This window comes from Ylistrum balloti, unplaced genomic scaffold, assembly GCF_031769215.1.
Source record: "Ylistrum balloti isolate Yb309-2 unplaced genomic scaffold, AGI_CSIRO_Ybal_v1 Utg371590, whole genome shotgun sequence".
Taxonomy (NCBI): Eukaryota; Metazoa; Mollusca; class Bivalvia; order Pectinida; family Pectinidae; genus Ylistrum; species Ylistrum balloti.
In genome coordinates this window covers 289,423-361,511 of record NW_026782817.1, presented here as the reverse complement: position 1 = coordinate 361,511, position 72,089 = coordinate 289,423, and the positions used below count along the sequence as shown (strand labels likewise).

The window sequence follows — 72,089 nt, the reverse complement described above, 5'->3', positions numbered from 1 at the left end:
CAGTTTTTCAGTTATTTTCCTTGTCAGTTGGAAGCTTATCAAAAGAGGTGTAGACTTCTGTTCTAGGGTATTCATAATAGAACCTACATGTCTGTAATTTTTAACCCACTACAGACTTACTTCAAATATGATAAGGGAACATAGAAAACTTAGAAGTTATGTATATTAGTACAAGCTGTTGCCCAGATTTCTGATGTGTACATATGATACATGTGATACATATGATACATAAAGTAGGTTGCCTAGACAATGAATGAATTTGTCTATAGTACCACTGAATGCTCTATTCTTGATAGTAGGGTTTTATATCCAGTTGTAAATCACAGGGTCTATACAGTGTACATTGTTGTACATCCAAACGATTCATTTCCAAAGATATTCTCATAATCCAGAGGTCTACACAACCTTCCAGGGTTAAGATTAGGATTAGGGGCAGCGATAACATAACTGAGGAAATTGCTTGTGTATCAGAGACAAGCTACATTGATATATTGGATTTACTGCACATAGCTCCCCATACATTGAATGGTGCAATAAGATGTAGACTGCTGTGGTAATCAGCACCTTGTTGTAGAGAATTAATACGTCATAGATCATGATCAAATTGCTCTATTGATGTACTGATTGGTGCATAGATTCCATGTACAGTGTATCTAAAAGAACAGGTTTTTTTTAACCATCATCTTCATTAATGTCATCCATGTTATCATCTTATCACCAACATCATCATGTACATGTATCATATATATCGGTGTAATAAAGATTATTGCTCTGTGTAAATTTCTTTTTTTTATGTTATAATAGTGACTATAATTTATATACATGTATATAAACCGTATGTCAGTATGCAGTGTTGCTGTTTGTCCATCGTCAATCTAGCGTCAACTTTTCCCTTCAAATGACTTTGGAATCCAGATATTTGGCAGAAAAGTATCCAAGATTAAGGTTCAAAGTTTGAAGCGGGGAGGGGGGTTATAAGGAAAACCCAGTTACCCCCTCCCCCGGCACAAATATAAGTTACTGATCATCAATTTCAGTATGAATTATATAAAAATGATTCATAAAGAGGAATTTTTTCATAATCCTTGCAGTGTCTCATTTTGTTTGGAGCTGTATGCAACCAATTATGGGGCACAACCAACAAAACAATAACGTTGATTAAAGTAGGGTAGTTTAATGGACAGAACACAACTTTGTGGTGCCATCTAAACCAGTGTTTGCAGTGTATTGCCAGTAAATCATACTCGTGTTCATATTGTATTTGAAAATTGCATGTCAACAATTGACAAATGTTGAAAGATGGCAAGCTTCTGGAATAATTCAAAATGGTGTTATACACAGGCAAGCACCTGCATGTTTCAATGTCAGTAATGCTGTCATTTCTTAGTTAATGCAGCATCTGAACAAAACTGGGTAGGTTGACGAGGGACCAAGCTCTGGTAGACCTCAAAAATGTGTAGACAGGCAAGGCGAATCTCATCCGCTAATGCCATTAATATTGGCGTTAATTGGCGTAACGCCAAAATACACGTCAAAAGACGTTTGGATGATTAGGTGACATCGCTCTCGCCCACCAGTAAAATGTCCTCTGTTGGCACAAAGAAGAAAGCTTTCAACAGACACGTGATCACCGAACATGGAATATTTGGTCTTGGCAAAGAGATTAGTTGGATTCATGTTTGGAGACCAGGAAATACGACAAACCATCAGAATCACATTCTGTGCACAACATTTGGTGATGGCGGTGTTACTGTTAGGGGATGTACTTCTCCAAAGTTCAGGCTTCGTTTGCATGACTTGGTGGAATATAAATTGGCAGAGGTACCGTGATAAGATCCGTTGACATGTAGTTCAGAAGCTGCATAGCTCTTTACAAATAGTGACCGGTCTTGACATCATATGCACTGTGGCCTGTGAAATTGTTGACATTTAAGGTGATTATTATATTTGTGCCGGAGGAGGGGGTAACTGGGTTTACCTTATACCCCCCCCCCCTCAAAAAAATTAAGCGCTTAACTTGTAGAATATATAATGCTTAAGGCCCAACGATCAAACCATGTTACGAATAAAATGATAAAAAGAAAAGAAAATCCAGCTCAAAAAAAAAAAAAAAAAAACTCAAAATTTAATACACACGGAAATATAGAAGGGTCATTAGTTTTCATGTAATATCCTCGATACTCCAGGGGTGACGATTACTGTCGCTCTTTGTACCCTTGGAACATATAGCAAAATTGAAGGTTCCATATGCGATAACCTGTGGACAAGGCTAGTTCCGTCTTTCCATGTACCTCAAACAAATCTCGAGATCGCACAACGGTATATTGTAAAGTTCGGTGTCGCTCATTTGTAATCTTCAAAAGGTGCGTAGCCTGTGACTGGTCAGTTTTTTTCTTCTGGGACAAATTGAATTACTTCGTTTGTGCCTTTGACTTTGTCATGACATGTACCAGGGGTGCAGAGAGCGAAAGTGATCGTAACCCCTGGAATATGAAGACTGGTGTGCACGCGATGATAAAGAAATCAAACCCTCTTACGTACGACCACCACCTTGTATAACCCCTAATTCGGGGGTTGCTAAAGTGTAAGTACTGGGAACTGCAGAAAAAGCAATGTTCCTCATATGAAAAAGAGTCAAAATCACAAGGTAGTGAAATCAACACTTAATACACGTTTACAAGCATTTACCACTGTGATAGTTGTGTTGACGAAAACCAGCTGCTTGAAGATCTTTATCATTTAGACTATTATATAAGTATGGTTGCTATCCACACCATTTATGGCCCGAGCGGATTTTTACGTCATCACAATTGATAGATATTGAGTTTCAATGTGATTTATCAGCAGTGATGAAAGGTGCACGAAAAGCGACAGGTTTATTGAGAGAGTCTTTACGTCAAATTATCGTTTTTACCATCCTCAATATTCCAATGGTTACGATCACTTTCGCTCTCTGCACCCCTGGAACACATCATGGAAAAATCGGAGGCACAAGTGAATTAATTTGATTGGTCCCAGGAGAAAAAAAACTGACCAATCACACGCTGGTACGCTCCTTCTGAAGATTACAAAGGCGCGACACCCAACGTCAAAGCCATTACAACATACCTTTATACGACTTCGCGATTCGTTTGAAGTACGTCAAAGTATCAAACTAGCATTTTCGTCTAGTCTATAAGGTGTCGCATAAGGAATCTTTAATTTTGCCTTGACATGTTCCGACAGTAGGGCAGAGAACAAAAGTGATCGTAACTTTACGTGACTAAAATGCTGATTGTGTTTTATCTGTAAGGAACACCGTGTGATCTGGAATCGACGATATGTTGACGTCAGAGTATTCCATTGACGATTACGCAATCTTCGTTACAATATTTCATGCGTTTCTTTTACAGACTTATTAAATTCATTTTATGTAAATTATTTTGTTTTTTTTTATACGATAAATCACTGACGGAGACCCATCTCCGTGTGTAAATTAAGAGCTGCGAGTCCATTAATGCGATTCAAATACACATATGTTTGTCCTATCAGTTAACTGATCACATTTTCACGAGTTTTGATTTATAATGGACCTCGAGCAGGAATTTGGGTTTACGATTTTGCCTTTCCCCATCTATCATTATTTTTAACACATGTCTCGGATGTGAGGGACGTATTAAGCCTGGTATAAGCGGTACCGCGGGGGAATCGCTGGTAGGTAGAGGGAATGCTGAGGACAAATCTATATTTGTTGATGGCACTGATAATAGAACAGTTGAAAAATTATCAGATCTGAAAATAAATTTTGGAAAAAACACAAGAGAGTTGGACAAAGAATGAAAATACAATGGGGGTGTTTCGGTTAATGACTGGAATTTGCAATGTGGGGACATTTACACTCCTGGGCATCAATTTTCATATTGATTTGCATCGAATTCCGAAACTGAATTTTGATAAACACTTTAAAAACTATTTTTTAAAGAAAATGATGAAATCCAGTTCTTGTTGACTGTATTTTCACAGTTTTGATAAAGAGATGTTCTTACTCGGGCAAAATCCGTAGCGAGCGGGCGTCTCGCCTGTGGAGACTGGTCTCTCTCCTGTCTGGCCTCCGCTCTCCTCTCGTCACATTTAGCAGACCAAGAAAGGTCTGTTTATACTAAACAGTCCAACAAAAATTGAGTAATACATTAATTTCGTCTTAAACACGAAAATGGACGTAAGATTGGATTGTTTTCCGCAATATTAGTACACACTGACCTTCATGCGAACTGACTAGATAGAGCTTAGGTAATAACTTGTGTAATCTGGCCTCACTTGTATAAAACATCTCAACTTGAGATTTCCTCAAGTCGAGATTTTCTCCTGCTGATATCTCCTCAAAAACGGCTTGTATAAAATTTTCTCAAGGAACAGGAGGAAGTCATCGGCTAGGATTTCCTGAAATTCCTTGAGGAATTTTCATACAAGATATTTTCAAGGAGATATTACCTGAGGAAAATCTCGACTTGAGGAAATCTCAAGTTGAGATGTTTTATACAAGTGGGGCCAGGGAATTAAATAATAACATGCGTAGATGAAGTAACAACAGTAGCCTCTGACCACTGGTCAACACATAATTTACCACTGGTCGATAGATATCAATAACTAAATTAAACTAGTCTTACTCTGGCAGGTAAATGATTAAACATCTGACATATATCTAACTGAACACATTTTTTAAATAATTTAATTGACTTATATATAAACTTTTAATAGTTCCCGAAGCAGGAGACTACGTATGTAACCCTGGTACATACTAGCCGCAATATACCACTCGGCTAGAGAGGGTTCGAATCCTAGCGGAGGCATTGTAATGAATAATGACCCCGGTTACATTTGCGCCCATGTGGGAACTCGGGAATAATACTTAGCATTGTCCCACAGACATCACTGTAACCCCTGGAAACTCGAGGATGAATAATTTCCTGGAGTCAGAGCATGTAACCCTGGTAAATACTAGCCGTAATATACAGCTCGGCGAGAGAGACCTTCTCTCTAGCTTGGTCGGTTGAGCTCCAGACTAGTCAGCCAGGGGTCCCGGGTTCGATTCATAGCGGAGGTATTGAAATGAATAATCATATACCTATTAGCGGAATAAATATAATAATATCTCTATTAATTTTTCAATTTATTCATCACATAGCACTGTCAATTCAAGACAATGTACATATAAAAATATGAATAATGAAATATACATAGCTTTCTCTGGATTAGTAAAGTTGACAAAATTAAAAGGGGTGTTATTATCGAAAAACATCCAGAGAGTGGTCTTAAAATGGTTTCGGATCATATCCTTTACAAAATCATTAAAGCTTACATTGGTCGATTGATTGGTTCATAAGTTTTCCGTCTCCGCGACTCCTCCCATTTCGAGACTCCGTCCTACTGAGAAACGTCACGGTGTCCTGGCGACGTGTCCCAAATTAAAGCTTACTTTCTTACTTCAGTTGGTTACGGTTGGTTGACAGGTTTTCCGCCTCACGACTCCTCCCTTTTCGAGGCATCGTCCTACAGACGAACGTCACGGTGTCCTGGCGACGTGTCCCACATTAAAGATTACACTGATTGGGTTGGGATTGGTTGACAGGTTTTCCATTAAAGCTTGCATGGATTAGGAGATTAATATAACAGAGCCTGACAAATAATTGAAATGGTTAGTTAGTTCAGAGACGTATATAACACGTGTTATATACGTCTCTGGTTAGTTGGATGATGATCCGACACCATAATAGTGAAAAAGTGGACGACCAAGCTTCCTTAATAATTTAAAAAACGATTTTCACAAGATCTTGCGAAGTGAGTATCATTATTATTCATAAAAAAACCCTTGTTCATAAACAGATTATTCTAGAAACGCTGTTATACTGTGATGGATATGACCGTATTTTAGAACAGAGACGTATATATCACGTGATATATACGTCTCCGATCGAAATCATTCTTCGGAGAGAATAAATCGGGATAACATATCTTGCAACTTTGTTTAGCAAAATTTGAAGTTTTTGAAGTTTATGTTGATAGTTTTTGTGATCGCTATATATAGGCCGGTGCGAGCAGGCTAGAACGTCATTATATCAAGGCTTACCGAGTTTCCTGTGAATTTGTGTATTTTTCTAATCAAAAAGACGCCACGGTCACCATTCCGAAGGACAGTCCGCGACAGAGACAAACTCAAATACTGGATATATAGTCTCACGCACCCGAGTCTGTGATACTTAAAACACTTAAATTACCAGCAGTCATATTTATAAATTATTGAAGTCCGTGCGATATTTGGTTGGATATCAATGGACTTTATCGGTCAGAATGCATAACATTATAAGTTATACAACATACGTAACATCACGTCGAGATGGAGTGATACAATGGAAGCTCTTGGAAGAGGACATATACGGTATCACGGCGCGTTGGATCCAAGTTCAGCGTGAGTCGCTCTTGCGTGATAAGGGAGATAACTTGCCTTATCGTTGTCTACAATAAAATCAAACTAAATTTAGATTTCTTCGAAACTATCGTATACAATTCATATGAAAAACGAAAGCAAACACTATCAGTTAAATCTGAGATATTGTTGCCGAAAAGAAACATTCTTTTTCATCCGTCAGTTTTGTAATTTTTTCGCGCATTATTAATGTTGTAAGTGGCACAAGAAGACCCGGATATCCATGTTTTTTTATAAACGAAGATGACTGTATACATCCAGGCTTACATTCTCTGATCGAGTGAGATATTTGTGATATAATGCCGTGTGGTAAGTCTGATTTTAATTTTTGATACATTTGTCCAAGGAAAAAGACTGACACTTTTTTCTTTGTTTTGTTTTGATTTTAATTCGCACGTGCTAGCTTCATTAGCTACTGTCACTGGTCTGACATCAGTCTGGCTTTTATGGCATCCGATGTTCATGCAGAACGATGGTGAACACTGAATGCATTTTACTCCATTTCTTATTTCTTTTACGTAAATATAAACAAGCAGATGCATACTTCATAGCGTGTAATAGTTAAATTGATATGTGAGATTATTAAAATGTTCAAATTTAAGTTTTCATATTTCCCTCTAAATTTCACTTTATTAAGGAGTTGATACTGACATATTTTCTTCAACCGGTTTTGATTTTCAAACTCTGTCTTCCAGTTTTAAAATGTTCTATGTGATGTGAATAAGATTCTAAGGTATTGATTTTGAATTCATAAACAGTTAAACAGCTATAAAAATACACTAATCCAAATTATTCCAACATTTTATTGACTTTTTTTTTTCATGTCGGTTTTGAGTTGAGAAATGTCACCTTTGGCCTTAAACTTATGAAAAATGAGTGAAATCAGCAATTCTCTCCTAGGGCTGCATTTTAAGAAAACTTTTCATAAATAAATTAAGATATTTTCAAATTGCATGCCAGACACGGATCGAAAGGTTGGTTATTTTTCTACACGCTGAAGCCGATATTATATTTTGAAGTTCAGCACAAATGTATGTGTATAGACTTATAATTAGCCCATCCATGTTTAGAAGTAAGGGCAGGAATTTGACTGCTAAAATGTACAAGATGTCGAGATGCCCAAGGTGTTTCCCAGAAGTCATGATATTATGTTATTACAATAAATTAGTTGAAAATTAACAGAGATTGGTTCCTTTGTTTTATTTACCAAAGCAAACGTCCTGCTGGAACTTTTGATTTTCCAGACTTCTAAATAAATTAACCCATTGTAACAATCCTGATATAATGATTGCATTGTTTACATTGTTCTGTTTGTTTTCTGACGTACTACTATACAAGAATTGGCAAAGCTCTTTTATCCTGAGGCTAGCAGAGGCATGTTCTATTTGAAAATCGTGTACATCTTCGAAGAATTAAAGATCTTCCGATCTATCTGTATGTCGCTTATTCCCAGTAACCTATAGTGTTGACACAAAGGAAACAAAGACATTTTTGAATGCTTGTGTAATAGGAAGGAGTAATGAAGAACACCCTGGCCCTGGTTTGAACTAAAGACCCTTATGTCTTTAGCCAGATGTTCTTCCCGCTCAAGTAAAGGGAAAATCCCAGTAGTGGAAGTTAGTAATGTCACCTGTACAGTCAACATCCACACTTGTGTATAGCATATAACATTTCCATAAATAAAGACTATAAACAAATTTATATTCAAGGTCATGAAAATGTTGATATTCATGTAAGAATGAATGTCTCATAGATTTCCATGTTAAAAAGAATTTGCCATAGATATTCACGTTAAAATAAATGTCCCGTAAATTTTGATGTTAAAATTAATGTTCCATACAGATCAGTGAAGCGATCCAATTGTGAGTTATAGTTGTTAGAAGTGAAAAAGAGTATACAGTGTTACTCGGAGTGTTTTAAGCATAAAATGCAAACATTTCTGTTAGTTCTGTAACCAGGACTTAATAATAATTATACAAACCTTGTATATTAACATCAATAAAAACGTATTACACATAACATTATTTCACTTTTGTAACAAAATGGTCACTATTTTCTTACCTCTGATTGGTCAATATGTATATATAGTCCAATTTCCTAGAAATTTTGTATGTAGGGTACATATGGGACATACCAATCACCTGGTAGCCGATTACTAACAAGCATATATACTTAAACAAGTGCAATTAAGGGACATAACTCTTACTCTATTCATCATGTATAAGATAAGATAATCATAAAAAACATTTAACACTACAAATCAATAATGTTACATTTCAATTATATATCTTCATCAATAGATTACTTGTGTGTGGCACAGAGTTGATCTGTATTCCAAAATCACATCAGGCATACAGGTAAACAGCTCACATCTAGAAATAGTACAATACAGTCTTACACTCACATTTAACACAGTCCTAGCAACTCCACTTCTAAATGTGACTAGCTTTTTCTTTCCATATTAACAGTCCTTGAATTTTGGTTAACCTGAAACATGCCTTAATATTTTTAAAGGACAAAATATATTGCTATACCTGAAAGTAATACAACTAAATGATAACTATGTGAAGGACAATAAAACATGGTTGGTCAGTCATGACATTGATAACAGAAAATCAACTTTATGTTATGTTAAAGTGTCATTAGATATATGTTCCCAGTATGTCTTTCTTTGTCTGTTTTAAAATTCGAAAACAGTTATAAATTAATGCTCACATGCATCAATGTGACACAAAGATTTTCTCTCCTTTTAGCAGTGTCTCCAGTCTCTAATTATCTTATATATGATCTTGGCCATTCAAAATAAAGGGTGACAGTTGTGTCAAAGGCTCATCAAGGAATTGATTTTATTAATTATTATTTTGTATAGCTTTCATGTATTTAGATGATGTTCTATGTTATGTTTGAGTATTATTTTGTCTTTTGACTTCATGTAATTTACAAGAAATAATATGGGACTGTAAGAATTTTGCCAAGATGCAAGGGCTTCGCTAATATTTAACAGTGCAGACACCGTTGGAGATATTGTTATGTAATGTACATAATGTCAGGCCCTATATCTGTATGAAGACAATCTTTAAAGGGTCCCAAGCCAAACAAGTTCAGTAATTGCTATTTTACATTTTTGAAACACATCAATAAAAATAAAGGTTATATGTGTGTAATTCATTTACAAACTTATATTAAATGTTTCACTTATGATATTGATAACTTGCCTTCAGTTGTCTGTTATATCAACAAACTTTGGTCAACATAATGGTTACTACATCGTAGAAATGGTGCGGCTTAAAAACCAGTGTGGCTAATATGTGGATCAAATAGAAAAACTTGTTAAAAATTGGTTCTACAACTTACATCCTCGTAGGGTTTAGAAGCCGGAAAATATGGTACATGTAATGATAATCAGATATCATCCTATCAAAATGGTCACCAGACACACAGCAATTTTTATAGAAGATATTAAGGCGAGTCCAGGAACACCAATTCCAAAAGTTTTAAGAGTCCCAATACTAAGAGATATTGTGAGTTTTCAACATTTGTGTGAGTCCAACAGGAAAATCATGAGTTCAGGACTCAAATACGAGTCTGAGTCCTTATAATCACAGCAGGCATATCATCCTGGATTCTGGGAGACAACTCCTCATGTCCCTATGATTAGGACTTCATGTATTTTTCTTACATGTCAAGTGATCTTTAGAAACCTTAAGTGTTTGCTTCTGTTGTTTTAATCATGTGACTGCAGGTAGATTGTCTTATGATACATATTTGGATGTAACTGGATATGCCATTGATTTTCTTGTAGTATTGTAATTTAAGGGTTATTTCCCTTTGTACTTATTTTCCCTACAGACTATAACCTTGTAATGTATTATACATATGACACGTATTACATTTTAATGCATTAATATGATTTATTTCATTCGCAGTATTTTATGTGAATTTCTGGATTTGTCATTTAATTATTCTGTTTTATTATCAATTTTTTTTCAGATACTGAAAGAATCTTTTTCATGTTAAAATAGTTAGACATACATATTATTATTGAATCTTGAGATGATAAAAAAGAATGACAGGTGGCCATCTTGGATCAAGATGATTAAAAATGGTTGAGAACTATTTCTCAGAGGGAACAGACTTTTCTAAATTTCACCTGAAGATTTCTTATGTTCATTATATAAGGATGCATCTTGTTATTTTTGGGATTGATCAGAAACTAACATCAGATGGACATTGTCATGCAGCTGTGTTGGATTTTGAGAGTTGAGTTTCTTAGCTGCTGATCTCAGAAAGCACCTGATTGATGTTTGTCATAGACAGGTCTTCTGTGATGACTCAGACTTATGTTGTTGTAGACAGGCATTCTGTGATGTCTGATGTTTATTATAGACAGGTGTTCTGTGATGACTGATGTCTGTTACAGACAGGTATTGTGTAATACTAATGCTTGTAATAGACAGGTATTCTGTGATGACTGATGATTGTTATAGACAGGTATTCTGTGATTCCTAATGTGTTATAGATAGGTATTCTGTGATTCCTAATGTGTTATAGATAGGTATTCTGTGATGACTGATGTCTTTTATAGACAGGTGTTCTGTGATGACTGATGTCTGTTATAGACAGGTATTCTGTGATGACTAATGTCTGTAATAGACAGGTATTCTGTGATGATGGTTGTTATAGACATGTCACAGGGCTCTCGATCTGCCAGATTTGGGGCCGATTCCCAATGCAAAATAGTAGCTTTTTTTCCCAATTTAGACCCCAAGTTTTCCCATTTCTAAGGAAAACAGTGCTATTTTTCCCAATTCTAAGGGCCCTGGGCCCCAGTCCCAAAATGGGGTGTGAGAGCCCTGGGTCATGTGTTATGATTGATGTTTGTTATAGACAGGTATAGTGTGATGACTGATGTTTGTTTTAGACAGGTAATCTGTGATGACTGATGTTTATTATAGACAGGTATAGTGTGATGACTGATGGTTGTTATAGACAGGTCATGCATTATTACTGTTGTTTGTTATAAACAGGTATTCTGTGATGACTGATGTCTGTTATAGAGAGGTTTTCTGTGATGACTGATGTTTGTTATAGACAGGTCATGCATTATTACTGATGTTTGTTATAAACAGGTATTCTGTGATGACTGATGTCTGTTATAGAGAGGTTTTCTGTGATGACTGATGTTTGTTATAGACAGGTCATGCATCATTACTGATGTTTGTTATAAACAGGTATTCTGTGATGACTGATGTCTGTTATAGAGAGGTTTTCTGTGATGACTGATGTTTGTTATAAACAGGTATTCTGTGATGACTGATGTCTGTTATAGAGAAGTTTTCTGTGATGACTGATGTTTGTTATAGACAGGTCATGCATTATTACTGATGTTTGTTATAAACAGGTATTCTGTGATGACTGATGTCTGTTATAGAGAGGTTTTCTGTGATGACTGATGTTTGTTATAGACAGGTCATGCATCATTACTGATGTTTGTTATAAACAGGTATTCTGTGATGACTGATGTCTGTTATAGAGAGGTTTTCTGTGATGACTGATGTTTGTTATAAACAGGTATTCTGTGATGACTGATGTCTGTTATAGAGAAGTTTTCTGTGATGACTGATGTTTGTTATAGACAGGTCATGCATTATTACTGATGTTTGTTATAAACAGGTATTCTGTGATTACTGATGTCTGTTATAGAGAGGTTTTCTGTGATGACTGATGTCTGTTATAGAGAGGTATAGTGTGATGACTGATGTCTGTTATAGAGAGGTATAGTGTGATGACTGATGTCTGTTATAGAGAGGTATTCTGTGATGACTGATGTCTGTTATAGAGAGGTATAGTGTGATGACTGATGTCTGTTATAGAGAGGTATTCTGTGATGACTGATGTCTGTTATAGAGAGGTATAGTGTGATGACTGATGTTTGTTATAAACAGGTATAGTGTGATGGCTGATGTTTGTTATAGACAGGAATAGTGTGATGACTTATGGTTGTTATAGACAGGTATTGTGTAAGCCTGATCTTTGTTATGGACACTTGTTTGTGGTTGTTATAGACAGGTATTGTGTAAGCCTGATCTTTGTTATGGACACTTGTTTGTGGTTGTTATAGACAGGTATTGTGTAAGCCTGATCTTTGTTTATAGACACTTGTTTGTGGTTGTTATGGACAGGTATTGTGTAAGTTTGTTATGGACACTTGTTTGTGGTTGTTATAGACAGGTATTGTGTAAGCCTGATCTTTGTTTATAGACAATTGTTTGTGGTTGTTATGGACAGGTATTGTGTAAGCCTGATGTTTGTTATAGACACTTTTTTGTGGTTGTTATAGACAGGTATTTGATGATGACTGATTTGCTGTGCATTTGACAGTTCATGTGAAAACTGTATCTAACAGCAGTGCTAGCATTACCGGTTCAAATGATGACTTAAAAATATGTTACAAATACATGTTTTCTTCTACTATGCTGCTTATTTGTCCCAAAAATTCTCAGATATTCTGAGAATGATTCTTTTCTCTGAAAACCCATGGAAAATGATAGTGGACCATGAACAATTCTTGGAATTTTGTATTTTGGAAACAATACAATCTATGAAAGTTATCTACAGGCTTAGGATGTCAATAAATAGGGAAAATATTTAAAGAACTAAAAGTTTTATGATTACACTTGTATCATGTAATTCAATTGTTATCTAGGTAGGTAATCTGATATACCTTGATAAGTTTTTCAATCAGGACGTGATTGTGATGATTAAATGAACAATTGTTCATTGTACTGAAAACGGCACAGCAAAATGGATGCCTTCATTTTATTTTGTATTTTGTACCCTGCATTTTTACTTGAAAACTTGTTAGAATGTAATATCTTTTCTGAATTTTGAGATGAAAAGCATCTTTAATTTTTTCTCATTTTATATGAGTATTAAGGAATCCTTTTTGCGAAGTTTGAATTTTTTTTAACCATGGCTTACATATCACGTAAAATCTCATACGAGAAAGAAAAAAAAATCCTTTATGTGTATTACTGTATTGTTAAATGTGACTTTGTTGTTCCATGAAATACCTGGGTATCTAAACTATTTGAATATTTTGACCATTTAAATGACAGTAGACTGTAGTTTATACCTATGAGGAAGAATATGTAGGGACCAGATCTATTATTTTGTTGTGATATTATGATTAAGATAGAATGGTTTTGGACAAGTAGAAATTCTGTTTGGGTAAGTAGATATGAACTGGCACCCAGTTTGACATATACATGTTTTCATCGTTAGCAAAGTGTTGAATTTCAAGGATTTTCGGCGATTTAATTTGAGATAATGATAATGACCAAGGGACCACATTGTGAGAATTTAAAACTGCTTCCCTGGGCATCATAAATTCCCTCTCAAATTTAATTTGAATCAAGATATACATAGGCACATAGTGTGGATCAACATCTTACATTTGGAACTAAACCTGATATACCGGTACTACTGAATAGTTTTGACTTACATTTATCTACAAATCAGTTTCAGACCTGAGCTCCAATTTGATGATGTAGTTTATATTTACAATAATTTCAATTATTATAAAGAACTTTCAAGTAATATTCTTCCTTTTGAAAAAATAACTGGAAAGAATGCAGTATTGGTGGCATGCAATGCTACATGTGATTTTATATGCAATTAATAGAAGAGTTAGTGCCCTTGATTTTTTTTTATTATTTATTTATTTATTTATTTATTTGATTTGAAGAATTCGTTTATCTTATTTTATCATTATGTCCTCATCATGCTTGCTGAAGTACATCAACTCTTGTACAGTATTCAGGGTTTTTTTTACTGATTTGGGATGGGGCATTTTTACCTTTTATTTTAAAGAAAATTGGTGAGATGGAAAGGAAGTTATTTAGAAGTAAATTGCAAATCATGGAAATTTGGTTTAAATGTTTTAAGTAATTTCAGTTGTGGAATACAATGGCCCTAAACCTTCTTAAAAAATAATATAATATTGCAGGCAGCATAAATGTTTAGTAAGACTTCATCAAAATCTATTAAGTACTATATGTAAAATAAGTTTCTGTCTGAAGAGTTTGAGGTAAATGTTGGCAGAAATAGTATTGAAGTGTAGCTGCTGCTGTTCTGCAGTTGTGTTGTATAGAGGATGAAGGTATACACTAGTCTAGGAGATAAAAGCTGTAAAGGAAACACTAATGTAATAGGGTTGTGCAGCAGAGAATGCATATGCATGGATGTCATAGCTGGCTGTTCTGAATAGTACATTATAGGCGCTCTAGAGCGCTGAATGACAGGACATTGATTTTCCATCAGCAAACTCCCTGGTGTTATACAAGCCCGAACAAGGCCTAGTGATTGCTACAGCAGTATCGTACAGTGGTAAACCTTTGTGTCCCTGTGAGGCAACCTTCAAATGTACCACCACTGCACCATATGTGCACACACCGTCAAGGAAGTGTTATACAAACCCTGGTTGTGGCTTCAAGACATTATGTCAATGCCTTTGAATGCATGTAGCTTAGTGCATTGCTGCACTTACAAGGAAGTCAACAAGTATTGGATCCCTGACAAATGGATGAGCTGATGATTGTACTTGGTGACATTTCAAAAGCTTTTTGCAAGCTCATATATCCATGTTAGGACTTGATCATGTTTGATCTTTGGATGATACAAGAAAAAATAAACAAGCTTTTAAGGTCATCTGACCCTTAGGGTCAAGGTGATCTATTGCTATCATGCTTCATCTGTTGTCGTCGGCCATGCACCATTTCCCATCCAATGTTCGTACTTTGGCCGGAACTGTCACTTGGAAGGACAGTCATAATATATAAGACACCAAATTGACCCTGGGGATTTTGTGGCTGGGCCAACAGGCTTATTTTGCTTTAGATTTGTACTCCTCCTTAATGTCTGAAAAGCTTTCAATCAAATTTGGTCGCAAATATTAATGAGGGAAAGAAATCATTTTCTATATAACTAAAGGCAATGTGACATCTAGTTGCCAAGGGGTGAGACCCATCAAGGGAATGTAGGGAATTATACTTAAAAATTCTTCTCCTCTGATATGCTTGGACAGATTTCAACTCAATTTGGCCTGAAATATGGTTATTGGAGGGCAATAAACCTCAAGTAAAGGAAGATATTGTTCTGGGGACCAAAGGGTGAAGCCCTAATGGGAAATTGGGGAATTTGGGTTTAAAAATCTTCTCCTTTGATATGGCTGGAAATATTTTACCCAAATTAGAACTGAAACATCATTGGAGGAGGACAATCATATTTATATAAATAAGGGTATTTCAACCTAAGGATTAAGGGGCAGTGTCTAATAAAAGAATTTGGATTTAGAATTCTTTTCCTTTCATATTCCTGAACAGATTTCAACCAAAGTTGACCTGAAATATTATTAGGGTAAAAATTCCACAAAGATTGATGAATTTTTCACATTTCTTTTCTTTTTTTTTCTAAAGAGTACTTATATATTCTGTGTATTTTGGTTAAATGACTGTTAAAAGTCCATAGGCCACTTGTTACTACTAGTAACCATTTCAAGGATTGTTAAAATCATGTAATCCTTAGATATAATCCAGTCTTTATGGAATGCCTTGAAAACATTAGGAAAAATCAGCTTTATTTGCATTGTTGATTTATTTATGTTTACATATCTAATTAATACGCAATTTCATTAAATTGGATTCACATGTAGCTGTATGTTAAGTACGCTAATAATTATGCTTTATGTTAAAAGATACAGAAGTCTCAGTATAATAAGAAGGCAAATATTCTTTGTTGGTTTATAAGTGGTGCGTGATATTGAGCTGGTGGCTTGCGGCTCCTTTGGGATTCCATGTTCTCACTTTTTCATGAAACATGGAAGCTTCAGTGAAGCCATAACCCCTGCATTGCCATAGTCATCAGTGGGAAGGCCCAACAAGGAAAGATACTTGTATCTGTGTTCCTGGATTCTTACTTCCAGCCTAATTAAGTACATGTACTGACCAAGTCATCATTGTCAATGCAATGCTTTTCGCTTTCCTGCTAGCTCACCTACAGAAGATTGAGATTAGACATTACAAGGCACTTCAGAGGTGCAGTTTATTTCTAAATTGGAAAACAGTAGGCAAACAGACATTTTTACAAATTGGTACAGTGTGTTTTAGTTTGAGAGGATTGAGAAGAAACAATTTTAAGTCAATTTTTCTTTTTTTTCACACAATCATTTGCTGGTTTTATAATGAAAAAGTAGATTCAAATTTTCCTCATGAAATGATAATGAGATTTATTGTGAGATTTAAAGTGATGTAAGTAATGTAAGACTTTTATTTATATGAAGCCTTTTACAAATTCAGGTTTTACAAAAATAGATATAAACACAAATATAAATTTACTTACAAGTAAAGTATCCCACAAATTCGCTTAAGTACACAAAGTGTCAAAAATATATATTTTTAATGCCCATCTTTACATATCTGTTTATCAGGCCCTTAATTCAGTTTATAGTTATTTCATATATTTTAATTTAAGTCTCAGAAATTTATGAACATTTTCAAAAAAGGAAGTGCCATCATACGAAAAGTTTTCAAGTCATTATGATGAAGTGATTTGATAACGAGAGTAACCAAAAATCTCATTAATCATATATCAAAGCTGCATGATGATATGTATTCAAAATAACATTATTATGTGATTTACAAGTAATTTATCTACATTTTAAAACAGCAGGACAACGTTTTACACTAAAACATCAACCAAATAGCATTCCCTATACAGTGTGTTACATTTCTTAAGTTAAGTGGGACAATCAAGAAAGGTAGGTGTCACATTATCTCACGACTTGAAGGTCGATTAATCATTGATGCTTTTTATCAAAGAAATGATGTGTTGTAGACCTACTTTTTCTACAAGAACTATGAAACCAGCATTTTTGTGACTATGTCTAACAAGGGAGATAATTAAAGCAGAAAAAAGTTTGCATGGCAGATATTTTTAGAATTTACATAAATATACATATATTACTTGTCAGTTGTTTGATTAATGATATAACATTGGTGAACTTTCTACAAAATGTATTAAATAGCATTAGTAATATATGATCAATCTATAAATCAAAGGACCTGTTTGCAGAAGATGAATGATGGGACTTAAAGGTAATAAGAAAGTTGCATTACTGTAATATTTTCAGCTCGTTAGAGTTGATTATGATAATGATGTCACAAGTAGTATGTCTTTATGAACCTATGATTTCACAATGGAAACCATGGGAACTTCCAGTCCATCACAGTTCATCATTTTTCTGTGTCATACTTATACTGTATTACAGATGTGTTATCAGTGTTAGTACACTGACAAATGGGCAGAAGCTGATCAGAATAATAAGTTTAAGGCTAAATATTGAAAAGGCGTTTTAAAATATTGTTTTATAATTTACTTTACTATTTTGTGTCAGAGGCCTGCTGACTGCTGTGAGTTAACAAGGTTTTTAACTTGATTTACAGTAGTAATTGTTGAGGAAATTATATGATAAAAACAAAAACTCTCTCTTTCTGTTATTTTGTGTGCATAATTTCAAAACACAGAAGGGTTTTTAGTTAACCTTTAAATACAGAAGAGTGGTTGATTAACCTTTTGATACAAAAGGGTTATTATTTAACCGTTAACTAATTCTTAATTCAGCGTTATTAATTAATCTTTGCATAAAGTAGGATAATTAATGAACCCTTACATACAGGAGGGTTATTAATCAACCCTTTAATACGCAAGGCTTATTACACTGGGGTTATTAATCAACCCTTAAATAAAGGCTTATTACACTAGGGTTATTTATCAACCCTTAAATACGCAAGGCTTATAACACTCGGGTTATTAATCAACCCTTTAATAGGCAAGGCTTATAACACTAGGGTTATTAATCAACCCTTAAATATTTATCAACCTTTTAATACACAAGGCTTATAACACTTGGGTTATTAATCAACCCTTAAATAAAGGCTTATTACACTAGGGTTATTAATCAACCTTTAAATATGCAAGGCTTATAACACTAGGATTATTTATCAACCCTTAAATATGCAAGGCTTATTACACTAGGGTTATTTATCAACCCTTAAATATGCAAGGCTTATTACACTAGGATTATTAATCAACCCTTAAATATGCAAGGCTTATAACACTAGGGTTATTAATCAACCCTTTAATATGCAAGGCTTATAACACTAGGGTTATTAATCAACCCTTAAATATTTATCAACCTTTTAATACACAAGGCTTATAACACTAGGGTTATTAATCAACCCTTAAATAAAGGCTTATTACACTAGGGTTATTAATCAACCCTTAAATATGCAAGGCTTATAACACTAGGATTATTAATCAACCCTTTAATATGCAAGGCTTATAACACTAGGGTTATTAATCAACCCTTAAATATTTATCAACCATTTAATACACAAGGCTTATAACACTAGGGTTATTAATCAACTCTTAAATAAAGGCTTATTACACTAGGGTTATTAATCAACCCATAAATATGCAAGGTTTATAACACTAGGATTATTAATCAACCCTTAAATACGCAAGGCTTATAACACTAGGGTTATTTATCAACCCTTAAATATGCAAGGCTTTACACTAGGGTTATTTATCAACCCTTAAATACACAAGGCTTATAACACTAGGGTTATCAATTAACCCTTAAATAAAGGCTTATTACACTAGGGTTATTAATCAACCCTTAAATATGCAAGGCTTTTAACACTAGGGTTATTAATCAACCCTTAAATAGTTATCAACCTTTTAATACACAAGGCTTATAACACTAGGGTTATTAATCAACCCTTAAATATGCAAGGCTTATTACACTAGGGTTATTTATCAACCCTTAAACACGCAAGGCTTATTACACTAGGATTATTGATCAACCCTTAAATATGCAAGGCTTATTACACTAGGGTTATTGATCAACCCTTAAATATGCAAGGCTTATTACACTAGGGTTATTGATCAACCCTTAAATATGCAAGGCTTATAACAGTAGGATTATTTATTAACCCTTAAATATGCAAGGCTTATAACACTAGGATTATTAATCAACCCTTAAATATGCAAGGCTTTTAACACTAGGGTTATTAATCAACCCTTAAATAAAGGCTTATTACACTAGGATTATTTATCAACCCTTAAATATGCAAGGCTTTACACTAGGGTTATTTATCAACCCTTAAATACACAAGGCTTATAACACTAGGGTTATTAATTAACCCTTAAATAAAGGCTTATTACACTAGGGTTATTAATCAACCCTTAAATATGCAAGGCTTTTAACACTAGGGTTATTAATCAACCCTTAAATAGTTATCAACCTTTTAATACACAAGGCTTATAACACTAGGGTTATTAATCAACCCTTAAATATGCAAGGCTTATTACACTAGGGTTATTTATCAACCCTTAAATACGCAAGGCTTATTACACTAGGATTATTAATCAACCCTTAAATACGCAAGGCTTATAACAGTAGGATTATTTATTAACCCTTAAATATGCAAGGCTTATAACACTAATTATTAACCAACCCTTAAATATGCAAGGCTTATAACAGTAGGATTATTTATTAACCCTTAAATATGCAAGGCTTTATTTATTAACCCTTAAATATGCAAGGCTTTTAACACTAGGGTTATTAATCATCCCTTAAATAGTTATCAACCTTTTAATACACAAGGCTTATAACACTAGGGTTATTAATCAACCCTTAAATATGCAAGGCTTATTACACTAGGGTTATTAATCAACCCTTAAATATGCAAGGCTTATTACACTAGGATTATTAATCAACCCTTAAATATGCAAGGCTTATTTATTGATCAACCCTTAAATATGCAAGGCTTATAACACTAGGGTTATAAATCAACCCTTAAATATTTATCAACCTTTTAATACACAAGGCTCATAACACTAGGGTTATTAATCAACCCTTAAATAAAGGCTTATTACACTAGGGTTATTAATCAACCCTTAAATATGCAAGGCTTTTAACACTAGGGTTATTAATCAACCCTTAAATAAAGGCTTATTACACTAGGATTATTTATCAACCCTTAAATATGCAAGGCTTTACACTAGGGTTATTTATCAACCCTTAAATACACAAGGCTTATAACCTAGGGTTATTAATAACCCTTAAATAAAGGCTTATTACACTAGGGTTATTAATCAACCCTTAAATATGCAAGGCTTTTAACACTAGGGTTATTAATCAACCCTTAAATAGTTATCAACCTTTTAATACACAAGGCTTATAACACTAGGGTTATTAATCAACCCTTAAATATGCAAGGCTTATTACACTAGGGTTATTTATCAACCCTTAAATACGCAAGGCTTATTACACTAGGATTATTAATCAACCCTTAAATACGCAAGGCTTATTACACTAGGGTTATTGATCAACCCTTAAATATGCAAGGCTTATAACAGTAGGATTATTTATTAACCCTTAAATATGCAAGGCTTTTAACACTAGGGTTATTAATCAGGCTTATAACACTAGGGTTATTAATCAACCCTTAAATATGCAAGGCTTATTACACTAGGGTTATTAATCAACCCTTAAATATGCAAGGCTTATTACACTAGGGTTATTGATCAACCCTTAAATACGCAAGGCCTATAACACTAGGATTATTAATCAACCCTTAAATATGCAAGGCTTTTAACACTAGGGTTATTAATCATCCCTTAAATAGTTATCAACCTTTTAATACACAAGGCTTATAACACTAGGGTTATTAATCAACCCTTAAATATGCAAGGCTTATTACACTAGGGTTATTAATCAACCCTTAAATATGCAAGGCTTATTACACTAGGATTATTAATCAACCCTTAAATATGCAAGGCTTATTACACAAGGGTTATTGATCAACCCTTAAATATGCAAGGCTTTTAACACTAGGGTTATTAATCATCCCTTAAATAGTTATCAACCTTTTAATACACAAGGCTTATAACACTAGGGTTATTAATCAACCCTTAAATATGCAAGGCTTATTACACTAGGGTTATTAATCAACCCTTAAATACGCAAGGCTTATTACACTAGGATTATTAATCAACCCTTAAATATGCAAGGCTTATTACACAAGGGTTATTGATCAACCCTTAAATACGCAAGGCTTATTACACTAGGATTATTAATCAACCCTTAAATACGCAAGGCTTATTACAATAGGGTTATTGATCAACCCTTAAATATGCAAGGCTTATAACAGTAGGATTATTTATTAACCCTTAAATATGCAAGGTTTATAACACTAGGATTATTAATCAACCCTTAAATATGCAAGGCTTATTACACTAGGATTATTAATCAACCCTTTAATACGCAAGGCTTATAACACTAGGGTTATTAATCAACCCTTAAATAAAGGCTTATTACACTAGGGTTATTAATCAACCCTTAAATATGCAAGGCTTTTAACACTAGGGTTATTAATCAACCCTTAAATAAAGGCTTATTACACTAGGATTATTTATCAACCCTTAAATATGCAAGGCTTATAGGGTTATTTATCAACCCTTAAATACACAAGGCTTATAACACTAGGGTTATTAATCAACCCTTAAATACAAAGGCTTATAATACTATGGTTATTAATCAACCCTTAAATAAAGGCATATAACACTAGGGTTATTAATCAACCTTTTAATACACAAGGCTTATAATACTAGGGTTATTAATCAACCCTTAAATAAAGGCTTATTACACTAGGGTTATTAATCAACCCTTAAATATGCAAGGCTTATAACACTAGGGTTATTAATCAACCCTTAAATATTTATCAACCTTTTAATACACAAGGCTTATAATACTATGGTTATTAATCAACCCTTAAATAAAGGCTTATAACACTAGGGTTATTAATCAACCTTTAAATATGCAAGGCTTATAACACTAGGATTATTTATAAACCCTTAAATATGCAAGGCTTATTACACTAGGATTATTAATCAACCCTTTAATACGCAAGGCTTATAACACTAGGGTTATTTATCAACCCTTAAATACGCAAGGCTTATTACACTAGGATTATTTATATAACCCTAGGATTATTAATCAACTGCAAGGCTTATAACACTAGGGTTATTTATCAACCCTTAAATATGCAAGGCTTATTACACTAGGATTATTAATCAACCCTTAAATATGCAAGGCTTATTACACTTTTAATACACAAGGCTTATTTACACTAGGGTTATTTAATCAACCCTTAAATATGCAAGGCTTATAACACTAGGATTATTTATAAACCATTAACACTAGGATTATTTATCAACCCTTAAGTACGCAAGGCTTATTACACTAGGGTTATTGATCAACCCTTAAATATGCAAGGCTTATAACAGTAGGGTTATTTATCAACCCTTAAGTACGCAAGGCTTATTACACTAGGGTTATTGATCAACCCTTAAATATGCAAGGCTTATAACAGTAGGGTTATTTATCAACCCTTAAGTACGCAAGGCTTATAACACTAGGATTATTAATCAACCCTTAAATATGCAAGGCTTATAACACTAGGGTTATTAATCAACCCTTAAATAAAGGCTTATTACACTAGGGTTATTAATCAACCCTGAAATATGCAAGGCTTATTAAACTAGGGTTATTAATTAACCCTCAATTGCACAAGGGTTCTTAATTAACCTTAAAATAGATAAATAAAAAGACTGAAATTTGAAGATGGCAGGAAATGGTGTATTATATCATTAAGTGATTTATGCTTTTTTGTCACCAATTTATGGTTGTATATATTACTGACTGTAATATTGAAACCTGATACATGAATGAAATTATGAAAGTACCAGCAGTGTGTTTATAATATTACATTCCCTATGTACCTTAGTCTGATGATGGCTCAGTAGATTTATTACCAAGTACCACATCATAGGCCCAAGCTTTATACTGAAAGATAATTAAATAAATTTCAGGTTATTATATATATATATATATTTGAGCCTATCACAACAGTGGACATCAATTTTTTAAATTTGCTTGTTGTTTCTTTTATAGGGTGCAATGACCTGACTTAAATTAGGTAATATTTAAGCTCTAAAGCACAATATAATATATGATTGAATCAAACTGCTTTGATTTCTCCCAAAACAAATCAGAATTTGTTCAATCAGAACTCTTTGATTGTATTTTTATGCAGAGTTAGAATCCGACTGGGATTTTCCTAATTTCTTTAGATTCTATACCTGAGAAAAAAAAAAAGAAAAAATTGAAACTATAATTGAATTTTATGTTAAAGTTATAGCATTGATATTGCCTTTGCAGATTTTTATTTAGGGCGGAAATGAATCATTCTGCCTCTGTGTTAAATAGGAGTAAGATTCTCTGACGAACTCCTGCGTCTAATCTAAAAGTACAAAAATGTACCAGTTCAGATTGTGAAATTTTTGACTTAATATTTTTCAACATGAGGTTCATTTAAACATGAGTTATTTTAACATTTGTATTTTTAGGACTAATATGTATTGAAAGGGCAAAATTTCTTGTTTTTTTTACCAACCATTTTTATCTAGTCATTTGTAAATGCAGTGTTTCTCATATTAATAAATGGAAACATGCCACACTGTTTTTATGTATTTTTTTTTTTTTTTTTTGCAAAAATTTTAAGTTTTGCTGCAGCAGCAAATATAAAAGCAGCTTTTAATGAGGCTAGCTTGTGAAACTTGAGATCAGTAAGGCTTCAAATTAGAATGTCATAACTTAAACATCCCCCTTAACAGGATTTGTGTCAGACTTTTAATAAGTTTATATATATTTTCCGTAATGTTCCATGTCTATATATCTTGCAATGGGACGGTAATCATTACTGAATGTTAGATGATATAACATTGATGATACTGAATTCTCTTACAATCGTGATGTTTTGTTGAAAGAATTAGGAAGGGAGATAACTTTTTGGCTCTCTCATCCAGTAATGGTTCATGTAATGGTAAGGAGAGCTAGATATTTGAATCTTTTGTTTTTTTGGTTATAAAGATTGGTGTAAGTACTACCTGTGCATATTCAAGTTATAGTAATTATCATCCTCGATACTGCAGTGGTTATGATCATTTTTGCTCTACAACACTTGAAGCATGTCATGGCAAAATTGAAGGTTATGTGTCCAACAACTTGTGGACAATACATAAATACTAGTTTGATCCTTTGATGTAAATCAGGTGAATCCTGAGATTACATAACTGTATATTGTAATGGCTTTGAAGTTGGGTGTTGCTTGTTTGTAATCTTCTAACGGAACATATCAGCCTGTGATTGGTCAGTTTTTTCTCCTGGAATCAGTCAAATTACTTCCCTTGTGCCTTCAGTTTTGCCAAGACACGTAATATGGGTGCAGAGTGCGAAAGTGATCATAAAACCTGGTGTATCGAGGATAGGTAAGTATTAGATCTGAATATTTGTTTCAATTAAAAAAAAAAGTAATGCTCTAATTTATTGTAGTTTCTTAAATCTTAAATATATAAATTAACATGATGTATATGCATATTTCAAATGGAAATAAATCTGAAGTTCTTTGTTAACACAAAGAGTAAAAAAAAGTTATGAAGATTTTTACAACAGCGTGGATACACATGGTATGGATTGGGCTGCACAAAGATTATCATAAATTATTGTAACAATGCAATTTGTTTAAGTTAGAAAGTCAAATAATATCACATATGTATGGTATATAGTGAAATATTATTCAGCACTGAACCAATACATAAACGATATGAATTTAATTGTGCAACAAAATTTTACTTAAAATAAGTTGAACATTTATGTAGACTAAGGCAAAATTTGTGTTACAAGCACAACTTAGTATATACCGTGTGAATTTGCTAAAATTGAAAAGCCCCAAAACTGCAATATTTGATTGTCTTCAGATCACCTAATTTCATCAGTCTGCAACCTGATATTGGCTATATTTTGACCTGCTCAGTTTGTGAAACAGGCTGGAATCACCTGATCATTTCTTTACTTTTGATCAGTTTTACAAGGTTTCAAATTCAATATTTTTAGGTCACCTGTGCCGAAGGCTCATGGTGACCTATTGCCATCATGATTTGTCTGTCATCGTGCGTCGTGTGTCGTTAACTTTTCATATATTCGACTTCTTCTCAAGAACCACCGAATGGATTTTGACCAAACTTGGCACACAGCATCCCCATGGGAAACCGCTTCAAGTTTGTGAGGAAAAAGGGCGTGGCCTCAATAGGGGCTCCAGGAGGGGGAAAAAGGGGGTAAAATTAGGTATATCTTTAAAAATCTTCTTCTCATGAACCAACAGTCAGATTAAATTCATATTTGATATTTAGGGTCTTAATGGCAAGGTCTACAAAGTTTGCGAATGAAAAAAAATAGGGTCAAAAATGGCCCCTCTAGGGGGCGCTTAAAAGGGTCGAAAACTCAACTTTGACCGATTTCAATTAAATTTGGTAGACAGCATCCCTTAGTGAAGTACACATATGAAATTAAGTTGAAAAAAGTGATAATGTCCCCTTGTGTAAAAGGGGTCATATGTAAAAACCTTCTTTAAATGACTTCTTCTCAAGAACCACTGCATGGATTTTGACCAAACTTGGCACAAAGCATCCTCATGGGAAGCCACTTCAAGTTTGCCAAGAAAAAGAGCGTGGCCCCAATAAGGGCCGCAGGAGGGGGAAAAAGGGGGTAAAATTAGGTAAATCTTTAAAAATCTTCTTCTCATGAACCAACAGTCAGATTAAATTCATATTTGATATTTAGGGTCCTAATGGCAAGGTCTACAAAGTTTGCGAATGGAAAAAAAATAGGGTCAAAAACGGCCCCACTAGGGTCGAAAATTCAACTTTAACCAATTTCAACCAAATTTGGTAGACAGCATCCCTTAGTGAAGAACATATGAAAATAAGTTGAAAAAAGTGATAATGTCTCTTTTTGGGGCCATAAGGGATGTAGAAGTGGCCATATGTAAAAACCTTCTTTGAATGACTTCTTCTCAAGAACCACTGAATGGATTTTGACCAAACTTGGCACAAAGCATCCCCATGGAAATCTGCTTCAAGTTTGTTAGGAAGAAGGGCTTGGCCCCAATAGGGGCTGCAGGAGGGGGAAAAAGTGGGTATATTTTATAATCCCCAGATTATTGACATATATTCCTCAGGTGACCGTTAAGGCCCCTTGGGCCTCTTGTTTGTATCTGACATAAGGAAAACTATGTTCAAACTTAACATAGAAAATTATCTAAATACATGCAAATATGATAACTATAAAACAGAATTGATGATAAGATCTCTTTCCATGTCAACGGATCTTTAAAACAGCAGTCACCTGATTTTCAAGGACTATCGTCATGCAAACCAGGTATTAGTTAACTAGAGGTTGGCGACATTGTTGTAATATTTAGAAGTTGAAACCAAAGTGTTAAGATCTGACTCAGAACTTGCACTTTACTAGACTTTGCTTTTACAGTCAGCCAGAAGCTCCTATCTTTTAGAGTGCTCTTTATGTAGTTGGATGGGGATCTATAATATTGGACTTTAATTACCCATAGTTCCAGTGTTAAAAATTGTGCTGACTTTGATCTCCACCATCGTTTTAGTTCTCCAATCATTGGGCCTTGAGATTAGCAAAACTGTACAGAGCTGAAATGATAATGTTGACTTTTCTGTCATTTATGCTTCCTGTTTGGGATAATTACATTTTATATAATCTTGAAATATGCAATTGATTTCATGTGGGGGTGTGTTCGAAAATCCTCCGGAGTTTTGCTTTCAATATACATTTATTATTTCTTACACCTGAATTCAGTTAATGTTAAAATCCAATGTTTATAACTCGTTTAAAATATGGGTAAAATTTATCAAAAGAACAATTGTCCTTGAAAGATGAGAAAGGGGGTTCCATGCAGTATCCTGTAACAGTGATTCAATTTTAGGTCACAGATAATGCAATTTTGCGGTTAAGGTTTTTTATCAATCTGTTGACTTCGCATATTTTCCAAATTATAGCCATAACTTTTTTCCTGGTAGGTTGGGCTTGTGTTTTATTTTCCTGTGTGGCTAGTATGTGGATCAAATTGAAAAAATTGGTAAAAATGAGCTTTTCATCCGATATACTACTGTTACTCATAACCCAGAAAATACATCAACTATTTGTTGCCTTTATTCTTGTTATGATGTATATTACATTGGTGTGTTTTTTAATATCTGTCTATCTTCTTTATATTTATGATGCCAAAGTTTCATGGTGTCCTAGTTTGTGCTCACCTTTTATTATTTGTCACGAGCTTAAAACATTTTCAACTTGAACAGATTTCAATGTAATTTTACAGAACTTCTATGGCCAAAGTTAAACTAAAATTTTACGGTCCTTACCCACTACAGGTGCCTGAGGAGCAGTGCCAAAAAAGGACGGTGTATTATTCTGTGAAGAAAACCCTGGCTACATAATTATTGTGCCAAATTTTAATTGGCATGCAAAAAATAAAAGATATGAAATATTAATGTCTTGTTTACATTGTTTAAAAATGTCTTAGATAGTTTCAATTTTTTGGAATCTGTATCAAATCTTTCTACCATTGTCAAGGCGGACCAATTCTTTTAGTGAAAGATAAAGTGAGGACCTTGAAATTTCAAATCGCTTAGAAACTGCGTTTACTTCCTTAGAATCTTTACAACGTCTCTCTTGATGAGATTGTTGGTTGGAAGTAATTGTAACATAATAATGTTACGTTTCTTTACCTATAATCAGATTGTTTTGTCTTTGCTGGTATTTGGGATCACACATTGGGTGCCAGTTTGCAAGTTTTCCTGTTATCTGTGTTTCTTACTGTCTTTGATTACTACCTTGAACTCTGACAATGGTATTTGCAGGCGTTGCTTTAAATCTCCAGATCAATGACTTTTCACAGTGGTTGTCTTTTGTCATTAGGTATCCTGTGACCTTGTTGTGGTTCTGTCGAGTCTCGTCTCCTTGGTAACTGCAGTGCTCTTGTGCCATAAGTGTTTACCTTGATGAAATTGCACTGCAATCTATTGTTTAAAAATTTTTTTTTGGCAATTTGACTTACCATATTGAATTGATACTACATTGTGTTAATATATATATATTTATATATTCAAGCATCATCACTATATTGTAAACATGGATGGTGAAATTGAGTGAAGTTTAGGTAGAAACTTTAAATTAAGTCGTCAAATTTATCAGAAAATTTTTAAACACATGCCTGGTGATAAGGTCAATTATATTTTAATTCTTTTCAATAAGATTGTAAACTGTATATTCATGTTCAGTAATGTGATAAGTAATGTGTTGGTCCCCTTATTGCAGGAGAAATAGGGTACTCTTTAAAGATTTATGATATGAGGATACTGTTTTACATTTGTTATAAGGATCCATAATACAATGCAGACCATGTAATTGGAAGTGAAGTGTTTTCATTTTGTAGTGTCTTCATTGTGTAGTGTCTTCATTGTGTAGTGTCTTCATTGTGAAGTGTTTTCATTTTGTAGTATCATCATTGTGTAGTGTTTTCATTTTGTAGTATCATCATTTTGTAGTATCATCATTGTGTAGTGTCTTCATTTTGTAGTATCATCATTTTGTAGTATCATCATTTTGTAGTGTCTTCATTGTGTAGTGTCTTCATTTTGTAGTATCTTCATTGTGAAATGTCTTCATGGTGTAGTGTCTCCATTTTGTAGTGTCTTAATTTTGTTGTGTCTTCATTGTGTAGTGTCATCATTTTGTAATATCTTCATTGTGTAGTGTCTTAATTTTGTAGTATCTTCATTGTGTAGTGTCTTCAATTTGTAGTATATTCATTGTGTAGTGTCTTCCTTGTGTAGTGTCTTCCTTGTGTAGTGTCTTCATTGTGTAATGTCTTCATTGTGTAGTGTCTTCATTTTGTAGTATCTTCATTGTGAAGTGTCTTCAATTTGTAGTATCTTCCTTGTGTAGTGTCTTCAATTTGTAGTATCTTCATTGTGTAGTGTCTTCCTTGTGTAGTGTCTTCATTGTGTAATGTTTTCATTGTGTAGTGTCTTCATTTTGTAGTATCTTCATTGTGAAGTGTCTTCATTTTTTAGTGTCTTCATTGTGTAGTGTCTTCATTTTTGTAGTGTCTTCATTGTGTAGTATCTTCATTGTGTAGTGTCTTCGTTTTGTAGTGTCTTCATTGTGTAGTGTCTTCATTTTGTAGTATCTTCCTTGTGTAGTGTCTTCAATTTGTAGTATCTTCATTGTGTAGTGTCTTCCTTGTGTAGTGTCTTCATTGTGAAGTGTCTTCATTTTTGTAGTGTCTTCATTGTGTAGTATCTTCATTGTGTAGTGTCTTCATTTTTGTAGTGTCTTCATTGTGTAGTATCTTCATTGTGTAGTGCCTTCATTGTGTAGTGTCTTCATTTTGTAGTATCTTCATTGTGTAGTGTCTTCATTTTGTAGTGCCTTCATTGTGTAGTGTCTTCATTTTGTAGTATCTTCATTGTGTAGTGTCTTCATTTTGTAGTGTCTTCATTTTATGGTATATTCATTTTGTAGTCTTCATTTTGAATATTGGGGTATTTTTATCCCCTGATGATAATTGAGGAATTTTTTGTATTTAAAAGACAACTGACATTATCACTGTTCATTCTGTAAATTAAGTCAGATACATCCCAAGCTAGGTAGTTTTTATAGTTACAATGAATTGTCCGACAATATGTTTTTGTTTAATATGACATAGTTAAATCAGGTTTGTCCCTCTTGAGCATTTGATTGACACTTGCATTTGAATCCTCTTGTCTGAGATTAATGACATTGTACTATATAATTTTGTATTATTGAATTAGCTTACATGATATCATTAAATGCATGCAAGGCTTGACAAAATTCAGAAAATTTTAGTTAAAGTGTCACAGAAACAACGTCCTTCCCACTATCAGATAATGGTACGGTTTTTAAATTGCCCTTTGGTCACTTTCAATCTATCCTTCTGTCTACCCCTACTTACAAAATTATTCTTATTGCTATTTCTATGGTGCATAGTCCATTTAGGACTGATCTGATAACAACATGGACGACAGGTAGCCATCTTGCTTTATGACAGTGAGAGTTTGTAAATGTGAATTTAGGTTTCCTTCTGCACCTTGATCTGCAATGCCAATATTGACCAGAAAAACAAAATGTCTTACAGGTGGCCATCTTAGATTTAGACAGTTATAATTTGTTATGCTTGATGGAACAGTCTCAAATTTCATATACAAATTCTCAGTAGTGCCTAGATGTGCATTGCCAATTGTAGGAATGCTAACGAAATAAAATGACTGTCTGGGGACCATCTTGAAATTTGACTGCAGAAGTTAGTGATCGAATATTTCCTTAAGAAGTATTGGATGGATCATTCCTATATGTAGGTTCCTCTTGGTCCCTAGTTGTGCCTTTTTGATTTTGGGACTTATAAAACAAAATACATAGCTGACAGGTGGCCATGCAGGTTGGATTTGACAATGAAAGATTGTTATCACTCTTTCTTAAGAAGTACTTGATGGGTCTTTCCCAAATTTCATATATAGGTTCAATTCCATTTTGTCCCTTACTGTGTCATTTTAATTTTGCGACTGATGAAACAAAATGACTAGCAGATAATCATATTGATTTTTGATAATAAATGTTTGTCATTGCTATTTCTTGAGGAACACTGGTCATGGATGATTCATATGAAGGTTCCCCTTGGTCCTTGTAGGTACCTTTTCCATTTTAGGATTCAGAAAATAGATATGGCTTACCTGTTAAATAAATTTTGACAATGTAGATATTGCAGACAATAATGAGCTAATTGTCTTTGTTTCGTCAGTCAAATGTTATTATTGTTACAGCTGAAGAGGGATTCTTAAATAAAATATAAATTGAAAATGGAAAAAGAAAAGAGAAGGGAAAAAAGATTAAATTATTGATGGACAAATGACGATCATGTAATGGTGGTTGCCAAAATTCCCTGATTGGACTTGTAAGCTGAATGTTTTTATATTGACTGGAAATGAAGATGACATGATCAGATAAAATCTTAATTCAAACACGAGATCAATGAAATGAAAGCAAAATGTAAACAAAAGATATTTAAGATGCTCTCGGAAACCGTAAAAAAATGCAGGGAGATTAAGACAAGGTGTTAGAATGAGACAAAGTGTTCAAGAAAGTGAGCATTTTGTGTTTCATCAATTGTGATAAATTTTGGTCAGCTGATGTAAAAACATGGACATCCCCGTCCAAACCCCACCTGCATTTTGAACCATTAATTCCTCAGGAAAAAACGTTCACATTATGGGAGCTTGTAGATGCTTGTTAAAAATTTTAACAGGACATATTATGATGAATTGTCTACATGTATTGTTATCATCTGGAATATTTTTTGGTCACTTTTCTGTTTCTCATGGTGTCACGCTATTTTTGATTTTATTGTACATAGGATTATAGTACAGCCGAGAAAGTTGTTTAATTCCTTACCATCTCGTACAATAAGTACATCAGCTGTAGTACACTCCACACTAGTCATGTATGATGAAGATGACCGTGTAGTCATCGATAGGTCACACTTATATCTTCTACTGGTTGTGTCATAAGACTTCTATTCGATTGACATTACCAACCTGGAGAAAATGTTCAAAATATAGGACATATTATAGTTTTATGTTGTCTATCTGTCATATATCTTGAGATCTCCTACCACCGTTTTCAAACGATCTTTTTCAAACTTGGTACCATGTCAGTAAGTTGTGTTTTTGTATATGGCAGTGTTACTCTTCTGTGTTTGGAAGAGTTACTCTCCCTCATTGTGTTCATTATGTAACCAACATTACAGTTAAACAACTGTTTTACTGATTTTTTTAGCTCACCTTGCCCATCGTCCGTCCATTCATCCGTTCATTCGTCCATTCATCATCCAGCATCAATTTTTTTCTTAGAACAACTTCTTCTAATAACCAATGAACCAAACGTTGTGATATTTGGCTGGTATGTTCCTAAACTGAAGCCCATCAAAGTTTACTAAGAAGAAACAACCTTGATATATATTCAAGGTCACAGGGGACAGATTTCTTAAAACTTTTAAATTACATCTTCTGAAGAATTAAAAGGGCCAGAGGCATGATATTTGGCTTGTATGTTCATTAGATGAAGCATGAAAAAGTTTGTGAAAATAAATGACCTTGACTTTAATTCAGTCACAAGGGTCATATTTGCTGGTATATATATACCAAGTAAGTCCTGCAGACCTATTGGGCCTCTTGTTTTATAAATGCATATGTATATCAAGTCTATCACCTTATGATCAATGGCAGTTGGTTTCTGCTGAAATCTACGCAGGATTAAAAGTTTGGATATTAAAATTTTTACGTCATTTATGATAAGGTATGCGCACAAAACACTGTCGCCTGTAAACAAAAATGGCTTCCTGTCTGAATCAGTTGCAACAATGTTGGTGATTAATGCCACTTGTTTGGTAACGTTGACTTAGAGACACCCATAACAAAGTCTAGTACTGAAAAACAGGATTTTACTTGCTGTGTCACTAATGTCACTGTCAATTCTGCCCGCCATAAGTGTTCGTGTTTACAAAATTAACTGCCTCATTTTCAAAATCATTACGTAACATCAGCACTAAATTTAAGAGGGGTTTTCTGAACCAAAGAAGTTGTCAGGCTAGACATCTGAAACAGACTGTGAATATCGGGAAAGCATAGAAACGTTAATAGAGATATGTAAAGCACATACAATAAGTAACAAATAATGTTTTTTTTCATTATGTCTCTTTAGATCTTTTCCAGAGATCTCCTCTCTCAATTTTGCAGCCAGTTTTAGTTTTCAAACAATTTCTTTCGAACTTGATAGGTTCAATAACATTGACATGAAGTAATGTTTTCTGAAAAACGATTTGATTTGACTGCATTAGGAAGAGTTGCTTCCCTTTGTTGTTTGTATTATGTTTATCTTGTACAGGGATTAAATCTCGCAGATTTTAACAGATTTATTTCAAACTTTTTAAGTTTAATGACCTTAACATGAAGTTGTATTTCATGGCATTGTATAGAATTATGATTCAACAATTTTTGAAGGAGTTGCTGTCCTTTGTTTTTGTAGCATTTTAATTTTGTACTGAAGTCGTCTTCAGTTCAATTGCAATTTCTCTGAATCTTCGTAGCCTTCAATGGCGTTGTGATTTTACAATTTTTGGAAGAGTTATGGGCCTTTGTTTTTTTCAACATTTCAATTTTGTTTAAGTATCTCCTCCAAATAGTTTCTATGCAATTTCTTTGAAACTTGATACTTTTGTAAACCACAATACCGCAAATTAAGTTCTTGTGAACTCCACATTCATTCAGCAATATTTCAAAAAGTTTTTGCCCTTTGTTCATTTTTTTTAGCATTTTAATCCTGTTCAGAGATTCTATCAGTTTTTTTCCAATCTCAGTAAAACTTGGCACACTAAAATTTATCATCAACAGAAAGCATTTTTATGTCCCATGACATTTAAATAAATTGTCACAGTCTCAATATTTGTATTCTTTTTGATAAAACATATTTCTTTGGTGGCATTAGACAGTGTATATTGTTCGGCCAGGCGGTATTCATGTTAGAATATTGTGACTAGACCGGCATACTAGTAAACAATGAAGTTGTCTATGCTTTATATTGCACAAAAAAATAGAATATTCCCTTATGAGATCCTAACAAATCTCTACATTTGAGACATATTGAATTGAAATATTTCCACAAGAAATCCTAGAGTTTGAGAACATTATCAAATGTCAGTGCTTTATAATAAATATGGAAACCTTGAAACATTTGCAATAGATGATAAACATGATCTTGTCTTCTGATATATCATTTCAAAGATAAGAAGACGGAAACAGAGCATTAATTGGACATGGTATCGGATTTAGTTTTGTAAGAAATTGTTCTGATGATTGGGCTATTTATGTGAAGAACCCAACGTTTGGAACTCTTCTAATTAATCTTAGCAACAAGTATCAAACACTTGTACATATGATGCGTAAGGACAAACAATGCGGATATGGTACAAATTTAACTCCATTTTTTTGTACAAAGATTGTGAAATTAATGATATAGCAACATATATCAAGGTTCTGCAAATCAGATACATACATGTACTGCTTTTTTTGAAAATTCAAAAAGTAGGTATAGTATATCATAGCTTCATTCTTGTTGGCCCAGATGAGCCAAATTATGAAAACATGGGTAGGAACTTGAAGCAGTTCTTCAGTACATGGATAAACCCATAATACTGTTGGACAGGTGATTCAAAGCGTTGGCCGGATTGCACATAGTGCCAATCCGGTTTATAGTACGGTGAATATTGGGTGGGCAGCTGGGCGGGCAGGCAGGGAAAAGATGTACCAGTTTTGTAGAATCAACTCCTCCTAGAGTTTTTGACACAGAAGCTTGAAACTTTGTAGGATGTTTATATATATGTTGAAGATGTGCACCTCCTATTATGGATTTATTCCGGACATTTTTCTGGATTTTCTGGGCTTAGGAACTTTGTCATTTTCTGAAACTTTTCTTGTTATCACAGTTTCTCAAAAACTACTATAAGAATCTCTTTCCGAAATTCCACATATAAATCACCTTGGGGCCCTACATGTCCATTGCCTGTTTTTTTAACATCTCCGAATCAAAAATGGCTGCAACTTCTTTCTTCAAATGCCTTTCTTCTGCGTCAATTCATAAAATACAACCAAACTTTCTCTCTGATAACAAATATTCTACATACTCAACCAATGAAACACCCTTAACTGTCTTATAAATACCATATAACATTGCACTCATCCCACAACCCAGCCAATTGTGGCTTTGCCCCATTTTTAGTACATATTATTATGATCAGGAAATCTAATTCTGGTTGTTAAGATGAAAAGGAAATATATAAGCATGTCATTAAAGACTGGTCCACCATTCACTACCTGGCCGTTGTATGTACAGTACTCTGTCATTTCATTTCAGTTTAATTACCATAACTTTAGTATGAAATATGGTACCTGCACCCATCTTTGCAGCTCAAAACAAAAGATTAAAAAATTAAAAAGATATTTCAGATTACAGTGAAAACAAAACTTCTTTATTATTGTTTGCATAGGCACAAGTTGTAATAAAAGTTTAATATGATGGAAAAAAAAATGTTATTATTTGTATTTTTGAATTCTTCATCCCAGTATCATGATCATTAATGCATATCACATCCCTTTTATTTTTGCAATGCTTACATATCATATAATCACTACCATGGTGATACGGTGACAGTTCTACTTAGGTATTTATAGAAAATGATATACTGTTGAAGTTTAAACAAAAATGCTGACAGTAAATATGTTAGGATTTTTACTTGTAAATTTCCAGAATGAGAAAAAAAAATCATTTAATTCTGTATTTGTGTTGTTTTTTTTTTGTATCAAGGTAAATTTGACTCTGCTGTTTTACATTGTCAATTTTCTCCGATTCCACTACTGAATTTCTAGAAATATATTATGTAATGTAGAACTGTTGAAGGGATGATACAGGTATATTCTTAGCTTAATAGAACTGGTGTTGTCATTGGATCCGGTTTCGAAGAAGGTTGTTGAAGGTTAGGTTTTGTTTACTGGTATGGTGTATCCATCTTGTTTTTAATGTTTAGTATGAGACACACTTGTTGTCAACTCAGTCAACAAGGATACATCAGACACAACCAATAATATTATTGATATATTAAAAGTTCAATAAAGAAAATGTGCGTGTAGCTGATCTGATACAGGTTGTAAAGGTATGTTATCTGTATCTTATATCGGTTAGTACAGTGCTGGAAATGTCGATGTACCTGAACTGAAACAGATTGTAAAAGTATGTTACCTACTATATTATATTGGGTTAGTACAGTGCTGGAAATGTCGGTGTACCTGAACTGAAACAGGTTGTAAAAGTATGTTACCTACTATATTATATTGGTTAGTACAGTGTGAGAAATGTCGGTGTACCTGAACTGAAACAGGTTGTAAAAGTATGTTACCTACTATATTATATTGGTTAATACAGTGTGAGAAATGTTGGTATACCTGAACTGAAACAGGTTGTAAAAGTATGTTACCTACTATATTATATTGGTTAATACAGTGTGAGAAATGTCGGTGTACCTGAACTGAAACAGGTTGTAAAAGTATGTTACCTACTATATTATATTGGTTAATACAGTGTGAGAAATGTTGGTATACCTGAACTGAAACAGGTTGTAAAAGTATGTTACCTACTATATTATATTGGTTAATACAGTGTGAGAAATGTCGGTGTACCTGAACTGAAACAGGTTGTAAAAGTATGTTACCTACTATATTATATTGGTTAATACAGTGTGAGAAATGTCGGTGTACCTGAACTGAAACAGGTTGTAAAAGTATGTTACCTACTATATTATATCGGTTAGTACAGTGCTGGAAATGTCGGTGTACCTGAACTGAAACAGGTTGTAAAAGTATGTTACCTACTATATTATATTGGGTTAGTACAGTGTGAGAAATGTTGGTGTACCTGAACTGAAACAGGTTGTAAAAGTATGTTACCTACTATATTATATTGGGTTAGTACAGTGCTGGAAATGTCGGTGTACCTGAACTGAAACAGGTTGTAAAAGTATGTTACCTACTATATTATATTGGTTAGTACAGTGTGAGAAATGTCGGTGTACCTGAACTGAAACAGGTTGTAAAAGTATGTTACCTACTATATTATATTGGTTAGTACAGTGTGAGAAATGTTGGTATACCTGAACTGAAACAGGTTGTAAAAGTATGTTACCTACTATATTATATTGGTTAGTACAGTGTGAGAAATGTCGGTGTACCTGAACTGAAACAGGTTGTAAAAGTATGTTACCTACTATATTATATTGGTTAGTACAGTGTGAGAAATGTAAAAGTGTACCTGGTTAACTGAAACAGGTTGTAAAAGTATGTTACCTACTATATTATATTGGTTAGTACAGTGTGAGAAATGTCGGTGTACCTGAACTGAAACAGGTTGTAAAAGTATGTTACCTACTATATTATATTGGTTAGTACAGTGTGAGAAATGTCGGTGTACCTGAACTGAAACAGGTTGTAAAAGTATGTTACCTACTATATTATATCGGTTAGTACAGTGCTGGAAATGTCGGTGTACCTGAACTGAAACAGGTTGTAAAAGTATGTTACCAACTGTATTATATTGGTTAATACAGTGTGAGAAATGTTGGTATACCTGAACTGAAACAGGTTGTAAAAGTATGTTACCTACCATATTATATTGGTTAATACAGTGAGGAAATGCCTGAACTGAAACAGGTTGTAAAAGTATGTTACCAACTGTATTATATTGGTTAGTACAGTGTGAGAAATGTCGGTGTACCTGAACTGAAACAGGTTGTAAAAGTATGTTACCTACTATATTATATTGGTTAGTACAGTGTGAGAAATGTCGGTGTACCTGAACTGAAACAGGTTGTAAAAGTATGTTACCTACTATATTATATTGGTTAGTACAGTGTGAGAAATGTCGGTGTACCTGAACTGAAACAGGTTGTAAAAGTATGTTACCTACTTTATTATATTGGTTAGTACAGTGCGAGAAACGTCGGTGTACGTGAACTGAAACAGGTTGTAAAAGTATGTTACCTACTATATTATATTGGGTTAGAACAGTGCTGGAAATGTCGGTGTACCTGGTTGTAAAAGTATGTTACCTACTTTATTATATTGGTTAGTACAGTGCGAGAAACGTCGGTGTACGTGAACTGAAACAGGTTGTAAAAGTATGTTACCTACTTTATTATATTGGTTAGTAGAGTGCGAGAAATGTCGATGTACCTGAACTGATTCACACGGTAAAAATAGATGACCAACTTCGGTTATCATCAGTTATGATGGTTATTAATTCCTGTCAGGTATGACACATTCTGTTAAGTTCAATTTACATTTGCTTTTTAAAATACAAGGCATTACCATATTTATTCAGGAGTTAGTGCATAATGGTTAACATCCCATCCATGTATTAAAATCCGTTTCAGGTTCATATAATCTGGAGTACTGATCTTAGGCTGGTAGGTACTTAAATGTCTTTACATATTTTCAAGGTCACAGTGGTCAAATATGTAGAGAAGCATTTGAGTACATATTTTCAAGGTCACAGTGGTCCAATATGTAGAGAAGCATTTGAGATTCTTTTTCTCAATTTCCAGAGGACCAAGGATACTGATATTTAGTCATAAGGTACCTACAGGGTTAAAATGCTACAAAATTTCCACATTAAATTACCTTGACCTATTTGCATATTCACCAGTGTAAAATTTGTTGAAGCAATTTGATAATCTTCACAAGTTTCAGAAGACCCAGAATACTTCAAATAAACAAGTTGGTGCCTGAAACCTGGACCTTTTTCAATGCCACTGTGGTTAAATAGCTTTAAAACTTTCACAATCTCCCTGATGACCCAATGATCTTAAGGTATTAATAGTACAGGGTAGTGGATAAGAACTTTTCTCTTTAAAGTGACGTGGACATATTTCAAGGTTACAGTTATTCAAATATGCTTCGAGAATCTAATATTGTATTTTATGGGGTTATAAGCCGCACTGGTATATAAGCCACATAGACGATTTTTACAGGTTTTTTTTTATTTGATCCTCATATAAGCTGCACTGGAATATAAGCCGCACCCTTTCTTATGATTTGGTGACCACTATCCTTAATGTTTGATATACCGGTAACAGATAACGCAAGGCAGTTCTTATGAAGTGGTAACTGTTACGTTGATCGAAGTTTGTTGATATAACAGACAACAAAGGGTAAATTACCAAGATCAACGGTGAAACTTGATAAAGTTTGCAAATGAATTATACACTGATAATCCTTTATGTTACTGATGTAGTTAAAAAAACATGAAACAGAAATTATCGAACATGTTTGGCATGAGTGCCTTCACATATTGTCTGTGCACAGATATAGGGCCTGACATTACTTACAGTTTACTTAACAATCTCTCCATTGGTGTCTGTACTGTTAAACATCAACCAAGGATCTTGCATATTGTCCGCATTCTTGTAGTCCCATATCTCTTCCTGTAAGTTACATGAAGCCATTCATATCGTAAACAAGCATGGTTGATGTTCTAGATTTCCTAGATAATCCGATGACCTAAAGACCCCAGGATGCAAAGGGCCATTGTAAACTTCCACTATGACTTTGAAGTAGCTGCGAAAGTTCAGCAGATACTATTGTAATTCTTATTAAAAGGTATAACTCGTTAGATCTGCGAAAATGTTTTTTTTATTTTAATAATTTTGTATCTGATTGCAAATGATGGTTCTAGACAATCTGTTTCAGTCACAAACACATGACGGGCAGGTACTAATAAAAAACTCAGTACCATCTCTTCTCCAATGTTGGAGGTTTTAGAGGTTGAGAAACTTATAGCAGGCGTTCAGTAGTCACAGGTGGCACAATAATGACCGATAATAAAACAACTGACCAATGGCCACTTATGGTATTCTGGTAGCTTCCCATTTTTTATTCCCCTTGTTTCATAGTTTTACACCAACTTTGGGACGAATATAAAGATTAGAGACTGAATGAATATGGCTGACAGGTGGCCATATTGGATTTTGAATGTTATGTGGTTTTTACAAGGAGAATGTAATCATATGAACCAAAGAAAATGTAGGAAGAGTATTACTATAATTTCATGTGATGTGGGGTACTCTTGTTGCCATAACGCCCTTGTTTGTTAACTTACGATTGGATTTATTCACCTGTGAATACAAAGTACAATTATAACGTAAATTTATAGGTCATTAAATGATGGGTAACACATTTCCCTTTCAAATCTCTCGTTGACTGAATTAAATGTCCTACAAGTTTTATATTCTGGTTCAGTTTTCTTATTTCTTCTTTTCATGATTTAATAACATAAATGTTCATTTTTAGGGGGAACTTCAGAATTAAGATTTAGCATCACTGGTTATTTAAATTCATTCTTACTAGCTGAAAATCTGAAGGGAGATTCAAGGTTTGTGGTTTACGGTTTGTACATGGTATATATATATTCATTGATATTTTACCTTAGGCTGAGTTTAATATCTTTACTTATGTCACTACTTATTTTGGACAACACCTGTACTTGTAATGCTATTTTTGTACCTACGCTTGTTGCTGTAACGGTTCAAATAACCTGATAATTTTTATATTATATGTATATACTGTTAAACACAGTCTGTTGTATATCTTCAATCCTATCAAGCACATTGCATACATTTTATAGGATGCACATACTTCAGAGACTTCTCATATGGTACTGTCATACACTACAATAAAATTAAATTTTGTTATTTCATTTGTCAACACTTTTGTCATGGTAACCAACACATCTGGCATATTTTACTGTTTGATTTATGTAGCTACCTGCAGTCTACTGCACTGAGTGCATGCAGCCACACATATATATATAATGCAATGGCTGTCCTGCCTCAGATAGTCTAATGAAAATTTAAACATGCTATATATAAATGTAAAAAATTAGGTGATAATAGGAGACATGCTTTCTACTGCACATTGCAGTGTGCATGTGTGTGTGTGTGCATTTTAAGCTGTTACAATTTGCTGTAGAGATGTACATGCAGTCAGACTATCTCAGCTGCAGAGGTTAGCAGCCCGAGTTGTACTGCACACATGGAAATTTTGCAGCTGCATATCGAGAGAAGGAATTGATTTGCTGCATATTATTGGGGAATTTATTATCCTGGTGCATACAACTGCATGTTAAAGAAAACCCAATGAGCGTGTGCAGCAGGCGCGCCCGGGGATTTACATGGCAAATCTAGACTGTTTCTGACTTGAGATGATATGATTGTGATAGACATGTGATAATTTTGACCATTAAGGAAATGACCACACTATGACAGTGTGATAAGGGGTGTGGAAGCTTAAGTAAGGGAAGTGCTAGCTATATATGATTCTACTACTCCAAGGATCTTGAAAGGTGTAGTGTCTCTATGCGTGGTATATGATGGTATGTCGCTCTGGACTGTATTGGATTTTAAAGCTCTACCCTGGTGTTTGTAATGTATTGGACAGTGTGTGTGTGTGTGTACAGCGTGGTGCACAGAGTCACTGAGGTGCATCACTTGTTATGTAATACATGTAAGTGCTGACTACAACTGTGTATTGATACCTGTCTAGTGACGAGTGCCTTAGAGGCCTCACCTGGAGAGAAAACTTACCATTGATAACAACAGACAGGGAATATGTGTGGTTTATCCTATGGACATGAACATCTTTTGTAACTATTAAGTACAACCTGCAGGATACATTCTCAAAGGTGGAGTTAAGATCAAGTTTCTCCGGTTATATAACCGACTTACACATTCGAGTGGTTTACGTGAAATTTACTCAGGTGAACATGTCGGTTTGAGAAGTTTTGAGCATGCACCAACTGCACATGTGTGCATTCGTAAACAAGGTGCAGTTTTTGAACATGGGCGTTCTGGTTTCTTAGCGTATGTTGATCTTATTTCAAAAATAGGACAGTGTGCATGCAGTTTGCGGATTGAAAACTGATATATTTTGATATTTCTTTTATGTTGGTGTATGATTTTTACCACGGCTATATCATCTTGGCAGTTTAACTGATATTTGTAGATAACATTTTAAAACTTATTACATGTGAACCCGGATGATTGTAGATTGTTAGGAGAGTTTTACTGTTATTTAAAATATTTGCTAAAATTGTGGGCAAAGTTTGAATTAATGCCAAAATTTTCTCTCTATGGATCAACTATGGACTCTAAAGAAATATGAATGTAAATATTATAGATAATTTGCTCAATTCATTTATATCCATCATATTTTTAAAAGCAATATGAGGCGACAACTTTCTATGAGAATGTAGCATTTTTAATATACTTTTGGCCACCTCGGTTCCTTAAAACTGGAGAGTTTCAACTTGTATAAACATTGTTATGTGATCATAATGCTTGTGTTTTGGAGGTTAAGTCTTAGCACCGGTTAAATGCGTTATCGTGTTATGAAATTTCCACTGTTTAAATCCTTAATGATACGTGGTGCAATGTGCATGCACAAATGTGTTTTGCCTGCTAGGCAGATGACAAGTTAGATAAAACTGCAGTGACTCGTGAAAGGTTGGGATGGCTTGTTGTGGTTCTTGGCATTGACCTCGCCATTCACTTCTCCTTCGATCTGTGATGTTCTATCCACTGACAATGTAAAGTCACTTTTATCATACTGCCATGAGATGGACCCATGGTTTGAAAATTTCAAGATATTACTGACTTATTGGTTGATGTCTACAAACAGGGACAACGTGAATCTCAACATGGCCGACACGACGGTGAGCACACCTCCCTCGCAGCACTACAGCGACCACCTCCAGCCACACCTTCCGATGCCCCCGCCCCAACCTCAGGGGCATGGACACATGGGACCCATGGGACCCTCGCCTCCTCAGACTAGCCTGTCCCGAGGGGTTGTGCCATATAGCGTGCCTCCCGCACCACTCAACACGCCAATGCCTCAGCCAACACAGAGTTCAAATTGCCCCGTGAACAGAGGTAAGTAAATGCGAACATGTTTTATCAGGATTTTGTCGTTTTCCGCTGATTCTCAATATTATTTTTTGCTTTTTTTATGCGTTACAATCATACATGTCTGTAAGAACATATGACGTCTTTGATAAACTAAAGTTTGAAAAAACCTGAAAATTTTGAGTGGCACTTTCGTTTAAATTTGATTTTTAGGATAATCAACATGCAAGTTTGAAATATTTTAATTTAAAATATTAATGAAGCTAGTTCACTGTTTTATATTATTGAAAGACAACTATAAAGTATCTATATTTATGTTCTCAGATGCTGCTGTGCATGTGGATAAGTTAACTAAAATAGAAGTGTTGATTATTAGCTGTGATAAAATGCATGTTAATTTGCATTTTGATGACAACTTTTCAGTTCATTATTTTAGATAAATTTGGAAAGTTGATTATCATAGCTTTTGTATGAAAGTATAAAAGTCACTGGATTTCTCATTTGGAATAATTAGAATGTTAATTTAACTAACTCCATGCATAGGTTGATATAACTTTCATTAATTTGGTCAAATTGTATATAAATATAATTTCCATGCCATTGTTTCCACAAGCATAGTTAACGATAAATTTGAATTGTTGACGATAAGATTTAAAGAAGATAGATATGTAGTGTATAGGTGACATTCTTTTTGTGAATTTAAAAAAAGTTTACTTATAGAATATCGTATTTTCCAAGTTCTAAACAAATTTATTTCCTCTGCTTAATAAATTTCAAATGAAGAATTGTTCAAAGTATTTTTATCATCGTTACTTTTTACATGATTAAAACAAAAGAATGAAATATACTTAGGGCCATTTTTACCCATCATAACGCTTTTTAAAAGTATCATATTTGTAATAACAATTTTGAAACTGATAATTTTGTCATTCCTAACTTCTTCATTCTGAATATCCTGTGAAAAATCCTTCATTGAAATTGCTCGAAGGAAGACACTAATTACTCATTTATGATAGATATATATATTTTCATTATGAAATCGTAGCTTGAACCTTAAATTTTCACAACAGTTGTAGAAGAAATGTTAATTAATTAAAAATTAATTGACTTAAGTGTTTGTTTGGTTGGCTCAGTTGTATCTACCACACTTAACTTTTTACGGTTGGTGTGTTTTTTGGGGGGATTGGAAATCAAAAGTTCAAGTTGTAAGGGTTTTCCTTGAATATTCTGGTTTCCTCCCACAGCAAGACCTTTCATGTGCTTCTATCCAGGCCAATATGAGTGACTGATATAAGTAATTTTTCCCAATTATTTTAAAATAAATTATTTTTGTATTTCAAAAGGTGGAAGAAATGTTTATACTTTCATTCATTCCAGCTCCGTCATTAGAGGCTCCAGAAATTTATTCATGAAAACCTTCATTAAGGTCTATGACAGATTCTGATTTTTTTCATGAGATTCCAAGGGCGAGGCAGGATATATTTATTTGATTTGATTTTCTCCTGTATCCAGTTTTGGTCAAAAATTTTTGCATTGAAATTTATGACATTGGCGAATTTATTCATATAGATTCTGATAATATCTGATAGTGAGGTTCATGTTGAGTCAGCCCGAAAAACATTTAGCTATATTTAGGATTATCACTTTTGAATTTCCTTAATTAGCTTAACAATTTAAATAATTCAAGATTTCAAATTAAGTAAAGTTTTGACTTTCATGTTGAATCCAACCTTTGTATTCCATTAATATTGCTGAAATTTGGTATCAGTGTGGTGTTTCCCCTGAAGGATCAGCACTCCATTATCTGAGTTGCTGTCTGTGCAAAAGATTTTTTTTTTCGCTGAAGGTATATGTGTCTTTTACCTGCTTTAATGGACTTGTCTTTTTTAAAAATTCTACCTACAGGCAAGCTGCTAGAGCTATTTTTTTACGTGTTATTACTCTTTACAATTTCACGAAATTTTGTCGGGGAAATATTTGTTTAACAACGTGAACTCTTGTCATGAAGTCAATAAACATGGCCTTTTTTTTCGTCATTTTAGGAAGAAATATTTATCAGTTGGAAAAGAAATTTTAAGGGGCAAACCATATATTTTGTGGTTTTTGCCATATTATGAATTAAAGCTTATTTGGAATAAGGCCCAGGTTTTCTGCCCTGTAAAGCCATAGCTAAAACCCAGAAACAACATATCAAATATTTACTGAAAAAATTCAGCGAGAAATTTCTCACTATATTCAGAGATATTACAGCAATTTCCATTGTGAAATGAAACCAATTTAAGTTTATTGTATTAAAGAAACCTTGGGTTAAAACAGATTAGGTCTTTATCTTTCATTTTAAATCCTCTGTACATGACGGAAACTCACAATGAACAATAGAATTAATGTTTTCTTTTCTCGTCACATTAAGGAAGTGGAAGTGAGACTGTAAAATGACATCAGTATTAAGAAGAAGTTGTGTTTTGTTTTCTCAGACAGTAATGAATAATGCTGCATTCGTATCCGGTATATTGTTTGACTGCGGGGTGATAACTCAAATAAGGACAACAAAATAAATTTGAAAGACTTTAGTTCTAATTTTGGATGAAAAAAACACTAATTTGTGGTGGATTATAAGCAACAACAGGAACTAAGTTGTGGAATATATTGACTTATTTTGTAGATATCATCAATTACACATTGCTAATTATTAGTAGGGGATGTGTTAATTTATACGGTTTTGGCAATACTGTTGAATAAAAGTTTTTGAATGGATATACACAAGGGTTTTAAAACATTGGATATGCATGGACTCCATCAAAACTCCATCATTTTAACACCAGTAATTGTTTCATTTCGAAATAATACAGTTTTTTTAAAAACACTCTAACACTGTCTAGCAATATTAATAGTGTTCAGCATATGTTACAACAACTTATGTAAAACTGCGTATTTAATAAAAAGAAAATGCAGTGACTAGAAAGCATTGCTCTGATTGGTCAAAATCACAAAAGTTATATCATCCCTTTAAAAGTTATCATCATTAGTGATGAAATAAGTTTTTATCACAGTGATAAATTTCTATATTTCGCAGACAAAATGAAATACAAGATTCAAACTGATAAGCTTTAAAGACTCTGTGTTACATAATATATAGTGCACCAGCTTGAGTTGACAAAGTAAACATTCAGAAACTGGAGAATGTTATAATATATTACGGATTTATGACGCCATATTCTCTTTGATACAGCTGGAGCTGTGCGAAAATTGACCAAAAAATTTATGCTTAAAGATTTTGTCAATTTAGTTTTCGCAGATATTGTCAAAAATGAAAACATGGATGCCACAATATAGCTCAGTGTTAAACATTTATTGATAGATAAGTGGATTCTAAAGAGTTTTGTGTATTTTGTGGTATCTGGTCCCCGTTGGTACTCATACAAGCGCAAAAGCTAGCCCTGTCCCCTTTAGCTTAGTCTGATGAGTATAGTTATTTTGAATCTGAAACGTGGTCACATGACCTAATTAGACACTACACAGGTCACGCCTATATTCATTTACAAACATTTAAAAGATTTTATTGTGAAACTTACCTTCATATATAGTGTATTATTTACATAATGATTTATGACTGTCAAAACTTATATCTCTTAATTTTCTTTCTAAATTTATTTTGAATAGGATGAAACAACCAGACATGTCTAAATGCAGTTACATGAACCAGCTTGTCCAGGATTAATTCATAGACTATATGTAAAATAACAAAAGTCGATTGTTACTTTTTGCTAGATTCTTGATTGTGAGAAATTTGGTGGTAGTAAATGACAGGAAAATGCCATGATTGATTGTTACATAATGCACATTAGTGTGTTGTGGCACATGCTGATACACACTTATTAACACCTGATGATTAGTGTATAAAACCAAAAATCTTCAGGAAATAATTTCATTTTGTCATATTTTAATATACGTTCTCAATACCAATTAATACTTTGTCCATCTTTTTCTGTTAAACAACTTATTCTCAATAATGATATGACCAAATGTTTTGGTATTTGGCTGGTGTGTTCCTAGGATGAAGCCCAACAAAGTTTGTAGAAAGAAATGACCTTGACCTACATTCAAGATCACAGATGTCAGATTTGAACTTAAATGCCTAAAGGCTTGTATGTTCATAGGAAAATGTGTGACATAATTTACGAAAAGAAATAACCTTGATTTATATTCAAGGTCACAGGGGTCGAATTTGTCAAAAACTTTAAACAACTTCTTCTAGTGAACTAAAATGCCTAGAGGCATTTTATTTGGTTGGTATATATATATATCAGGTGAGTGCTGCAGGCCCATACGACCTCTTGTTTTTTTCATCATAATTATTGAAGTGTTTGGAAATGAGAGAAATAGAGATCTCTCTGACCAAATGAACCCCTTAAGACAGACACTGAACAAAGATTATAATGGATGTAATTAATTACAGGTGTTAAATGGCTGTTTGTTTCTTTTGTGAACCTGTAAATAGTCACAATATAACAAAACGAAGTGTGTTCAGTGACCACTGTTTGACCTGTACAACAGATTGCACCATTTGCACTGCATCTATTCTTATGAATCAGCAATTTCAACCTGCTTTGGAGATAAATTCATAATTGTTAATTATGTATTAGAAATTCTTTCTTGTACCTTGAAAACATGATATACACTTGATTATCTAGACATGTATAGGCAAAAACTATTGTAACATTGCCACACATGGAAAGTCAAAGCTTGTATGTGATAAAGACATTCGTAATGAAAAAAGTACAGCAATCTCAACGCTTAAATCCTTCAAGTTTTAAAATTTGTATGCCGATTTGTTGCTTGGATTAGTATATTTTTTATAATTTTTATGAATTAGTCCTGTATATCCACAAAGTTCTCTAATTTATGTTACAATAGTTGACATGCATTCGTATAAATATATATGTATATATACAGAACTTAGCACAGTCACGTTGTGTTTACGTGCATGAATACGTGTCACAAAACAATTTTTTAACTGCGGAGAACCGACGAGTCAAATCAAGAGAAATTTTTGAACGCCCTTATAATCATATTTCATGATATATTTGACAACAATAACACCTTACCATGATCATGTATTAGGAGGTCTACATGTATATTCCACTGAATTGGTTTTATTTAAACCGTTTTATTTGCTCAAGTTATTGTATAACGATATATATATATATATATAGTGTTGAGTTAAAGTAGAATATTTCATTTTCAATAAATAGCATAGTGTAAAAAATGGATCATCTGAGAAGTGTTCGCCTTCTACACTATAGTTTTCATATTAGACTTTAAACTTTGATGTCACATGTACCACATGACTGGTCATCTCACTAAATTTCTCACTCATGCATAACAAGTGTTTTTAAGTGCCTAGAATAAGATATCAGGACTGATTTGAGCTGTGCTGTCTAGCTAATAACTATAAACTTGATTTATTTTACAATGATTGCGAAACAATTTATTTCAACTTATACTCTTGTTGGCACGGATGTAGGCATGCGAGGGGGCATATTGTGGGAGGAAACCAGAGTACCCGGGGAAAACCCACGTGGTCAGGCAGGAGACCCTTACCTTTTCACATCCATTCAAGGAGTCAAACCCCAGACTGTCTAGGTGGTAATGCTATATATATAGATTATGATGTCACAGAAATTTACAAAAATTAAAATTGTGGTCAAAACCCTTCAAAACAAATTTTACTGTCAACATGTCACAAAGTGTAACTGATGTGGGAGGGTCCAGTGTACAGGCAGATCAACACTATTAACGCCAAGACTATTTCATATGTAGGTGAATACAAGTCGAAACGAATTCTGGGATTTCTTTTTCTCTCCATCAGTTGAAGATTCATACTTTATTTAGATTTGTATTAAACAGGGCTATTCACTTCTGTATCTAGTGTACAAGCTTAATATGTACTAAAAAATCTCTCCCAGACTTCAGGTTTAAGTTTCAGTAGTGCTATATCATAAAGTGGAGCAAATAGTATTTTTTACTGATCTGAAATCAAGATTTCACAAAAGGGTTTTGAATGTTATGGACTTTGCTGCTAATTTTTAGAAAATAGTTCAGGATTTTTACTAAAACTTCCACCTGTTTACAGGGCTTCACTTAGACACTCATCATGACGAGTAGAATTTGCCAATGAATGAGTCATTTTTGGTCCATCATCAGATGGAGGGCTATTTAAATCACCTTGTATCATTGGTCATTCCTCCGTCCGTAAACAGTTTTTGTTATCGCTATTTCTTGAGAAGTACTGGATGGATCTTTCTCAAACTTTATATGCAGGTTCCCTTTGGTATCAAGTTTTGCCTATTTTTATCAAAAAAACAAAATGAATGACAGGTGACCATCTTCGATTTTGATTTTGGCATTTTGTTATTGCTATTTCTTAAGAATGACTGGATGGATTTCTCTCAAATTTCCAATTTTGGGTTCCCCTTTGTCCCTTGTTGTGCCCATTTGATTATCGAACTGATCAGAAAAAAGGAAATGGCCGACAGGTGGCCATCTTGGATTTTGACTTTGAAAGATTATTATGGCTATTTCTTGAGAAGTACAGGATGGATCTTTCTTAGATTTCATATGTATGTTTCCCTTGGTTCCCAGTTGTACTCATTCCATTTTGGGTGTGATCAGGAAAAGAAAATCGCCTACGGGCAGCAATCGTTGATTTTGACTTTAAAAGGTTGTATCACTATTTCTTGAGAAATAGTGCATAGATCCTCCTCAAATTTCATGTATAAGTGCCTCTTGGTTCCTAGTTCTGTCTGTTTTAGTTTGGGACTGATCAGAAAAACAAAATAGCCAACAGGCAGCCATTTTAGATGTCACTTTGTGAAGATTGTTATCCCTATTGCTTAAGAAGTACTGAATGAATCTCTCTCAAAGTTCATATGTATGTTACCTTAGTTTGTTTTTGTATCGGATTGAATTTGGGACCAATCAGAAGAGACAAAATAGCTTCCAGGAGACCATCTTGGATTTGGCAGATAAAGATTATCATCACTATTTCTGCAAAGGGATGTTCAAATGTCTTATCATTAAGAGCTAAAACAAAGAAGAGAAGAGAAAAGAAGGCAATAGATCCGACTTTCAAAGAGCAAATACAGATTAAACAATGGCAGATCTCTTGTTATTTACCACTAATTCTTGTGCAAAATCTTCAAATTTCATCTTGTAAAAATTGAAGTTTATGCCCATATCATGAATGATGAAACAAGTGCTTCATTGTCTTTGATTGCTGTATATACATCTGTGATAGTTTCCAAGTTATCTCTACTTTTAAGGGGAGTGTTCAGATTTACTTGAACGAAGATGGCTTAGCAAAAATTTTGATTTTTTTTTTGATGGTCAACTGAAGACAGTTGCCATAAGATTGGAAAGAACGTAAGTGATTTTAAGCAAATGTTTTCTAGTGGTAGAATTATGTATTGGTTCTTTGAAATATATATCACTATCTGTCACAGATGATTGCTTGCTCAGCGATGTTTACACTAGCTCTCTCATTGGATGTTCCTGAAATTGTGTCTAGTTGAGTACACTCTGTATATCAGTAACAGTTTAAGAAAAAACTCCTGGGATATGAACAGTTTATTTGCAAATGCACTTGACTGAATCCAACTCAATGCATAATGCATCAGCACTCTGCAGGATTTTCCTTGTAAATTTTCTGGACTTGTGAATTCCACATTCAGATGAGTACTTTAGAGTGGTCCACTTGTCCAACAGAGGAGTGCTTTTGAAACTTTTTTGCTGGGACTGTTCAGTGCCCCAAGATTGGTAATGGAATTTGGAATTGTCTTCCATATGGTGGCCATCTTGGATTCTTAGAGTTAAATTTTGCATTGTTGCTATTTGTAGATTTCACATGGCAAGTCCATGTTTCTACATTCATCTTAAAACAAGATAACATGAAGGATGCGAGTTCTGTGATAAGATCAGTTGTAAGTTTTTGCCTTGCTTTTGTCTTGAGTTTTATTGTCATAGGAATTGGTAAATCTTCTAATGCGTTCCCTCCATCTTGTCATCTGTCTCGGATGTTCAAAATAACTCCACCAACTTTCTGCACACATCAATCTAGTTGTGTAATATTGTCTTCTGCTATAAAGAAGTTTCCAGTTTTGACACTTTTTGGTTACCATGGTAACAAATTGTCAGATTTACTGATTTAGGTTTTCCAGAGCATGTCTCTGTGTCCGTTTCATATAATTCCCGCATTCTCCCTCATCAGTTGAGTAGTTTGTTAGTGCTAACTGCTACAGAAGAGTTTGAAGTTTTGCTATTTCTTTTGTTACCTTGGAAACAGATTGTCAAAATCATTGACTCCAGTATTTCAGAAACATATCTCAATGATAAATTAAATCACCTCTTCTGTTCCACTCTTCATATTCATTGCTAACTTTAAACACTCTATTAAATGCGAAATATTTTGACCATGACTGTGCCATTGGTTGTGTTCCAGCAATGTCATATGAGAACTATGTCTAGAAGTGATAGGGTCACTCAATGATAGTAGATAGTCCTTTACACTGAAATGTTCTAAGCTCCCTATTGTGAATTTTTCATTTCTTGATGGCAACGTTCCTAAATCCTCAACCCTATGGTGTTTACATGTCACAGTTGATGCAATATTCAAGGGCCTGTTCTCATTATTTCTCTTATCTTAATTTGTGCAAGAAATCATCAACTGACGAACAAACTCCTAACACAGGGTTTCCAAAAATGCAGACTGATGATAACTATAGGGAAGATTTACGGTTGTCATAGTGATTGAGAAATATTCTATTTCTTTGTGCAATATGGATCTTGACATGTTTGATGCTCGTTAGTTTGCCTGTTGGTTCCGTTGTTGTATACCTTATTCTCATTTGAGAATGTGACAATACTTACTTGGATTGACTGATGTTTACACAGCGGATGTTGTCGCAGAAGCATAAGGTGCTTACTCTTCTGGAACACCTGGTCTTGTTCGCCTTGTATTTTTCAGGAGTCTTTGCGTAAATCTTTCTTTTGTTCATATTTTGGAATTTGAGTTTAGATTACAATTATTTTACTATGTTGGTATTTTCTTGATGTTTTTTTAAGCCCTCCTTACTGAAAAAAATATGGCTGCTATAAAAATGTCTCATTATTAAAGTATCAAACTTGGAATATTGAATCCTATGATATGTTCTTTTTGTTATTTTGCAAATTTTTATATATTTTTTTTGACACACTTGTACTCAAACTTTTGAGTCATATACACCACCATCTTTATTGAGATGTTGGGCTACCCATATCACCTTTTTGTCTTTGGTCCTTTGTCAGACCACTAATAGTTTTTGTTGCTTTTTTCTCAGATTTGATGTCCACATTTCTCTTCGTCCCTTGTTGTCAAATTTCACAAGTTATGAGTCCTCAGGGTACCTGCTTGAGCATTTTTCATTTAAGGAATCATCAATTGATAAAATGGTTGACAAGGGGCCATCTTTTAAATTTGGCAGTTTGATTTTGTTGTCTCTGTTCCTTGACAAGTATTCTATATCAATTATTCTCAAATTTCCTAGGAATCATATATATAGCAGGTTTTCCTGTCATAGATTTTTAACTAGTTAAGTTTTATTGTTGCTAACTAGTTAAGTTTTATTGTTACTCTTTCTCATAATCAGAATGTAATTAGGTCAAAATTATACTGTGTATATCAGTTTCAATGACTATGAATTCACCTCTCAATACAACAAGAAATGTGATAAGTGCAAATAAGGTCAAAGAGAATAAAAGTAGAAAAATTCAGCTTGTAAAGAACTCATAAAGTCATATCATATATTGGTAGGTCTCAAGATCCTGGGTTTTTGTTAGTTTTCTTCATTTTAAGTCAATACCGTTAATTAATCTATTGAAATGTTTTTAAAGTAATTGGTGGAAAAAAGGAAAAATCAAAATTTTTAATAAAATGGGTCTACTTCTGTAAAATATGTATATGAAAGAAAAGCTACATAAACAGTTTTAAAATCAGAGGTGGTTAGAGAGATAGAAAAGAGGTAGTGGTGGTTGTTTGGGGGGGGGGGGGGGGGGGGGGGGGGGATATAATATTTTTTCTGAACCAGCTTTCATATAAGAACTCTTTGTGTTTATATTTGAATGACAAAATGTTAAATGGTTTTTCACTGTATGCGTAAATTTTGCCATTTGGGGTTTACTCCAAAGCAGATAAAAAAAAAAGACACAGAATAATATGGCGAAAACAATTCATCACAAAGCTTTATGTTCCATCATTCTATGATAAGTCGTTAAGTCTCAATGTATGGTCCTGATCATGGCAAATTAATAGGACAGATGCTCCATGGATGAACTCCGCCATTTTAATGGAAATTTGAATCCCGTATTTTTGTAATATTTGGAAGAGGCTGATTGGATCAGCTACACGAAAACAAAAATTCATAAATAATCATAATTTTATGAATAATTTATCAAATTGTGTTTAGTTACGATGCATTACTTGGTATAATTATTCATGATAAACTATACATATTAATGCCCATCAATTAATTTGATGTATTTCTGTCGCTTAACTAATGTATTGTAATAAAATAGCACAGTACTTAGTCTCTGTATTTCTTTCTTTTGTTCATATTTTGCCCGAGTTTAATGGATTTTGAGATTTTTATGAAATGCATCAAAGAAACATATCTAAATGATGATGTATCATGGTAAAGGGAGATGCCCACAAAGTATTAAGTTATCTGAATTTGAAAATTACATTCTTAAACCATATTTATTGAACGTTACATCATTTCCAGAACAGCTTCATCAATTACAAAGTTATTAATACTTTTTATTTGGTAAACGTAAATATAAGAATTTATTATTGATTTTTTTTATATTCCGAAATATGATTTTTTTTTTTATTATCAACATTACTTGCTTTTAAAGGAGATATTTCTTAACATCAAGACGTCGCTGAACTCTTTGATACAATAAGGTTTACACATCAGATGCCAGAAACAGGTTGTAAGTGGAAGATATTTTAGCTGTGATAAGCTTTGATTTAGGAATCTGATATCAATATGTAATTCTTAAGTCCCCAAGAACTCTCTTTATCAATTAGAAGCTTGCTTTCTTCAGTTACATGGACTTAAGCCAGCAGTCTAGCTCTCCTGCTGAGCTTGTGTATAACGCCAGTCAGCTGGGTCTAACTCTGGTGTATGATGAATATGTAGTTGAAGCTTATAGTCCTTTTCCTGTCTTTTGTTCATGGAATATATTTTAGAAAATGTTGAACGGGTTTTGAGGTCATTTGACCTGAAAGGTCATCCTGGTCATCCTATTTCATCCGTCTTTATGTACTGTGCACCATGCATAAACTTTCCATTTGAAAAGATATACAACTAAGGAGTTGAAAAAGATTTACAGGTAGAATCATCTTCTTCTCAATAACAAAAAGGCTCAGTGAACTGATGCCTGTAGCATGCTTTCATGAAGGACTTCCAAGTTTGTTCAAACAAATCATCTTGACACACTTTCAAGGTCATAGAGCTAGTCAAATATGTTAAAATCTTTAAATAACTTCTTCTCAATAACTTTAACTGTAGCATGCTGGGAAGAAGGGCTACCAATTTTGTTAAAATGAATGGCCTTGACTCAGTCTCAAGGTCACAAGGGTCAAATGTGTCAAAATCTTCAAAATTCCTCCAAATAACCAAAGGGTATGGCTATGGATATTGCACCTGTAACAAATTTAATTTTTTTTTTCTGTCAATAGCTCCTTGGTTTTGGTATTTATGTAGAAGCATGCTTGAGGAATAGGATTTAAGGTTTGCAGGAAATGATTTTATGATCTGATACAGTGATTTTTGTAAGTTGTTTTGCAGATGAACAATTCAAGCCCAGTGGGCCTTTATTGTAGGTAGGTTATTATAGTCAGGAGATCGTTAAGGCCCATGGACTTCTTGTTTTGTTTGATGAATTTTTATCTATTATGATATGGAAATTGGTTTTGTTGATGTATATGTTGACAAAGATATTGTACCAGTAGAGCAAAGTAAATATTAGGAACCTAAAAAAATACTATCATCTTATACAGCCGAGTTAATAATCGGAGATGATAATCTATTGGATTTTCCCCCAATAGTATATTATATGAGTATATAACAGCATTTTCAATCAACAAATTACCAAAACATCCCTAGATTTCGTCTTATAATTCATGTATATTTGTTTGTGGATATTGTCAGTGTATTGATAATTCTCATGGGGATGTTTTTCCACTGTTCCAACAAGGCAGCCAAGAATAGTCAGGGCATTCAGATGCTATTTCTATTCAGTTCGGTTCACAAGTATTTGATAGTGGACGAACATGGACTGTATGGTAGCCAGTCCAGTGGGTTCCTGGTAAGATTGGTGAGAAAGTCTCGATAAACTCTGGCTACATGGAAAAATCGTGTGAAAATGGTAATGCTGTTGCACAAATGGATTTGCAACATGGCAGAGGATATCATTTCCTTATTTCTATGGTTAAATTCCCTTCAGTGCAATCGATGGTGACTTTACCCTGTGAGAGATCCCTCCCCAGATGATGACCAAGCCACCCACGAACATTTCCAAAAACACAAGCATAAACAGAGGGTTCCCTTAAGGTGTTAGTACACACAATGTTGACCATCCAGATCACAAATTGTGAGCTCAGTGAGACTTGTCTAAGAAAAAGACCCTTTTCTATTGTCAAATTGGGAATTGCCACTAAGTCATATGATACATGCAGCAAACGTGCATGAGAAGGACACCAACTTGAGGTCACTGAGGTCAATGAGATTGTAGACTTCTGCATTTGATGAAATCAAAAAGTGATTGCCTACTGTATTAAGTGATTTTAGTGGTTGTAACATGGTGATTACACATCTGAAGAAGGTAAATGGCACTGTTGATGTGGCATTGCCATGCATGGGCGTCTATGTCGCGGTCGGATGGCAATGAAAATAAAAAGTTAATTTTTCATGACAAATCATCAGTTAATGTCATGAGAAAATGATCAGTATATTGCATAATGTACAGCTAGCATTATTTCTACCTGTTAACGCTCAAGGAAATTGCAATATCTAGAGTTATTTCCCTTTACAAAAACCAAGGATTCTCATTATTCAATCATTTGTGATGTCAATTCTTCCACTAGACACAGATTTATTAGTAGCATTTATGAGGGCTCGGTACATTAAACAGCTATATTTGATTAAATAAGCATGACCAGCACCATAAAACGACAAACAGGTATAGTTTGTTATTAGACTATAGCTGTTTAAAAGTAGCTAAACAATGTCCAGTAATGATGCTTTAGGCTATGAATTGTATCATTGCTTGGCCAACGAAAGAAAAAATGATAGACATACAGTATTTTGATGAATGGCAAGGTGACTTTTCATTATTATAACTTCTATGTGTTCACTGCACATCTATATTTACTTAGAAGTAACAACTTTGGTGTAGCTGAAGACAATATCGTTCTATGTAAATTTGTTTGTTTGGTGATTTTCGTCGTGTACTCACTTCAGTGATGGTAACCGCCGTTTTAATTTTAATTAAGATTTCATCTTAGAAAAAAAATTTAAATCTTATCATAAAGGGCTTGTTAGATGCAAAGTTCATCACATTGTGAATCTCAAATGCCCTGAGCTATCTAAGTACACATCTACCCTTCGCGGAGAACCTGCCGGTCGGACAGATTTGTAGTCGTAACAGGACACTAATGATTTAACTGGACTGTGAATATACCCAGATAAGGCAGCAGGATGGACAGTTTTACCTGTATCATGTAAAGGAATGAACTCTTGGCTCACATTTTAATAAGATATATCAAGAATCAGCAAACTCATTGATTTACCACCAATTTTATTTTTATCCCAAAATGTGATATTTTATGCTATTTTACTCGATGTTTTTCTTTTCTTATGCTTTCTGGCAAATACTGAGTTGTGAAAATGCATTGCTATTTCAGCTTACACTTTACTGTTATCAAGCATTCTGTAAATATATTTAATTTGGTTTGCTTTGCTTGTGTAATTTTACAATGTTGGGTTATTTTGTTTGTGGTTATAACTTTTTAGAGTCGCGATTGAAAAACAAAGAAAAACACAATGCAGGACATGATAGTGTAAAAATTCCACAAAAACACATGCACACATACTGTACATCATCATCAACTTCCACATGTAAGACAATAAACATGTTAAAGTATCATTTAAAGGTCAAGGGGTTAAGCAATCTCTTCATATCATAATGTTCAGTGTTTACCATTTGATATCCTCAGACAATGAGATGTAAGTCAGTAGTACCGTGTAGACCTTTGTTAACGACATAAAAAATGTGTATTTTCTTGTACAGATGCAACTAATGATGAGAAGGGATCGACGTATACATGTAATAATATCTCTGCCGTAGTAAACTTTTTGTACTGAACTATAATAACGAAATATAAGAGTATATATTAGAATATTCTGTCAGATTTTTTAGATGAAATAATCACATCCTTGCCAACTTTCGTGATTCAGTCGGGAGTTTGCCGATTTCAGCCTCCCTTTCTTGTGCCCAGATCATATTGGTAAAAATTAGGTAAACTTTAAATTGATATAATCTTACTATATTCTGATATACAGTTATCATAAGAGTTCCGAATAATGGTACAATATCCACTCTCTAAGTCTGCTTAGCTTTAGTATGAAAATATACAGGTAAATAACATGTCTTGAGACTAGGTGGTGATCATGGACACACACCTGTGTCCAGGTGTGTCAAGGTGTTCAGCCAGGTATATGTATAACATGAAAGGAATGGCAGCACCTGCTGAAATTGATATGTTTCTTCAAAATAACATGTTAAGCAGATATCGAAGAGTTCACATGATTGATTTGTTAGTTGTTATTCGTCTCATATTTGTTAATTTTCACAGCTTTTCCGTATCCTTTTGTGTTTAAGAAGTTTGCATAGAAATCTATGATTTTCACTTGTTTTATAATACCTCTACGCAACACAGTGTACCGTCACTGTTGAAATAAAACCAATTAAAAAACTACCACATTATATGAGACTTTGAGCTACCAGAAAAAAACGAAGCATGGACAGGTAATCAAACTCACCTGTAGCCAAACGCACTCTGCAACAATCGTATCGAGAGGTGAAAATCGCTTCAGGTGCTTTTTACGTCAAAATATAGAGGCCTGCAATATCTTGATGCCGATGACTTTTAAGTGGACAAGAAATTTTATGGTAGTAACATTAACATCAAACTACATAGCTACCCTTTGTTACCTTTGACCTTGTATTATAGTGAAATCCTTTTGAAATTCTGCGGTACTGTGATTGCGAGAAATTCAGATTGACTGTCAATAGCAGAAAGCTATGTATGTAATACTGACCAGAGTATGAAGTGGTATGGCAAAATGTATTTACAAAATATCATCATTATTTTGCATGCATATTTTTTGCTCGCCAGAAAGTCAGTGGACCAAAATGTTCAGGTGAGCTTTTACACGCCCATTTGTAAAACACTAATTTTAATTATGGTTTTGAAAGAGTTCTTCTATAAAACTATTTGGTGTTGAGTCAAGATATTTGCCTGTAGAAAGATACTTGAAGAAAGCACATCAAAAATAAATGACTTTGACACATATTCAAGGTCAATTTGATCAAACTTGGCCAAACAATCAAACAAAATGGTCTAATCAGTGAAATTGTCTTTAAATAAATCTTGATAATTGGCTAGATTAAAGGTTCTGAGGCAGCTGCTTGATGTCCAGGAAAACTAGTAACTTTGACCTATAGTTCATAGTGGTCAAACTTGTTATGAGAGTTATGCCCCTTCCGCAGAATTCTCCCAATATCCTGGCTAGCTCAAGTTTCACTCTTGTGCCATAAATCCACTTTAGAAAACTCTCTGACTCAGACTTCTCTATATGAAAGCATTAAGCACAGCTGGAGACATTATGTATGCTTGAGAATAAAATTTGTTCTTGAATTTTGAGTGAATGTTCTCCAACTGTCAAACTGTTACTGAATAAACTTCAGCTCTTTTTTTAGTTACCATTAGATTCAAACAAGTTCAACAGTCCTCATATTTCATATCAGTACATGATATATCTAAAATCTAAATGGTTTTTAAAGAAATGTAGGTCACAGTGACTCAATCACTTTGAATAGATATTTCTTTTTTATCTGATACTGGTATTATTTGGTCATTTTATGGGGCAGGGAAATCTTTCCTCAGAACATTACACTGGAAGATACAAGCAGTTTAAGTGGTAATGGTATGAGTGTATCTACTTCAGCATCAAATTATATTTTTAACATCACATTCATGATGATTTAGAGTAGTTGAGATTCAAATGTACCCCAGCTACAGAAACTGTTTCCATCCAGTCTGTGTTAATTTAGCTATATGTAAAACACTTATATACAGTGATAACAGACATATACAACAACACTAGTCAGCCACAGGTAAATGACACATGTATACAGGCAGTTCTCTATATACATAGCGTCATTCACTTTATCAAAAGTCAGCCCACTGTGAGCCTTCGTTTCCCTGTCTGGATGTTATGTCTGGGCCTAATAATCTATTTAAAGTATATACAGCTTAATTGTACAAGGAAGAAATTTTTAAATTCAATTTTTTTGCATGATTTTAAAATTTTGCATATTTTTTCTTTCTGAATTATGTTTCAAGGCAACCGTTAGGAATATTTACTTAAAATGCATGGTTTTCAAGTGATGGTGAGTAATGCTTAATAGGAGTATTTACTAAATATAAAAAAGCTGTTTGGACAAATCGTTGAAATCATACCTGGTTGAGTTCAATGTACGCTGCACAACTTAGCATTGCAGTGCAGTGTTGTGTCTGGCTGAATGCCTATATACACCTGATGTAAGTGTACATTATGTTCGCATTTGTTTTTCCTATGTCTGGGAATACTCACATAAATCAACATATCGATTTAGCGTTTTAGCCAATCCAATGAAAAGTTAGTGGGATTTTTGACATTGTATTACACCAATACACCTGCTGAGATTTCTAACACCTTCAACTCAATCATTAGAGAGCTTATACACCAATCGATTCTTGAAATATAAGTATTCAATAAATCATATGTTTTAGGTAAAAATGGTGGCCATCTTGAAAATCTACTCCTCCTGAATTACAGAGAGAATAAGCTGTTATGAGATTAAGAAATAGCAATAATTGATATTGAATGTTTAAAGTGTCCTTATGATATTTAGATAGTTAGTATATGTTTTATTCATGATTAGTCTATAGTCATTGAAATTAGTACTGTAGAAAAAGTTTCCTTTTTCAATTTAGGAGAGTGATATTTTTGGAGAGGAAATGTCACAAAGTGTCTCATTTTTTCCATTTGTTTCAGCACTGCTTGTTTAGAAAATAGCAAGTTGTTTAAGATCCTTCTTCTTCGGAAATCCCTGGATGCTTTCACAATTTATCTGAAGTAAATTAAAAGAAGAATCAAATTTGTTGGTCTCTTCCCCCAGGGGCAACAGGGGTGGGGGTCAAATAGAAGAAATAGGCCAATTTCTGTAGGAATGCCAGTATTCTGTCCCAACGTCATCTGAAGCATCCTAGGGTGAAGGGAAACAATTTTGTTTAAACTGCGGGACATACGCCAAACCCCCACCCCTTCTCTCCTTGGCCAGAGCCTAAGGACCCAATAAGGGAAGTAGTGCAGTTTCTTAAAAATCCTTATTCCTGAAAACTTCACGGATTCTGTCCAAATTTTTTGCAAAGCATCTTTGGGTGAAGGGGGAACCATTTCTATAAATGCTATGTCTTAATTGGCCCTCTTGTACAGAACATACAGGGCCAAATAAAGGAAATAGAACAAACTCTTTATAATCCTTCTTCTTTTGTATGATTGCGAAGATTTTGGTCTGATGCATCCTTTGGTGAATATAAATCAGTTTTGGATAACTGATGGGTCTACTTCCTTTAGCCATTAGGGGAAATAGAGGAATCATTAAAACCTTTCCTTTTCTGTTAGGATGCAGACATTTGGAGCAAATTTTGTCAGAGGCAGTCTTTGTTGAGGTGGCACCAATTTTGTAGAAATAATTCTCAGCCCCCTGGAGAACAAGAGGGACTGATCCAAATAGGATATATTAGCAAATTATTTAAGATCCATCCTCTTTATTAGGAATGATTTTTGTCCAAATTTAGAATGAAGTAGTTTTTTTGGTGAAGGGCACTCAATTTTGTAGAAAGGTAAAGGCTTAAATCCCTTTTAGGGACTAGGGTCAGGGTCCAATGGGAACTAGTAAAATCACTTTAGTCCTCCTAATGATGGAATGAAGATATTTTGATCAGATTTGTTCATCAGAAGCATCTTTGAGGGGAACAATACCCAATTTGGGGGAAAATGTTTAGGTAGTAATATATGATTGTAAATAAAATAATTTTGAAGTGAAAGTTGAAATATCCAGGTGAGCAACACAGCCCCATATGCCTCTTGTCTTAATATTTTCATACCAAGCTTATAGCTCAAGAGTGTATTTCAGTGCAATTGTAGATTACATAATTTGTATTAATATAAGGTAGATTAAATTTGCTAATACATTTCTTGTATTTCATACTGTAATTTTGATTTACAAGTGATGTTATTTGCATAGTTAAACTAATGTAGTCATTTTCTTGTCACTTTATTATTAGATTTGAATGATAATTATGGTAAAAGTGAATTTTATCTTTTACCAGATCTGCCCCACCCTGGTTCAATGCCCGAGACAACGACATCCCAATCACAGGCTGTGTCCAGTACTTGTGACTCTCAACCACATGGTCTCAACTCACCTCCTAATGGGATCCATTCCCCTCAACAACAGAATCTGCCTGAATCAACGACCAACCCTCCTGTCGACCGAAACCACCTGTGTCCAACCTGTTCAAAGGGCTTCAAAAGTAAACAGCAGCTTGCACAGCATAGTTTGGTCCACTCTGGAATACGAAAATATATTTGTTCCTACTGCGACAAAGCCTTCAAGCAACTGTGTCATTTACAGCAGCACACACGCATACATACAGGTAATTATATCAGGTAAACAGGAAATGAAACAAATACAGATAATGATAGATATCAGGTTCAAAGGTGAAAACTAATATCAGGTTAACAGGTTATCATATTATGTACACAGGTAATTATATTATGTACATAGGTAATCATTTTATGTACATAGGTAATCATTTAATGTACACAGGTAATCATATCATGTACACAGGTAATCATATTATATCAGGTATATAGGTAATTATATCAGGTAAACAGGAAATGAAACAAATACAGATAATGATAGATATCAGGTTCAAAGGTGAAAACTAATATCAGGTTAACAGGTAATCATTTAATGTACACAGGTAATCATATTATGTACACAGGTAATCATATAATATCAGGTATATAGGTAATTATATCAGGTATATATGTAATTATATCAGGTATATAGGTAATTATATCAGGTATATAGGTAATTATATCATGAACAAAGGTAATTATATCAGTTGTATATATAAATATATCCGATGAATAAGTAAGTATATCAGGTATATAGGTAATTATATCAGGTATATAAGTTATTATATCAGGTTTATAGATAATTATATCATGTATATAGGTAATTATATCATATACAAAGGTAATTATATCATGTATATAGTTAATAATATAAGATATATACGTAATTATATCAGGTATATAGATAATTATATCAGGTATATAGGTAATAATAACAGATATATAGGTAATTATATCAGGTATATAGGAAATTATATCAGGTATATAGGTAATTATATCAGGTATTTAGGTAATCATATCAGGTATATAGGTTATTATTTCTTGAACAAAGGTAATTATATCAGGTATATAGGCAATTAGATCAGGTAAGCAGGTAATTATATTAGGTATGTAGGTAATTATATCAGGTTATTATATCAGGTATATAGGTAATTATATCAGATATATAGGTAATTATATCAGGTATATAGGTAATTACATCAGGTATACAGGTAATGATATCAGGTATATAGGTAATTATATCAGGTTTATAGGTAATTATATCAGGTATACAGGTAATTAAATCAGGTATGTATGTAATTATATCAGGTATACAGGTAATTATATCAGGAGTATCGGTAATTATATCAGGTATATGGGTACTTATATCAGGTATATAAGTAATCATATCAGGTATATAGGTGATTGCATCAGGTATACAGGTAATTATGTCAGGTATATAAGTAATTATATCATGTATATAGGTAATTATATCAGGTATATATATCAGGTATATCAGGTAATTATATCAGATATATAGGTAATTATAGGTAAGTATATCAGGTATATAGGTAATTATGTCAGGTATATAGGTAATTATATCAGGTATATAGGTAAGTATAGCAGGTATATAGGTAATTATATAGGTTTATAGGTAATTATATCAGGTATATAGGTAATTATATCAGGTATACAGGTAATTAAATCAGGTATATATGTAATTATATCAGGTATACAGGTAATTATATCAGGTATATGGGTAATTATACCAGGTATATAAGTAATTATATCAGGTATATAGGTAATTATATCAGGTTTATAGTTAATAATATAAGATGTATAGGTAATTATATCAGGTATATAGATAATTATATCAGGTATATAGGTAATTATATCAGGTATATAGGTAATTAAATCAGGTATATATGTAATTATATCAGGTGTATAGGCGATTAGATCAGGTATATATGTAATTATATCAGGTATATAGGTAATTATAGGTAAGTATATCAGGTATATAGGTAATTATATCAGGTATATAGATAATTATATCAGGTATATAGGTAATTATATCAGGTTTATAGGTAACTATATCAGGTTTATAGGTAATTATATCAGGTACATAGGTAATTGTATCAGGTATATAGGTAATTACGTCATGTATATAGGTAATTATATCAGGTATATAGGTAAGTATACCAGGTATATAGGTAATTATATCAGATTTATAGGTAATTATATCAGGTATATAGGTAATTATATCAGGTATATAGGTAAGTATACCAGGTTTATAGGTAATTATATCAGGTACATAGGTAATTGTATCAGGTATATAGGTAATTACGTCATGTATATAGGTAATTATATCAGGTATATAGGTAAGTATACCAGGTATATAGGTAATTATATCAGATTTATAGGTAATTATATCAGGTATATAGGTAATTATATCAGGTATATAGGTAAGTATACCAGGTATAGGTAATTATATCAGATTTATAGGTAATTATATCAGGTAAGTAGGTAATTATATCAGGTATATAGGTAATTATAGGTAAGTATATCAGGTATATAGGTAATTATATCAGGTATATAGGTAAGTATACCAGGTATATAGGTAATTATATCAGATTTATAGGTAATTATATCAGGTATATAGGTAATTATATCAGGTATATAGGTAAGTATACCAGGTATATAGGTAATTATATCAGATTTATAGGTAATTATATCAGGTAAGTAGGTAATTATATCAGGTACATAGGTAATTATAGGTAAGTATATCAGGTATATAGGTAATTATATCAGGTACATAGGTAATTATAGGTAAGTATATCAGGTATATAGGTAATTATATCAGGTACATAGGTAATTATAGGTAAGTATATCAGGTATATAGGTAATTATGTCAGGTATATAGGTAATTATATCAGGTATATAGGTAAGTATATCAGGTATATAGGTAATTATATCAGATTTATAGGTAATTATATCAGGTATACAGGTAATTAAATCAGGAGTATCGGTAATTATATCAGGTATATGGGTAATTATACCAGGTATATAAGTAATTATATCAGGTACACAGGTACTTATAGCACGTATACAGGTAGATATAAATATCAGGTACACAGGTATCAAAGATTATGTGTAACCTTTTAGCAAATAATAAAAATCTGCATATATTCATTTGTGCATAGATAAGTTATTACACATGTGTTTCTTCACAGCTGGTATTAAATTCTCTTTATTTATCCTGTGAAGCTGCTTCTGTACCACAATAGGTATTTACATTGTAAATCATAGCCTGTTTGTAAAATACTTTCATCTCTAAATCAATAAGAGTGCAGCTGTACTTAACATGGCTGATTTACCTATGTTAATGTATTCCCAGCAGCCGAACAGAACAGATAAAGATCTTCATCAAATATGCCATTATTCAGGTAGTGGTTCATACAGATGGAGAAAGGAACTGGATGAGTGTTCAACAATCCCACTACATATAATACTGTATAGATTTTTAACTTTGATTGGCTACTTTTTCGTGTTTGTACTTGTTAATAGGGATTGAATTTTTGGGATTTATAATGGTATCCATAGTAACAGGATTATAACATAAATTTTCAGGAGATTTTGATCTATTATAGAAAATATTTCTGGGACGTTTAATTTCCTGCTATCTTTAATGATAGAGAATTTAGCAGAAATTTATTCCCAGCAGTATTCCTAACTATATTTGTGGTGTTTGGATTTCTTTATGTAAATGTTATGTATTAATTAATAATATTCAATGATTAAATAAGTATTTATATAATAATACTAATTTTTATGTTAATGACCGAAGCGACTAAACATCAATTGATCTGAGTACATTGTGACTAAATTAAGTTTTCTGATCACACGAGAACGTTGTACAATGTTTACTTGCTGAAGTATACGCAACTGAATCACAATTTAAGACATCTGCAAATGCGTTGGCCCCCATTTTATTTGAATCACTATTAAAAACACTAATCACTTATCGTCTACCTTTTCCTTAAGTAGCTAGCTACTTACCAGATTATTCATAGGCTTGTTGCTGATGTATTGTGGAGTAAGCAGTCGATAACGTATGGTGCCATAGATATATAGTTTTAAACAAGAAACCATAAACACGCCAGAAACTTATCAACTACTTTTTCCTGAAATGACAAGTATGTACAGGTATTATTTATAGGCTAACTGCTTATGTACTGTGGAGCAAACAGTCGATAAAAAACCATGGTACCTTAACTGGATATAGAATATAAAACCAAAAACAAGTAAATTCTTAATCACTAAAACCAAACTGATTCATCTGAATGTTGATTTCAATATCAGGGGAGTTTGTATTCAGCAGTATGTATCAGTTTTATAAAAAGAAAAAGACAGATTTCATGCATTGTAATAATAATAATGATAATTTTATAGGTATCAATATCTAGATCAATATCGCTGATGCAAGATAGAATCCCACAACACAATAATATCAATGAATATATGACTAACGCAATAAAAGAATAATCTGCATACATGGTAATAATATAATGTACAGTTGACTACACATCAACAAATCACTTCTTCTAGTGAACCATGAGGTCTAGAGTCAGTCTTGATAAAATTATTATGAAGTAAAACCTCTCATTTTATCAGCATGCATAAATATATTTTGAACTCTGTATCTAAACTGAATGCATGTATCATTGCAAAACCAGCTTCTAGTCTGTACAAATACCTCAGCTGATTTTTTAGCTTTATATCTATAAAATGTTCAGTATCTTTGTACAGATTTTTTCTTTACAGTTATCCCTGTCACTGGGGTGCATTACCAAGAGCAAAAGTATTTTAGGTAGACTTAAACTCTGCATGGAAAATATATATATATATATTTCAGCAGCATAATTCTGCAAATTCCTGTGCTTTAAATCAATAAACTAGGAAAAAACACATGCCTTTTCAGCTACACAGTACTGGAGTTTATTCATTGACAAATGTCTGAGAAATAAAACAGATTTCAGAAATCACAGAATATTATTTGTACCAGTAGTTTTCTTGTATTAGGACATACACAGGTTGGTAGTAACGAATGTGTTTCTCAGATCCCAAGGGTTATGAATTGTGCTGCAACCTTCTCATGTTGATGCCTTTGTAATGGAACCATTTTCCTAATCAATAACCACCATAGCATGAATTCCGATCCTCGTCTCTTAATTAGGATCTTTAGGAGATTCTACAATGTATTACATGTATACCTTGTGTGGGCTAATTTCTAGAGATTCGGATAGAGCAGGACTTTTTAAATTGTATATCACAGCATTTCCCACAGTATAACTGTCCTTAGGTGGTTCTCTTTTAAAATAGAAATGCTGAGACACGAAATGTTACAAAAAATTTCTTTCTGCGATTAACTATGCTTTATTTGTCAAAATGTGATGGATGTTCCCGTTGCCTGAACTCACTATTTAATTATTTTGATGCATTTAAGAATAAAAATTTCTGACTCGTGTCGTCTGCTGAAATTCATTTATATATTTGTTTTCTCCTGTTGTTTTTTATTTTTTTGCACAATTATTAAATATAACATCATTAATGGAATTTCTTGTTTCTTGTGGGTTTTTTTCATTTTACAAAGAATTTTCAACTCATCTGTAGGAATTATTTGAATTGCCCTATTTTTATTCTGAAGCATCCTTGGATGAAGGGGAATTAATTTTGTATAAATGGTAGGTCACTACTCAGTAGGACAGGAGAGGTGGGGCACAATAGGGAATTAAAACAAATTCTTTAAAATCCCTCTTCTTCTGTAGGAACAATTACATTTTGTCGAAATTTGGTGAAAGCCTGGTGGGCAATATTCAAGCCCTATGGGCCTTTCTTTCAATCACTCGTACACTTTGAATTGAAGCAGCTGAGGATTTTAGATTTGAAGTCAGAATATCTTTTAAGAAATATGTTTCAATGACCAGCTAGCTGCCATTATATACTTTAAAATCCTTGATATTCTCACGTTTCTAATACAGTGGTTCTCTGTGAAAATATGTTTTCCTTGACGTTTGATTTTATGTATAATAATACGAAGATGGTATAGGTTTTCCGAATTGTTTGTCATTTTGTTGACTTAATTTCATTCATTTAATTACCCATGAAATCATCAAAGATGAAACCTTCTAGAAAATTAGTGATTTTACAAGAGGCTACATAATATAAAATGATAATTTATAAAATTACATTATCCTATATGTAATGTATACAGGACATGCTATTTAGAACTACCTGTATGTTATAATGAAGAATTAGGAATCATATCGTGACAAACTAAATACAACCATTTGTAAACTAGCCACTTTCACCCCCATGTTGGGCTATTCATGTACGAATGTGTGATTAAAGTTTTTTATTGATGATTTATCTAGTCAAAGCACAGGGCAGTGCTTTTTTCAGCTTCCTGAGAAACACAAACTGCCACAATGTTGAATTTAACGGGATCATCGAAACTTACACAATTTGGATGTTAACCACTTGAGGTGTTAAAGTCTAATATGCTATCAACTGAGATATCGCAACCCTCTTTTGGATAGGAAATGCATATATCAGTTATAAGTATCATAATTTTTAAAATCATTGTTTTTTTTAATCATGTTTTTGTCTATTACAGGAGAAAAACCATACAAGTGCTCATTTGAAGGTTGTGATCGAGCTTTTGCACAAATGGCAAACCTTCATCATCACATGCGCAATCATGATGATCATCTTAAGAAGGCAGCGACCAAACAATACCATTGTATGATATGTCATAGAGCTTACACAAACGAGAGCAGTCTAAAATCCCACACACTTAAGGTAAGCTCCAAACAATACGACATATGATATGTCATAGAGCTTACACAAACGAGAGCAGTCTAAAATCCCACACACTTAAGGTAAGCTCCAAACAGTACCATTGTATGATATGTCATACAGCTTACAAATATGAGAGCAGTCTCAAATCCCACACACTTAAGGTAAGCTTTAAACAATACCATTGTATGATATGTCAGACATATAACTGGCTGGTAACATCTTACCAATATGTAAGTGCAAACTTTTGAGAAAGAGTAAATCTTGACTCGGAATTTATACGACCTGGTAACACTTTAAAATTCCATAGTTATTTTGCAGTAAACAAGGTGATTTAATGCTGTAGTTCAAAATCATTCAGTGAGGTTATTATTACAGGACAATGAAATCTTCTTCTGGTAGAACAGTGTTATATATCATTAGGCTTGTTTCAAGGTATGGGCTTATCATTCCTAGGTAATAAATAATTAAACGAAATTGTAAAGAAAAGCAACCCCTGTGAGGCTCGGTTTCCTAGTAGCAGCCACTGGTAAATATCACCCACAGTTGTCATGTTTTGTCCTTACTGGCAAGCTGTCCTCAGGGCATAGTTAGGTTAGTAACGTCATCAATGAACTTTTACAATTAAAATCTTTTTTCTTGGTCTTAAAGGGATAATTTTCTCAAGTTAAAAAAATGTTCGATGCTTTGTAGCTTTTGAGAGCTGATTCTAATGACTTTTATAGAAATAGTTGACATTAAAATATCTCTCCTTTGGTCAACAGGAAAATTTGGTGGGAATACTCCCAGCCAAACTCTCTAAATATAGCCCATTGGGAAATCTGAAATAGAAAAGTCACTGGATCAAATATTTTATGCAGAGTATTGGTAAAATAAAAAAAAAAATTACACACATATATCATTCTGTTCGTCTTATAGCAATGCAAACCAGTTATGACACAATCAGGGCTGTATGCATGTTTTTAAATTTCAATAGATTAAATGTCAAATGTTTGTTTAAATGGTAAATTGAGGTGTACGTTTTCCATAAGAAGAGAGGTAGATGATTTTGTACAGATTCTATGCATTCTATGAAATTCTAACTTGTGTGGAATGTCCCTTTAAATAGAGAATAAAGTGGATGAGTTACCTTTGTGACCATGTATGGGGATTGATATAGGAACACAATGTTGTAAATATAGAAAAGAGTTGTCAACAGTTTAGCTAGCATACATGGTACAGCAGCTATTACAGTATAACATCTATCCTAATCCAGGCATCAAGATCTAGATCTAAAAAATAGTTTTGACTTGGCCAATCACAGTTAACTTCATGCAAAGAGACATCATGTTTGATTGGCTGAGCAAAATTTTAAGTTTGAATTGTTCCATGATCTCTAGGTCAGAACACTTGGTTTCGTTTTAGGGTCCCACCCATAGAATTGATAATTAAGTTAGAAGTAATTGGCAGGAAACCTAATCATGGATACACATAATTTATTTTGGAGTCCTCGAGAGAATATGGTTTTTCTATGGAGTTGCCCTGGGTTAGGATGAAAAGTTAGAAAATTAACGGAATAGTTAACTATTTTCATATTGTAAGTATGTTGCCTGACAATGCATTGAGCGACACAGGTAGAAAATATGTTCGAAAAAATCAAAAGTCATGGAAAAGATTGTTCATATAAACTGAAAATTTCTGTATATTAGAGGTGATCTCTGAAGAAGAAATGGTCCATGTATTAGAATATTTCAGTTCCAGTTTGTTGCCACAGCTGAGTGGTTCAGGTGTCTTACTGTCTTTATCATTGGTTCTCCACCTTAGGGTCATGGGTTCAAGGCGTAGGCATGGCAGTTGTAAAGTATTAGCGGCAGGTCAGTGGTTTTTCTTGGTAACTCTGGCTTTCCTTTACCACCCAAACCTGGCACATCTTTAAATGAACTTAGCTGTTAGGATGTAGTGCAACAACATATTAAAAAAGTCTTCAAGTTTAAATGTTATTTTATTTGATGATTTTAGATGCATGTACACATCAAACCATTGGAACAAAGGATCACAGGACTGCCTACTAAGCCTAGGAAACCTAGACAGCCCAAGATGAAGGACAGTACTTCACCTGTGATGGCTATCGATCTCACTTGTGATGATGGCAGCGACAGCAAAGTAGACATTTTCAGTAGAGTTCAGAATGACAGTAAGATAGACATTTTCAGTCGTGTGCAAGCTCTTCAGAGAAATGAAGACTTCTCTCGAATAAATTCTTTTCAAAGGACAGATTTTCAGAGATCTGATAGTTTACACAGAGATGATTTTCGTAGGGTTGATAATCTACAGCGGGCAGATAGTTTTCCACGTAACGAAGCTTTACAAAGGGCGGATAATTTTCAAAGGGCAGACAGCTTATCACGTGATTTACAGCGTGGGGACAGTCTACAACGTGAATCACTCCATCGCTCAGACAGCTTACAAAGACTTGCTGGACTTGACTCGTCCTTGCAGCTTCGAACAGATAGTCGTCAACATCAGCACTCATTAGGAATGTCTGCTAATTCACCAGTATCCCGGGTGATACCAAATGTACCTAGGTGCATGACTTTGTCAGAACGGCTCACTGACACTCCAACAAATAACAAGAACTTGACAGCATCAGAACTTCTCCATGCGGAGTCTTCGTCAACACGTTCAGACTTGCAACAAAGTCTCCCTGCTCATACTAATGTTGATCCTGTTGCGTACTATAGGCCCTCACCCTATAATCTCCCACCACACATTTCTCATGCTCATTTGCCAATGCGGATTCCGACTTCACTTCCCCCTTTTACACAGATGGGAAGTGGCCTGGAGTCTGCGGTCGCAACAAGCAATGCGTCTGTGTTCTCCAACTTACAGGAAATGATGTCATCACAGCAGAATCTTTCAACAGCCAATCACATGCCAGTAAATTCACCGACCGCTTCGTCACCACAGCGGCTCACCAACTGATGTGTTTACTGTCTGTGTTTGCTCTTTTGTTGCATTATACTGTGTCAACTTAAATTCTTAATGGCAATAGATTTCTATCTGAATATAAATTTGTAAATCAGAAATCACGTTCTGACAAACAAATTTCGTCTAATCTTATGTTAAAAACTTTCCATAATTTTGTTATGATTATAAATATTTTTGTTATGTAATAACTACAGCAAGTTATTGGTCGTTCTGTAAGAACCCTTATCGTAATGATAATTGATAATTGATAACAGCATGCAGCAATTTTCAATTTTAATTGCCTGAATAATATTGGATATATTCATAGAACCATTTCTTACTACTAGCATAAGATTATGA

General features: G+C 33.7%; 2 protein-coding genes across 2 annotated transcripts in view; both read left to right on the top strand.

Moving 5' to 3' along the window:
- The window catches only part of LOC132563112 (peptidyl-prolyl cis-trans isomerase H-like), an 11,398-nt gene extending 10,650 nt beyond the window's left edge, over nucleotides 1-748 (top strand). Inside the window, exon 7 of the mRNA XM_060227872.1 lies at nucleotides 1-748. This exon is cut by the window's left edge and continues 610 nt beyond it. The gene's annotated coding sequence lies outside the window, so the exon portion shown is untranslated.
- Nucleotides 749-42,806: 42,058 nt separating this feature from the next.
- On the top strand, nucleotides 42,807-71,744 carry LOC132563117 (protein bowel-like). Its single transcript, XM_060227875.1, has 4 exons — nucleotides 42,807-43,122; nucleotides 61,856-62,182; nucleotides 68,602-68,786; nucleotides 70,782-71,744. Exons 1-4 carry the CDS (start codon nucleotides 42,807-42,809, stop codon nucleotides 71,742-71,744), a joined length of 1,791 nt encoding a protein of 596 aa, XP_060083858.1.
- Nucleotides 71,745-72,089: the final 345 nt, after the last annotated feature.

Coding starts and splice junctions, on each gene's coding strand:
- LOC132563117 (XM_060227875.1), top strand. CDS start 42,807: ATGGACCCATGGTTTGAAAATTTCAAGATATTACTGACTTATTGGTTG. Junction 43,123..61,855: donor AAATTGCCCCGTGAACAGAG/GTAAGTAAATGC, acceptor ATCTTTTACCAG/ATCTGCCCCACCCTGGTTCA. Junction 62,183..68,601: donor GCACACACGCATACATACAG/GTAATTATATCA, acceptor TGTCTATTACAG/GAGAAAAACCATACAAGTGC.